Source organism: Mercenaria mercenaria, chromosome 2 (genome assembly GCF_021730395.1).
Source record: "Mercenaria mercenaria strain notata chromosome 2, MADL_Memer_1, whole genome shotgun sequence".
Lineage (NCBI taxonomy): Eukaryota > Metazoa > Mollusca > Bivalvia > Venerida > Veneridae > Mercenaria > Mercenaria mercenaria.
Window position 1 is genome coordinate 44,106,411 of NC_069362.1, and position 60,948 is coordinate 44,167,358.

At 35.9% G+C, this 60,948-nt stretch overlaps 4 protein-coding genes across 4 annotated transcripts; 1 reads left to right on the plus strand and 3 right to left on the minus strand.

The window, feature by feature from the left end:
* Nucleotides 1–870: 870 nt before the first annotated feature.
* On the minus strand, nt 871–3,791 carry LOC123562154 (neuropeptide FF receptor 2-like). The gene is made up of 4 exons (XM_053525472.1): nt 3,440–3,791; nt 2,202–2,209; nt 1,485–1,586; nt 871–1,041 (listed from the first exon to the last, which is right to left on the minus strand). The coding sequence occupies exons 1-4, from the start codon at nt 3,789–3,791 to the stop codon at nt 871–873; spliced, it is 633 nt and encodes a 210-aa protein (XP_053381447.1).
* Nucleotides 3,792–15,421: 11,630 nt separating this feature from the next.
* On the minus strand, nt 15,422–22,783 carry LOC123563847 (dual oxidase maturation factor 1-like). The gene is made up of 11 exons (XM_053536448.1): nt 22,720–22,783; nt 21,952–22,168; nt 21,238–21,295; nt 20,882–21,016; nt 20,185–20,277; nt 19,552–19,705; nt 18,639–18,853; nt 18,068–18,187; nt 16,879–17,159; nt 16,490–16,601; nt 15,422–15,970 (listed from the first exon to the last, which is right to left on the minus strand). Exons 2-11 carry the CDS (start codon nt 22,144–22,146, stop codon nt 15,948–15,950), a joined length of 1,386 nt encoding a protein of 461 aa, XP_053392423.1. The 5' UTR covers nt 22,147–22,168; nt 22,720–22,783; the 3' UTR covers nt 15,422–15,947.
* Nucleotides 22,784–29,570: 6,787 nt separating this feature from the next.
* On the minus strand, nt 29,571–40,600 carry LOC123563845 (rRNA methyltransferase 2, mitochondrial-like). The gene is made up of 2 exons (XM_045356916.2): nt 40,219–40,600; nt 29,571–30,306 (listed from the first exon to the last, which is right to left on the minus strand). The coding sequence occupies exons 1-2, from the start codon at nt 40,553–40,555 to the stop codon at nt 29,879–29,881; spliced, it is 765 nt and encodes a 254-aa protein (XP_045212851.2). The 5' UTR covers nt 40,556–40,600; the 3' UTR covers nt 29,571–29,878.
* A 160-nt stretch (nt 40,601–40,760) lies between these two features.
* Nucleotides 40,761–60,169, plus strand: LOC123563846 (uncharacterized). Its single transcript, XM_053536449.1, has 10 exons — nt 40,761–40,970; nt 44,547–44,648; nt 47,350–47,473; nt 47,904–47,967; nt 48,410–48,496; nt 49,354–49,502; nt 50,443–50,592; nt 53,773–53,812; nt 54,691–54,878; nt 56,609–60,169. Exons 1-10 carry the CDS (start codon nt 40,859–40,861, stop codon nt 56,646–56,648), a joined length of 1,056 nt encoding a protein of 351 aa, XP_053392424.1. The 5' UTR covers nt 40,761–40,858; the 3' UTR covers nt 56,649–60,169.
* Nucleotides 60,170–60,948: the final 779 nt, after the last annotated feature.

A 60,948-nucleotide genomic window follows, 5' to 3' on the forward strand; every position in this document is an offset into this window, starting at 1 on the left:
TCACCTTTATTTATATCTAGGGGCAAAATTCGAAAAATGGGTCCCCGTGCCCTCAAAAACTAGGTCATTTGGTCAAAATAAAAAAACCTTTTTTTTTTTTTTTTTTTGACCTCTCTAGAGGTCATATTTTTCAATGGGTCTTATGAAAATTTGGGCAGAATTTTTATCTTGTGATTCTAGGTCAGGTTTAAAACTGGGGCCCATGAGCTCAAAAACTAGGTCACTATGTCAAATATAGAAAAAAGCAATGCCATACACAGTTCAAAACAGAGGTCTTGTGGGAAGGAGGTGAGGCTAATGGCCGACGCGATGCGAGTGGTCCGAGCTATTGTGTTTTTACGTGTACTCTTCTCAGCTCCAGGGTGCGCGGGGCCAGAGAGTATGATATGAGAGACAGGCTTTTTTGGTTGATGCAGAGCCAACAAAGGAGGTGATCTAGTCGAGGTTGCCATGGACTGCATACAGGGATTTTGACGAATCAGAGTTTTTTATATTTTGGATCTCTCAGATCGTTCAGCACGACATTTATGGTTGTGTTAATTTACTGGTATAATTTTTTCGGCTTGGTTGGTTCCTTTAGATCATGTAGATTTGGGTATTGTTTAATCACCCCTTGGTGCCCCCTTTTTAATTCTGTCTATAATGAGTGCATGTGCAGGCTCCGTAACCTCAAATCCCCTCTTTAAACACCTTTTTGTTTAGTTCTGTTCATTGTTTTCTCATTTAGGGCAAACCCTTTATTTTAACTTTATACGCAACTTTCATGGAATTACACTGTGTGTATCATTGAAGGTTTCATGTACACTGTGGTATGAATACATCTGCGGGTGCCACAAAATTATATTTTAGTACTTGTAACTTGTGTAAATATTATTGAGTTGAGTCTGAACCCGGGACTTGAGGGCATGGTAGGTAGCTTGCATCTTCAAACCCCTTTCTGAAGTTTTCGTTGAAGCACCCGTAAAGAACGGGATTTATAGCACTGTTGGAGTAGGCGACATAAAGGGCAGCGTATTTTGCTCCAAAAATATAGTTCTCAATCTGTAAATAATGTTCATCAATTTGATTACACATTTTCAAAAATCAGAATGAAGATTAATTAACCTTTACCCTGCTAAATTTCTAAAATGGACTGGTCCGTCATTCAATTTTGTCAGTACCACTTATTATTCAAAGGGTTGTTCACTGAAAATTTACTCACAGCCGCTAGCAGGCTAAAGGTTAATTATGCCTGAAATACATATTTTATCGAAAATATCAAAACCAAATGGCATTGATATAACGAAAGCTTAATGGACGTGATAAACCCAAGAATGAAATGTAAAAATATGATACGTTTCCTATTTAACGAGATCATATCGACGGATTAAAAGTGTATTTTCGTTTAGTTCACTTTCGCTCTGACCTCTCCATATTATTTACTGCAAAAAGTAAAATTACAACTAGCCAATATCCGAAGAGTAAATTCAAATATTGATACATACTGGTTCGTCTTCAGTGCGAAAAATGTCCCAGAGAATAAAGACTTGCTGGGGTGTCCAACATATGATGAATGTCGTCAATACTGCTATCAACATTCGAATCACCTACAATAATTGTAACATTCTAATGAAGGGAAATAAATTCAACCAAACAAAATTATTTGTTAACAGTAATTTAGAAATCTGTATAATTCTGATCAGATAAGGTGATCGTGAGAAGAATGCCGGTACGGGTTATTGATTACGTCTATTGATTAATGGCTCAACGTTTACTTCAGAGATGAATAAGTAAGAAATAAGTAACCTTTTTCTTATCCTATCTGTGCTGTTGTGTAGCTTGTCACGGTTCCAGTATTTTACGTTAAATCAGTTTAATTGATATCATTGTAATAGCACTCAGCATTTATGAATACTGGAACAAAAGACATGACTACACACCAAAACTGTATCGTATATATTCCTTCCTGGCATTTCTGGTGAACATTCTCGGTCCTACGAAACTTTTGGCACACTTCCTCACACCAGATTTCATGTCCTTTAGCCCCGAAATAATCAAAACCTTTGGCGCACTACAAAGCTGGGCAATGCCACGCCCGTGAGATAATCCAAACTGCTACCAATAATTATGGTTACGAATACTGGGTCAAACATTGCTTAAGGTAAAATGATTGCCACGACGATCCGCCGATATAGTCCGTAGTGTTAGGACACTGGACTAACCGCAAGCACTGAAATATGAATAAGCATTATATGAAACAGTTTTCTTACGTGTATTCTACTAAGTCGCGTCCTTTTACCGGGAAGGGGTAGGGAAGGAAACGATATTGTCCAAAACCATACAGCTATTAATTTATTTTGAGAACTGTTTCATTTTTTCGCTCTCTCACGTCTTGATAAGCTACATTTTATTGAATTACTATTAACCTCTAAACCTTTTGAAGAAAAAAACCTTTATATATTTAAGAATGTTGAATCTATTAAAACAACACTCCAAGTTTACTCCTTTTCGCTTCTCCCCATGTCTCTATTTGGTAAATAAAATCGTTACGCCGCCATTTCTATCAGGCATGAGATAGGATCTCGAGTTTGCAAATTTCGACAGATGATAAATAGGCTAAAACTTCATACTGAAACGCAGCAGAGTAAAAGAAAACTCGATGCTGTTAAGAAAGGGCATTTGGAAAGGAAGGAAGATTAGAAATATTTTTGGAATAGTTGTTATAGACCTACGTAGACTTACATTTTATTTGGTAGTGATCAGCCTTCAAGAAGAAAATATTTAAATTTCATTCGGAATAAGCATCCATTCTCAGGAAAAATTTGATTAGATTCTTTAACACTGAGAAGTCAACTCTATTTGACAAAAATTGCAAAATATGGGCCCCGTGTAAAATAAGCAATATCTTGCATTTTATTTGTTTATTCATGAAATTTTGATCTAGGATCCATTTAGTCGTCAAGATGTTTGTTATTTTCCATGGAAATCAAGCTAATATTAATAACAAAGGGATATTAACAATGCTTAAATGTGACAAAAAGCACTTGATTTCTCCTAAAATCAACCGAAATATGCCCATCTGGTCTAAATCTGGGTTGTAAATTCAAACAATTATTTGACATTAAAGAGTTTTAAGTCTTTATTCATCATTTTACACCATCTGAAACAGATACATGTTTTTGGGGGGTGTTCTTTTTTATTTGGTGGGGCATTGTTGCCAAAAACAGGTAATTTTACCAAATTGTTTGTTGGATTGTAAACTATCAAAAGCGTTTCCAAATTTTTTATAACCAGACTAATACATTAAAATAACGGTTACCTAATACCTTGATCTTTCAAAAACATATTGAAATCCATAAAAACTTCTTTTAATTACAGGTATTACTAGTGGCATCGAAAAGTGAATAGTTACAACGGGAAAACGCGTGTGTATATTTAGAAATTGAATAATCATTCTTACCTTGCACGAAGGTGTTCATTTTACACACATTAGCTCCGAAGGGATATTCTTTTGTTATACTATTTCCTGCATGTGCCCACATACAGGAACATCCGACCATTATGTCACTTATGGCCAAGTTCAAAAGTAAAACATTTATTGTTGTCCTCATATGTTTATTCATGATAACTGTAAGGATTACAATACTATTTCCGACAATATCCATTAGGAACGCTATGATATAAAAGACTACTTTTAAGCCTATTTCCCACTTCGGAATATCTTTTGGTAATCCTATAGCCGTAAAATTTTCTGTTATATATGGATCATAATAGCTGATGTCCGGTACTTCAGTTCCTGGTTCACATGCCATTTTTGGCTACTTAGGATCCTTCATAGTCCTTTTTTTCCGTTTGTAAGTTTTTGTATACAACTATGTTTTCATGTTGAAAGAAACTCAATAAAACGTTAATTAAAAGTTTCAATTAAAAAAAAAACACACATTAATAATGTAACAGAAATTCCACCACTTTCCAGTCACTAAAAGTCTAATTACTAATTTCACATTCAGTAAAAAGCGTTCGCTCTCGAGTTACGTCTTTCATACGGATACCCCGGTTTTGTTGATCAATATGTAGCACGCAGCTATTAAATATATCTGCCGCTGAGAAACATTCGCTAGCTCATCTGATTATCTGGAAAATGTCGCTTAATTGTTAGACATTTCGTTCCAATATATATAATACGTTTGTAATTCGGTACATTTTTTTAGCTCACTTGAGCACAAAGTGTTCGGGGTGAGCTATTGTGATCACTCACCAATCGGCGTCCGTCCGTCGTCTATCTGTCCAGCCACACTAGAAGTTGGTGAAACTTTGGCTTGATGTTCCTTGGGTGGTCCTCTTCCAAAACTGTTCAAATGGTTTCGCTTGGTTACATACAGGTGCCACCAGAGCTAAAAATAGATAAATCTTTAAACGAAATCTCCTTCTAAACCGCGGGACCGATTTTGAAATAATTTCATATAAAAGGTCCTTATGTAACCCTCTACCAAGATTGTTCAAATAAAATAAAAATGGCCGCCCGAGGGCGTTGTCACTTGTCCCTGTATGTTCATAGTGGAAACTTTAAAAATCTTTTTGTATGAAACTGCTGTCCCGATTGTTTATATTTTTAATTTCATTTCATGAAATGAATATATTTTTAATCTGATCTGGAGCCAGATTCTTTTAAAAAATTGTTAAAGTCAGAATATTTTTAAGCCCATCATCAGGTTGTTTCATAAAAATTCTCACTGTTGCCTTTCTATTTGGCAATTAACAGATCTAGCAATAAACTGCAAACACAAGTTAATGAATTTGCGCAATTAAGCAATAATTGATGAGCATAAAACAAATATTCGACTGTCCCATGATATGCCTGTTGCATAAACGGCGCTAGTGCAAATAGCACAATTTCAAAATATAATGAAATCTTGATTATCGCACAGGTATAAGTTATAGTAATTGTTCCAGGAATAGGTCTACGTGCTGTGTGAAGACCTGGAACCGAGAGAGCGTAGCGACCTTCTAATCTGTCTATAATTACTATGTGGACATATTCCGACGCATTTCTGGACTAATTTGTACAATTGTACAATTGTTTTCCCCAGTGTCAAACAGGAAGTCGTCGGTACACTCCAACAAGTCTTGGCGGAGCCCTCGTGCAATTATTACGCCCAAAATATAACCGCCCATCATGTGTAAATAGTGCTAAACATGGTTTTGCTGTAAATTATTTCTTATTTTAGTATCACTGACAATTCATAGTTGGTAATGTTCATGTTTCAGCGAATAAAAGTTTAAATTGAATAAAATATTACATAGAAATGAATGCTGCATTCCAAGATATTCGAGCTAGTTGTGCAACTGAACTACATCCTATTCATAAAAAAATGCAACATTTTCCAAAGGTTTTAAAGCATTTCTCTAACAAATTGGCCCATTGAGTTTCTTCTTCCTAGAATGCACTCCTCTCAAAAATTTTTCTAAAATAATTAAAATAACGACCCACATTAAATTAAACAAAACCCTACATCTTATGTATACCTCTATAGACTATGGCCATCTCAAGTGAAAATTAGATTTCTTCGGGTCTTCTACAAATGTTACCGTATTTGCTGTTAAAGTATAATGGTGCTCCCGCGTGTAATTAGTTGGACAATGGAAGCCATTAATACAAGAACTGGTTCTCAGTCTGCTTCTCACACAGGTCAAGTCCGGGAACAAGCGAACTCCAGATCGATCCTGTCTGTGTATGACGTACTATTATAGTATGATGTACCGTTTTTGATCCAAACGGTACGTCAGATCTGAGTGCATTGTCGAACGCTGATCAATTGCTGCAACAACACTTCTCGAGTGAACCGAAGTATGCCCATACCCCCGCGCTGGTTCCTTTAGTATGCACAGATAAAGACCGAAAACAGCGAACACTAGTCTGGTCGCGTATTTTAGCAGAACGCGCGTCATACAACGTGGCCAACACACGACCGATTGCCACGAAGGAAGCAATGGGTAGCCTCGGAACTTTTTATCAAATCAGTAAGCCAATGACCTAGGATTCGACTCGGTCAAATTCCTAGGAGGCCCGTAGTCATTGATCAGTACTGGATATACTTCACTAGTAAAACAAATTCTGACGCAGGAGACAATAACGAAATCTAAACACAGCTTTCACGCAACTTACAAAAACTATTAGTAAATAATATGATAAATGAATAATATTGTTTTGAGCAATAACGCCGAGCCATTTGAATAGAATTGTAAGCATAAAAGTACCTTCTGTTAAAACATGTTGAAAACATGAAAAAACGTACGTTACAAGCAAACATAAAGTATTTTCGTTGTAACATACTGAGCGGTGCTTCACTGTTACTGATGTTGTTTTCCCGCTTTTTCAAGTAAAACCTGAAATCTAACACGATCCGATTCATTTCCTATTAAACAAAGAAGGCCAGAAAAACAGTGGAATTATTGTACAAACAAATCCTGTTCTGACGTCACAATATTACGTCATGCGTCAAACGGCAATAGCGGCGGCCGTTGGAAAAGAAAACCGATTGAAAACGGCAAATATTTAATGAATGTCGTCAAGAGACTCCAAACAATGAATTTATTCAACGACAAATCACTGAAGAGATATATTATTTCTAGCAAACTTAAGTCCATTCAAGATGAACATATCCTTATTTTCTTGGCATACAGACGGAGATTTTCGTAATTTATACCGTGCCTGGAAAAATCATCTTACACCCCAGGGTGTAAAGATGACTCTCGTGCTTAAAATGACGTATTACAACAACGCATAATGGAAGAAATTTATATTTTATTTCTAAAAATCGGAATAAAAATCCAATACCTTGACAGTTCCTCTTGTTCCTGATGGTATATTTTCTCGATTCAAAACACGTTTTTTAAAAAAAAATCAAACGTTACGCTGCAACTGATAAACAAAACATTGGGCCATATTCATAAGTAGCTTAAGTATAAGTAAAGAAAGTTGATTATTTACATAAGTATAATTGATTATTTACTTAATATTACATAGTTAGATTAATTTAATTTACTTAAGTATAATTTTTATTCATAAAACAATTCTTGGCTTTACTGAGACAAAAACATTAAAAAGGAACACATAATTGATGTTAGAAGGACAGTTACAACATGCACTATATATGTTTAATGTGTTTTATCGAAAAAAAACAAACAACATTTTAATCGTACGCACAGCCATTTGGTTTTCTGACTAAGTCATTTCCTTACGTATCTTAAGTTTAGTTAAGCTGTTTTATAATAGGACTTAAAGTTTTTACTTAGACGTAAGCCTGAAAATCACCGCAAACTTAAGTAAAAACTTAAACTTAAGTCAAAACATATACTTATAGATGCTTTATGAATACGCCCCAAACTAAACTTTTTTTGTCTTGAAAACGTTCTAACGTCTTATCTAGTTACGGACTTGGTTTCCCGCGCTTTGATTAATACGCCTCTATAAGAAATAGTCTAAAAAGAAAGTCATTCGATGATTTTTTAAATATTATTTCTTGATATCGCATGCAAGAAAAAGATTCTTTCACTGTTGTATTGGCAGATGGAAATATCGCATCCCTTCCGGGTAACTGTTTAGGCGGTAACTCCGGTAGGAACCTCGTTACCGCCTAAACAGTTACCATCGAGGCCGGAAATTCCCATCTGCACCTACAACCAGTGAAAGAATCTTATAGTCTGTGTGGTTAATCAGATTTTGGTCAAGAAACGGATTGATCGAAACTAACATCAGATCATTTACACTGATTAGTGTTCATGCTTAATACAAGTTAGATTTTCACTGGAGGTACTTCAAAACTTTTGTTTTCCAATCCGGGTGGTTGATTTCTGCCATTTCGTTCTGGCGTGCTGGTGCGTTTTAAGAGTGCCAAACGACAAACTAGCGCCCCAATATACGACAAAAGCCATATCTGTCGTACCAGAGCGCTAATTTGTCGTTTTGTCGCGTTTGAAGAACGCCGACACACTAAAACACTAGAACGACGTATAGCGCGCCATTACGGTAAATATACGACAAATAAGAAAAAATATTTTGTTATGTCCTGTTGGTGCGTTAAAAGGGTGCTTATACACCAGAACGACCATTAAAATGTGACAAATACTAGTATGCGGTTTTTGTCGGCGCGCTAATTTGTCGTTCCGACCTGTTGGCGCTCTTCAAACGTGCTAACTCGCCAAAAACGACAAATTAGCACACTGATACGACAAATGCAGTTTTTGTCGTATTGGCGTGCTAGTTTTCGTTTTAGCATAGTGGCGTGTTGAACGCCAGAACGAAATGGCAAAAATCAGCCACCGTAGTTATGGATATTTGCACCGATAACTGTTAATTTAGCTGAAATTTATTAAAAATTATCATTACCTCCCTTTGACTATTCCGAAGCTACACGTAGCTTTAAAACTGGCCTTTAACTCATACTGATAAAATAACCCGATATCTATAAAATGTAAAAATAAAACTATATATATTATGTCATATTGAAAAAAATATATACTCCTCTTCTTTTTAATACTAGTATGTGGGAGGGAGGTGGGGGATGGGGGTAATTTTGTAAACTCAAAAAAAAACATCTGTTTCTAATAGGGATTCAACTCTTATGTTATGGGTCTTTTGTAAATGCTGAATACCTACCTCACACAAGAGTTGTCATTCTTGGCTATCTTATACATGTTTGTAAAACATTTTTGGTTTCTGGTCACAATTTCATGTGTTCTACCTTCGAAAATGAAAGGGTCGAAAGGTCAATATATTGCCTTTATTGTAACAGAATTTTGAAGAAAATATGAAAGTTAACTTCGTTTATTCATAGGACAAAACAGTATTTAAGGATTCTATTTTAATGCAATGTATAACACGTTATGTTTCTATCCGTGTTTTTCATGTTCTACTTTTTTATACGTTATGCTCCCATCTCCGTTTAACATTGCAAGTTCCTACACTAAATGTGAGATCAATTTTCTGTAAAAGTTGGTATACAGACGTATTTCATAAATTTATAGAAAAAAAAATCATTGAGATTTGACTAGGTTTTTAAGTAATTTTAAATATATATTATGTCTTTTCAAGCTTTTCAAGAAGCAAGTATAAATACACTCTTTGATAGCTGTTGAAAAATTACGTTAGGTTTTATATGGCCGTAATATTATCCGGTGTAATAAACCGAACAATGTCCTTGTCAATGACCCGGAAGAGGTGGAGAATTCTGATTGAGTGCCTTTAAATCATTGTTAAGTTATTTGTACAAACGTTTCTGTTATTGGTCGATATTGTTATAGATTATATCATAAATATTAATTATTCGCCTACAATCTGAAGTGTCTAATAACCTTTGGACATATGTACTAAATATACCCTGTAAACCCTATATTTTTTCACACTTGTGAAGAACAGAAATCTGTTCGTCACAGATGTGAAAAGTTGGATCTCAATTTTCACACAACAAATATTTCACATTTCCTGTAAATTTGTGTTCGATGCAGGTTTTTTGTGTGACATGAAATCGCATTCTTCGCATTTCAATATTAATGTGCAGCTGCCGCTGAATCACCGTGGCGGTGCGGGTTCGATCCCGCCTTGTGCCAAAATAAATTGTAATTTATGTCCATTATAGTATGGTATATTTCCGTGTGTTAGGATTTCGGGTCTGGGCAAAAAAGAAAGTATACAGAGTAACAGTAGTTGTTTAAGTTAAAGGAGCAACAGCAGAGGTAGTAGTAGACGTAATAGCAGCGGCAAGAGTAGTAGTAGTAGTAGTAGTAGCAACAGCAGCAGCAGCAGTAGCAGCAGTAGTAGTAGTAGTAGCAGTAGCAGTAGCAGTAGCAGTAGCAGTAGCAGTACAGTAGCAGTAGCAGTAGCAGTAGCAGAAGAAGAAGAAGTAGCAGTAGAAGTAGTAGTAGAAGCAGCAGCAGCAGTAGTAGTAGAAGTAGCAGTAGAAATAGTAGTAGAAGTAGTAGTAGTAGCAGTAGCAGCAGCAGTATGAGTAGTAGTAGAAGAAGTAGCAGCAGCAGCAGTAGTATTAGTAGTAGCAGTAGCAGAAGTAGTAGTAGAAGAAGTAGCAGTAGCAGTAGAAGAAGTAGAAGACGTTGTAGTAGTAGACGTAGTAGTGGTAGTGGCAGTGGTATGGCAGTAGTAGTAGACGTAGTAGTGGTAGTGGCAGTGGTATGGCAGTAGTAGTAGTGGTAGTGGAAGTGGAATGGCAGTAGTAGATGCGGTAGTGGCAGTGGCAGTGGTAGTGGTATGGCGGTAGTAGTAGCGGTAGTGGCAGTGGTAGTGGTATGGCAGTAGTAGTAGACGTAGTAGTGGTAGTGGCAGTGGTATGGCAGTAGTAGTAGACGTAGTAGTGGTAGTGGCAATGGTATGGCAGTAGTAGTAGACGTAGTAGTGGTAGTGGCAGTGGTATGGCAGTAGTAGTAGACGTAGTAGTGGTAGTGGCAGTGGTATGGCAGTAGTAGTAGACGTAGTAGTGGTAGTGGCAATGGTATGGCAGTAGTAGTAGACGTAGTAGTGGCAGTGGTAGTGGTATGGCAGTAGTAGTAGACGTAGTAGTGGTAGTGGCAGTGGTATGGCAGTAGCAGTAGTGGTAGTGGCAGTGGTATGGCAGTAGTAGTAGTGGTAGTGGCAGTGGTATGGCAGTAGTAGTAGACGTAGTAGTGGTAGTGGCAGTGGTATGGCAGTAGTAGTAGTGGTAGTGGAAGTGGAATGGCAGTAGTAGATGCGGTAGTGGCAGTGGCAGTGGTAGTGGTATGGCGGTAGTAGTAGCGGTAGTGGCAGTGGTAGTGGTATGGCAGTAGTAGTAGACGTAGTAGTGGTAGTGGCAGTGGTATGGCAGTAGTAGTAGACGTAGTAGTGGTAGTGGCAATGGTATGGCAGTAGTAGTAGACGTAGTAGTGGTAGTGGCAGTGGTATGGCAGTAGTAGTAGACGAGTATGTATGTCAATAGTAATGGCAGAAGTAGAACACAGTATGGTATAGGATGTATGGTATGGTAGACTATTGTAGTGGATACATATAATAGACGTAGTATGTGTATGTATATGTATGGCAATTTAGGTTTCTGGTCAATTTGCATGGTTATGCTACGAAATGAAAGGTCGAAGGTATGAGTGTTGGCTTTATTGTAATGGAGTTGAGAAGTATATAAGAGTAATGTATTCAGTAGGTAATGACAGTATTTAAGGATTTATTTTAATGCAATGTAATGCAGTATTAGTACCGTGTTTTGTATGTCACTTTGTCTATAGACGTTAGTCTTTGGAAGTTGGCAAGTTCTAGCACTAAAGTAGATCAATGTTCGTAAGAAGTTGGTACAGAGTTTTAATAAATTTAAGGGAACAAGAATCATGAATTGACGAGTTTAAGTGTATTGAATGTATGTAGTGTAACGTATAGTGGTAGTGGCAGTGTAAATGACATTTGTATAGCTGGTGGAATTACGTTCAGTTTATATACGTAGTATTATCGGCAGTATATGACGAGATAAGTCCTTTGTAGAGCCAAGGGTGGAGTTTGATAGAGACCTTATATTGTTGCAATGGTTTTGGGCAAACGTTTAGCGTATATGGTCGTATGTTATGGAGTATATATAGATAGATGTATGCAATGAAGATGCTAATAACTTGGACATGGTATGGACAAGTGTAACCAGTTTTTGTACAGTGGTGAAGAAGAAATCGTGTCACGATGGAAAGTTGGATCTCATTTTCAGCAACAAATATACTATTCTGTAAATGGTCGATGCAGTTTTTTGTAGAGTAATGAGTCGGCATGTTGCTTCATATTAATGTGCAGCTGGTGAATAGTGGGCATCGGTTCGCCGCCTAGTGCAAATAATGTATGGCATGGTAGTCATAGTATGGATTAGTGTAGTGCTAGGATTGCGGTAGTGGCAAAGATGAAGTGGAATAAGGAGTAGTATAGACGTATGTTAGTATGAAAGAGGCAACAGTAGAGTGAGTCAGGTAGGAGTAGTAGCGTAGTAGGGTAGTGAGGTAGAGTAGCACAGACGTAGCTAGCAGCAGCAGGCAAGTAGCAGTAGTAGTAGCAGTAGTAGTATGGCAATGTAGTAGTAGAGTAGTAAATGAGAAGAGAGTAGGCAGGTATGGCAGTAGTAGAAGCGTAAGCAGTAGAGGTAGTAGTAGGCGTAGCAGCAGCAGTAGGCAAGTAAGTAGATAGTAGTGGAAGTAGGAAGTAGCAGTAGAGAGCGAGTGAGTAGTGTATGAAGAGTAGTAGCACGTAGTAGTGGTAGTGTAGTTAGATAGTAGTAGTAGTGGCAGCGTAGTGAGTAGTAGTAGAGTAGCAAAAGTAGAGTAAGGAAGTAGCAGTAGTAAGTAGTAGTAGTGGTAGTGAGAAAGTAGAGGTAGTAGACGAGAGTAGTGCAGAGCAGTAGTATAGACGTAGCAGTAGAATGTAGTAGAGTAGTAGACGTAGTAGTGTAGGCAGAGTATGAGTAGTAGTAGAGAAGTAGGTAGCGGCAGTGTAGTAGATAGACGTAGGTAGTAGAGTAGACTGTATGCAGTAGTAGTAGGGTAGTGGTAGTGGCAAGTTTGGCAGTAGTAGTAGGTAGTAGTGGTATGGCGTCATATGGTAGTGGCAGTGGTATGGAGTAGAGTAGTGGTGTGGCAGTGGTATGGAGTAGAGTAGTAGGGTAGTGGCATGGTATGGCAGTAGCAGTATGGTGCAGTGGTTGCAGTGAGTAGACGTATGGCAGTGCAGTGGTAGTGGCAGTAGTATGGCAGTAGCTAGTAGTGGCAATGGTATGGTAGTAGCGAGTAGTGGTGTGGAGTGGTATGGCAGTAGAGTAGTGGTAGGCAGTGGTGGCATAGTAGAGTGGTAGTGGCAGTGGTGGCAGTAGTATGGTAGTGGCAATGGTATGGCAGTAGTAGTACTAATGGTAGAGAGTGGTATGGCAGTAGTTCATAGACAGTAGGTAGTGGCAGTGGTATGGCAGAGTAGACGTAAGTGGTAGTGGCAGTGGTATGGACAGTAGTGGAGTGTGAGTGGTATGGCAGTGAGATGTGGTAGTGGCATGAGTAGGTAGGTAGCGGTAGTGGTTGGCAGTAGTATAGACGTGTAGTGGTAGTGGCAGTGGTGGGCAGTTAGTAAGTATGAGTGGTGTGGCAGTGTAGTGCAGTAGTGGTAGTGGTGGTATGGCAGTAGTAGTAGACGTAGTAGTGGTAGTGGCAGTGGTATGGCATAGAGTAGACGTAGTAGGTAGTGTCAGTGGATGGCAGTGAGTATGGGTAGTAGAGTGGTTAGTGAGTAGTGAGTGGTATGGCAGTGTAGTAGTAGGTAGTGGTAGTGGCAGTGGTATGGAGTAGAGTACTAGTATGTAGTGGCAGTGTATGCAGTAGTAGTGGTAGTGGAAATGGTATGGCAGTAGAGTAGAGTGGTAGTGGCAGTGGTATTGCATAGTAGTAGACGTAGTGGAGTGGCAATGGTATGGCAGTAGTAGTAGAGTAGTAGGGTAGTGGCAGTGGTAGGATATAGTAGTGTAGTGGTAGTGGATGTGGCAGTAGCAGTATAGTATAGTGGTAGTGGAAGTGGTATGGATAGTGATGCGGTAGTGGCATGGCAGTGGTAGTAGTAGTGGGTATAGCGTAGGCAGTGGTAGTGGTATGGCAGTAGTAGTAGCGGTAGTGGCAGTGGCAGTGGTAGTAGTAGTTATAGTGGTAGTGGTTGTGGCAGTAGCAGTATTAGTAGTGGTAGTGGCAGTGGTACTAGTAGTTATAGTGGTAGTGGTACTAGTAGTTATAGTGGTAGTAGTAGTGGTAGTAGCAGAAGTATTAGTAGAAGTAGAAATCCTGAGAAACGTTATGTGGAGTAAGCTTTATGTGATTTCATACATAAATAGACTTCGTTCTAGTTAATTTGTATCTTAATCCGAGAACTGTTTTAGGATGTATCCCCTATATATAGTATATGTAGAGAAAATAACAAACAGAACGCCATGATGATATTCCCAACAAGGTTTCATACCAATCACTTGTTTGAATCTGGTCAGAGGTTATGGAGGAAGGAAGACTGAACAAATGACGACAAGTGTGCGAAAACTGAAATCTTGGAAAATATGGACATACTATATGGTCTATATCAATTATAAATTATCAAATTTGACTCTCTCTCTTCGGAATCCTATTTTGTTTTGTTTGCTTTTATAAGATAAGAACGTTCTATATCGTTAAAAAATATATACAATTCTATACTGTTAAGATTTTTTTTAATGTCCTCCAAAATTATTATTAAATTACTAAATACCTGATAACATCCGTTATGTCAAGGATGATACATTAATTATTTTCATACTGAAAATGAGAGTAGTGTATCACTTCTCTTCTAGATAAAGCCTTCATTCTATTTCTCGAATCACCCCAACCACCACACACCACCCCACGGTATATCTTTCATAGGATTTTGACAAGACTTGTTTGAAATTCATTACTGATTACTTTGTCTAGTTTTTAATGTTTTCTATCAGACTTACAGCTGAACGTTCAATTCATTGTAAATGAGTAATTATCAGTCTTTCGCATTTGGTAAACCAGGTTTCCAAATTCTGAAATTTAAAAACTTGTTAAGTTATTTTTTAATAATAACACCAAAACAGAATCCGAATGATAGAAATTAAGATCAATATTCTCAGTTTAACCATTATCATGCTGGACACAATTAATTCTGCCTTTGCGACCAGTGTAGTCTGATCAAGATCTGCACTGTTCGCCATTCAGTCAATATCGTTTTGTGTAAGCACCAATTTTAACAGTTAATGGCACTATCCGAATTGAAAAATGGACAAGTTCATTATAGAAATTTGGCAGCGTGTTAAAATGCTGTACAGCTTGGATGTTCTTATAACCTGGTCTTTTGAATAAAGCAAGCCAATATGGTGATTTTGCTTTCAGAACGGGAAGCAAGTTACCATATTCGGTAACAATCTTGTCGTCTGGAAATTAGGAAAATCTCATACGCTAATTTACCGAACGTTCAATACCGATTTACTTGTAAAATCGGCCTTAGGTTATTCAAAAGATGGTTTTCTGAAGAAAACCTTGTGGAAAATGCACATGCCATCTGAATTGTTAAAAGTGAAAAATAGAACAGATGACTGGGTACTTTTGTCATATTTGAGCCACGCCATGAGAAAACCAAAATAGTGCGTTTGCGACCAGCATGGATCCAGACCAGCTTGCGCATCCGCGCAGTCTGGTCAGGATTCATGCTGTTCGCTGACGTTTTCTCTAATTACAATAGGCTTTGAAAGCGAACAGCATGGATCCTGACCAGACTGCGCGGATGTCCAGGCTGGTCTGGATCCATGCTGGTCGCAAATGCACTATGTTGGTTTTCTCAAGGTGCAGCTCATTTTATAATTTCCAGCAATAAGAAGCTAAATATAAATTACCACAACAAAGTATTATTTCAATTTCTTTTATTCTTTTAACATTTTATAACAATATACAATAACAAAACAGATCAAATATAAAGAATAAATAGTAACATTACATAATAGTAACAAAAATATTGCATTTCGATCAAAAATGACATCAATTTGATTACCATAGGTTTACATCATTAAAACACAATGTAAAGAAATGAAAAGAAAATTTACAACAGTAAAATATATTGCGGAAACAAACATTTATTGCATTTTGAACCACCTGGTGTTGCAGAGGTAGAGCAAAAACAGTAGCGGGTTTAGAACCAGTCAAATGTGGATTTTATCCACCACAGCTGTAAAATCCCTTTTGACTATGAAGTCGCAAATGATTGTCGTAAATTGTCACATTCAATCGTGAAACATCGGGTATTTCCGCATATTCCGTAAATAAACCATGGTGTTGCATAAAGGCCGAGGTAATCAATTCACCAGTTTAACGATTTGATTGTTACAAGCAGGCACTATGTACATGACTAGTATTTAGTTGACTAGATGCTTTGGCGGATTCTAATTTTTCCACCGCGGAAATTCTGAAAATATAACACATTATATAAAGATATATATTGTTACCGTTTTATATGAAAATTTTGAATCCATTTAAAATGATATGATTTTCCCATATGGGCGCTAATTTGTACAATAATACATATAACTTTATGTATTTTTCATCCCTGAAAAGCTGCATCCACTGCCCTTACTACTTAGTAATTTTTCACGGCAATCAGATGTGGAACAGACAACTCAAAAATTACAGTTCGTTCTAAATTTATAGGTAAACTCAATGCATATTTGCATTAATAAACAACACTAAGCATAAGTAGACAATGTTTTCAGACTAATCATATGTATTCATATTTACATACAGGCAAACCTGTATTAAGCAGCCTTGAATGACAGTGACACAATCCAGTAACTTAAGACAGGTAGTTTCAGGCAAGTTAAAATCAGATTTAAAAAAAAATACACGGGCTTCTTGAGGCAAGTGGTTGCGTAATACAGGTGACTGCTAAGGCAGGTTCATCTGTAATATCAAAGCGTGTATACCCTACCTGTTGGGCTCACTCTTGTTCTTCGAGTTCTAGCTGGTTTAGCGGATGGTACCCTGCGTCTCGCCTGAAATCTCTGAACAAAGCCACGTGACCCTGGTCGTTTAACAGGAGCCTTAAAAGGTAAAAATACATGTGCATATTAGAAAAAGCACCTATACAGTATTTTGTAATTACTAAAATACATTTATACTGTGTTGTAAAAGGATCCGAAAGAATAAAAACGGCTACAAATATCGGAGTCCGTGCCCTCAAAAATAGCTGCGAGATAGAATATTTTATCAGACTGTCACGTCCTACCAATTAAAAAAATGTAAGAAAAGTTGTGGGTACTTGACATTCGATCTTTTGATCATACGGTAAAATATTTGTGAAACTGAAGGTTAACTTACAGAACTAGGCTCTTCCCATTCGTCATCGGTAGGCTCAAGTTCACTGTCGGAAGAGCAGTCTGTCCAACTATTAGCCTCGTCCCCTAGCACATCATCCAGACGGCCCCTACCCATATCATAGTGGCGCACGTAACTGCCATTTTTAGGAGCGCCAGCAGGCCGGACATCTATTTTCCTTATAACTTTACCGTCTCGGTCAACTTCGACAATTTCCGTTAAATCGCTGTTATTAGTTGAGGTACTGGCGTTCGTGGCATCGCTATTTCTTGATAAAGATGAATCTAAAATATACAGTTAAATGACTGTAAGAAACCGACACGTTAAAACAGTATATAATGACTTAGAAAAATATCTTTCTTTCACCAGGCATTTATATGAAAGTGCAACACAGTGTTTTGTTATTTGATGGGAGCTACTCAAAACCTTGGAAATTTGAGTTCTATATTTGTACTTTATAATAAAATCTGTAAGAAGATTCTGCGGACGAAAGAAGCATGAGGGCAAAATCAAGCAAAATAATAGCAGGCTCGGTTTGACTGAGTCTGTTCATGAGAGGTAATGGAAAGTGCAACACCACTCACGCCCCCTTGCACCGGCTTAAGCGGAACTCATGTACAATGAACGGACTCCATGATCCAAATGGTCCAGAAAATATAACAACATTGAATCCAAGTACAGATGTTACATAACATGTACCTGTCACCAAAGATCTTCCGTAATTTCAAATGTAACACAGATACTAATTGTATTTTTTGAATTTTGTTTTGAGGTTTTCATAACTGACCCTGATTCTGATTTACTAAACCATAACATTAAACTCTCTCACGTGAAAGGTCGGTCATTGTAACCAGGTACCCACCCGGCTCTGAAATAATGCCTACTAGTAGATTAGTGACTAAAGTGTTTCTTAACCAATGCAGCTGAAAAAAAAATCACTGTATGGACTAAACTGCATTGACATAAAATTATAATGAACAAAAAGTGGAAAAAATGGGCCGCGCCATGAGAAAACCAACATAGTGCGTTTGCGACCAGCATGGATCCAGACCAGCGCAGGATCCATGCTGTTCGCTAACAGTTTCTCTAATTGCAATATGCTTTGCACAGGCTGGTCTGGATCCATGTAGGTCGCAAACGCACAATGTTGGTTTTCACATGGCGCGGCCCAAATTGTATAAGCTGATCTTACGTTCTGTCTGTAGAAGTTTCTCATCTTGCAGTATATCCATTCCAAAGAAGCTGGCAGTGGCTGCTGGCAACCTGAGATCTAATATTAGAACGACTAGACCGAACACAATACACATGATACCTGGAAGAAGAAAGAACAAATACATGTAGCTGAACATGTAACTTCATTTTTTCAAAGTGCTGAAAGGTTACAACGTTCAGTGATGATGATTATGAGAAGATAATATACAACTGTATAAAGGAAACATGAAATTGTTGTGTTTTTTTTTCTCAAATGGTAACGCGGTTGGTGTCCGCAACAAAGATGCTGATGATGATGAAGAATAAATGAAAGTTATACAAACTGGCCTACTATGGAAAGTGGTTTTTATACATGGATATTTCTACTTGAAAATTAACGTCTCTTGCGAGTCAAGTGGTTTTTGTTTACCTGTGACATAACCATCTTTAATAAATATCTGACAGCCGGTTTGTGTTCAATTACGGCAGTGTGCCTATCCATACAGCCGCACCGGATTATTAAAGCGATAATAAATGCACTAAATGGTTTCATGAAATCAAGGAATACTTACCGATAACAAGACAAAGCCAAAAAGCAGCACCATAGTGAATGACCAGAATATGTTCTGCAGAAAATGGAATTGACAGGTCCAGCGGGTTTCTGATATAGTGCTTGATAACACTGGAAGTGCACATACTTAACCCCGTAAGAATGATGAGGTAGGCGCCGTATCGTAGCAACATGAACAGCATAATATTTGCCAAAACCCAAAATGCCAAGGCAAGCCTGAATGAAAGAATACAGTCAATAAATAACAGTGTACCAGGTTGCAATATGTCAAATTTCAAAGAGTATGGTATACACCAAGTTTAGACCTCACTGACTGGGAGGGTAAGTTTGGTTTCTTTTTGGACACTAGCACGAGGGTTGATCGCAGTTTTCAAAGGAGTATATCTTACATGCATTTGAAAAGTCAGTGAGTTTCAAAGAGATTATGTGGTAATTAAAATGATATACCAATTGCTGATGTTGATTTGTTTATACATTCAAATACACTCAAAGGTATATTTTGCACTGTATTTAGGCTATAGATACAGAAATGATATCAAAAGATGAAATTTCAGAAAATCGATTTTTATTTTAAAATAATTTGTTTTTGCCCGCAGTTTTACGGAAGCTTGGGGTTGACGGAATCTTTCTCGGGTATACATTCTGATAGGAATCTAGTTTTGGGCTTCAAAACGGAGTTTTGAGTTCAGTTCCAAAACTCTAGCAACCGACTGCCTGTTTCCGAGTGACCAATGGCAGTGTTTTATTTTCACGATGAGCTATGTGACATTTTGACACATTAACGGGGTTACGTCCATTTCCCCAGCAAGATTTAAAACAATGACCGTCTGACACAAAACTGTAGCTATATACACACATGTTTTACTTCTTTATGATAAAAAAAGTTATATTACGAAATAATTTTGAAATATTACCATAAACACATATGAGCAAAGAGTCCAGCTTCCCGATAAAAACGCCCCCAGCGTATACCCTCCCCATCAAGGGTGAAGTACTCGGCTATCCATAAAATTGGTAGGGGCAGGCCACGGAACTGGGCAGCCCGGTATTCCTGGTTAAATTGACTAGCTGAAATATCAGAAAGTGGCAATGATTTACTAATTGTAAGTAACTAGAACTAGCGAGAGTTGAAGTTTTCAATGACTTCGTGGAAGTTATGTCTTATAACTTATATTTTACTAGTTATATAATTTTCTACGACATTTATGTCAATACTGTTTGCATGTTATACAAGTACTAGCGAGAGTTGAAGTTTTCTTGATTTCGTGCAAATTATATATTGTTCTGTAAAAGCAAAAACAAAACAACTTATCCACATGAAAGGAAATGACAGCAACATCTTTTTTAAATTATCCTTGGTGAAATGATTACTAAACAAAACTAAAACGTTCTGCGAGTTTAATATTATGTACTTTTATATTAAAGGAATAAGTCTGTCGTACAAAAACATTACCAACCATTTACATATAGATAAGGCAGGTGCAATGCACAGGGCATCATACATTTTCAGAACTGAATAAATATTAAGAAAGGTAAATTTATCATACCAAAAGGTCCAAATCCTATTCGTCCCTGTCTCCATGACCAGCTGAAATGTTCGTTATAATTGATTGTTTCATTCAACTGTTCCACTGGCTCTCCTGCAAAGTGTAAAATAGAATTGATAACAGAAATACGTATACATGTATGTACAACCCAACTTCGTTCTCCCGAGACGCGAAGCCATCTTTTTGCAGTACTGTTTACTGTTTTAAAAACAACTGAAACCCAACCAGTACCAAACATGGCAAAACAGGATACCTAAATGTTGACCGTGTTGTGGAAAGATGTATCGCAGACGCACTGCTTCGAATACAGGTCTATCAGCATTTTTATTATAATCAAAGTAATGCATGAGGGGATGCAAGTAAAAGACACAAGACATAACCGTTTTAAAACGGTATAAACAATAGGGACAGTGCTATTGAATGGTCAGTAACCTAGCTACGTAACGGGAACGGGGCAGGGGGCGGGTTTAAACGCGTTAATGGCTAGTTAACCTCACATTTACCCTATATTAAACTTTTTATACGAGGCACGGTAAATAAGATAATTTCCAGCTGAGCTTAGCGCAAAGCCACATTTTAACCTCTTTGATTATGTACGGATTTTGAATGATGAACTTCTATAATACAGTATTTACATAATTTATGCTGGTCCGAAACTGAAGATGCATTTGAGACAAGGAACATTAAAGAAGTCTACCTTTCAATGTTACATTGATTCCACGAAGACCAATATGGACGCCAACTTTAGCTTGAATGTCTTTTCCAGTACCCGCTTTGTACTTAGTTTCGGTTACAACTTCTGCCGTCTCCCACTCCGCACTGTAGTTGACAACTGTAAAAGTGAGGTAAACATCAATAGCATCATCATCTCAAGCTACTATCAAGCATACGCGACCAATCTGTGAGCAGTGAAAGATTAAAATTAATGTTATATCTTGAGATAAAATCAGAGACTGGATGCAAACTGGGAATTTTGTCGAACTTTGAAGACGAGTTGTGTCCAAGAAATACTTTTGTCCCTAAGTTCAAGTGTAACACTGATTATTTCTTTACCCAATATTGAAGTCCCGACGGATACACCAAGAACGATCCAAATCAAGGTGAACCATCTCTGAAAAGAAATACAACGTATTACTAGTATTTTATGACATGTAGTCGGCATGGAATTGTATATTGATCTAAATTAATAAAACCGATATTTATTTGTATACGTTCTCTTTTAAACACCTACCGGTAACGGTATGGCAGAATTTAAGTGCGACTTTTGTTCTCTACACTATGTACCTTTTATGCTTTTAATGATAAACAAGTTACTATTACTTATAGATAAAGAGCAACCATATACACCGACAAATAATCGTTTGAGGGGAGAGAAAATTGAATAACTTAAACATGTCAAAAATACTACAACCGTGAAGTACGGAGTATATCAGTGAAATATAACGAATACACAAACTGATATTAAAATAATCTATTAACTATGCATAGGAAAATTGAGTACTACAGTCAAATAGAAAAATATATTTAGTGGTTGGTAGGGCCAAATTTGGTAAAAACCACTGAAAAGGCATGAAATAAAGAAAATCTGTCTATTTTACATCTAAGATAGAACTGTTAGTTTTTTACTCAAAAGCAAGAGTTCTAAATTTTTCATTTTCGGCTACGCCACATGTAAAAATATGCCAAAACATTGTATATGGTGTTAGTCCTCGGAATGATATATCGATCTTACACTTTTTCAAAACAATTGTAGAGTATGATACTTACAGATTTTCCATGAATTCCAGGCAATATACTGAAAAATGCCACCGCTAAAATACATCCAGCAAAAATAAATCCAGATTCCAAAATATCGGCATGCCAAGGAGAGTGTACTTCGCCATAGTAGGTCGGAGCACCATTGTCTCTAAACGCACCATACAGTCCCGCCGGAACCGTACCTGACTGTTGGTCCATCGCCATGTTTTATTCTTTTCGTCAATTTCTGAAATAAAATGAAAAGGAAAATATTTATTTAAATCGTTGATTATCTTATAACATAAATAAATAAATAAATAAATAAATAAATAATGTCAGATTTCTTTTGAAATAGATAAATAAATAAAGTGATAAATTAAATAAATAAAAATAAATAAATAAATAATGTCAGATTTCTTTTGAAATAGATAAATAAATAAAGTTGATAAAATAAAAAAATAAATATCAAATGGATAAATTCGAAAACTAGAAAAAAATGGAAAGAGTGGTCGACTGAAATAGTTAAAAAATAAATGGATGAATTCATTAATTCATTCATTAAGCAAATGAACGTAAAGTGACTAATTAATATGATAATGATGATGATAATAATAATAATTGTCAGTATAATATTAAATAAATAAAAACCAAGAAATAAATATATCAAACAAATACATAATATAATGATACTGAACTATTTAATTATGCAGAGAACGAATTTAGTTAATTTTACAAATATAAAAATAAAGTAAGTAATAACTGTTATTAATGTAAATTCATGTAAGTAACTTAATTTACCTGGCAACTCTGATGCCTCCATCACTGCCACCGGCCAATTTATAGCTTCTATGGAGCCCATCCCCTAAAAGTAAAGTTTATAAGTATTTTCCTGGTCTGTATGTAATTACAAACGTCACACTCCCTACAGATTATACCCGTTAACGCTAAAAGAAAATAACGAATACAGATAATATCCAAAACGTTTCCTGATTGGCTGGTCCATAAGTGATTTATTACGGAATACTGGATTCCCAGTTCAAGCAGATGGGCTATGATAAATCTAGCTAAATTTAAATCTTAGAGATTATCATTCCACGAACTAAACTAAACTAAAATACGATTTAAATCATTATAACAGAAAAGGGACTTTTTAATGTCTCCTGAATGGCAACATTTTCTTTTGTTACAAACATAATGTGTTGTTAATCTATTGTTACTGCTCACAAATGAGACAAAAAAATAAAGTTCAAGACAAACGCAGAAAAATCCATGCTTTTTTTTGACGATTGTACTGTCTAATTCGCCATTTCTCAAAGTTTATCTCTCTTTTTTTCGTTTTAATAAGAGCCATGAATAAAATATAAATAATTGGGGTAGATCTAATAATACAATTTTTATTACATTTTTTGAAGATATCTGTAAAAATGTCAATTTTATGGCCAAAATATATTTGTTCTCAAAAGTTTTACCAAAAATTATACTGGGACTGAATACTATTAATGATCTTACATGCCTGCCTGTGTAAGACGGGTTTTTCCCTACCCGAGGGACAGTGTGGAATGGAAGACCGAGCGTTAGCGGGGTCCTGAGAGTTGGGAAATAAGATGTCCTTACAGTTTTTTAACAAACCCTCACGCTAATAACATTTTAGCGTCAAAGATGACTGAAATATCACCATGTTGGTATATCTGCAACTTACCAAAATATTTAAAAAAAACACTAGAAGTATGACCACCAGTTTCAGTTGTTCAAAATGATTTATAATATCAACATTTTCATCAAGGACATTTGGCGGAAGTCATTCAAAAGATGTGTTTCAGTGTGTGTAGGGTCGATACCGCAAACATTTTGTACAAATCAAAGAACGTCGTTTTTAACTATATTTATATAATATTCCATGTTAAAAATCACTCTTTAATAAAGAGTGATTTTTAACATGAATTATTATATCTACTTCCCTATAGAAGATCTTTGAATGAATATATATAATATTCATTTAAAGCTAATTAAAAAAGGATGCACGTTTAGGTGACGTGCATGGATGGCTCTCGTTTAAAGCACAGTGTCTATTAATACACATTTAAATTTATTCTCAATTAAACGATTCAGCCATTGATAAAGACGAATAACCTTTTTATCAGTTATTCCTTACATAAAAACTAACAGCAAATACGGTTAAACATAAGAATATGACAAAGGAATGTGAATAAATGCCCAGGATCATATTTCAGCTTAGTTGTAATGAACCCGGAAAAACAAGTTCGATTATAGATAATACATTTGTAATAACAATACTGTAACTTATGACAGTTTTCTAATTATGGATTAGAGCTGTCGAAAGATTTATTTTTCAACTTTCCTGTGAGATGGAGTGGGAGTGGGTTGTAAACTGATACTTTTGGATGAGACAGATAATCCAAAATGACCCTAACCTTTACCCTGCTAAATTTCTACAATGGACTGGTCTATCATTTAGTTTCGGCAGTACTATCTATTATTTAAAGGGGTGTTAACTGAAAATTTACTGACTGAACAGCGAACAGAGCAGACCATGATCATCCTCCACGGATTTTGGTCGGCACTGGTCGCAAATGCAGAATCACTTGCCGCCAGCAGGGTAAAGGTTAAAAGTTTTGGCATTGGCCTTCATCGTCACTAAATCCAAAAATCGTTTTATTTCACCAATACTAATCCCCTTGTTAGGTTTAAAGATAATGGGGGCAGTAGCCTAAGAAGAAAAACTTTAGCCATCACTTACAATATACGACCCCCAGTGACTTTGACCTTTGGGGCACCTGACCCTTAACCAAAAGATGCCTGCCCCTTATCAAGATAAAGTCCAGTGTGGAGTTTGATGACAACAGAAACAGTAGTTAGACAAATACGGTGAAACCCAGAAGAACGCAATAAAACTTGTATCTGAAAGCAACGCCGACGCCGACAGTGATTTCAATTCTTCGACTGTCTTTTTAAATATCATCGATGTATTGAAAATACATTCCGGAAATGTTGATATATCGGAATTTCCATAAATCGAGTGGGTTGATTCGTTTTCCTTGTCATTCCCATGTTCTAAAAGGGTATTTCATAAATGTTAAAACGAGAGAAATTTATTTTTAGAAAATAAACTCGTAATAAATCGAAAATATATGTGCTGTCCTGCAATATTTAAGAAGTCTTTTGATGTCAATCTTTGGGAATTTTTTCTTTCTTTACAAAGAAATTAACTTATTTGATAAATGCAGCTTAACAATGTGATTTTTTAAGGTGCACAGTCGAAAAAAGGATTGCATTATTCAATGTCTTTGATTTTTTAATGCATTGTTCCAATATCAGGCTAAATCTAACAATTATAACCTGAAGTAATGTGAACGTCATTAGCAATATACCATATTTTGCGTTAGCTGACTTATTGTATATAATCGATGAAGGAAGTCTAACCCGAGTACTTGTGGACATGTTTGTAAGCTAATACTAGTATATATGTATAAAGGATATAAATAGCTTTTACCTACTTCGCGAGCGTTTTTTCTCAAATAAATAAATGAAAGTTGAAACCGCAAACCCATTCCGTCACTCATTTCAGGTACGGGCGACATCCCGGGTAGAGCCACAGACGTTTTAAGTTGAACCCAAGAATCCATACGAGCACCATTTTCGGCACAAATGGCATCCTGGATAGAATTCGACCGCCGATTCCCACCATACATTATTTCAGACATGAGTGGCATCCAACTGCCTTGCCTAAAAGCCCAGATCCCCCCCCCCCCCCACCCGATCTCTATTTCAGGACAGAAAAGCAAACCCTGAATTCACATGAACATTTTTAAAATTTGCACCACGCGTTTAAATCACAGTCATAAAAAATCAGGAAGTTAAACATACATCGTATATTACACATTCCGTATATCTTTTCTCTTATCACTGAATGAATAGACAAACGTCATACTCGATAAATTCTTTGTTTTTAATCTGTCATTTATAAACTTTTCCAATAAGCGTTTCCTAATGATTAAGATATATGTCTTCCAATCCTGTTGGAAAAAAAGTCCTTCGGCTACAAAAACCAACTTCCTGTAAGACAATATTAAGACTCTCTGAGTAATAGCTCTGCGTACTAGAAATTGCTCAATCTTTTCATACCGCTTCAAACTAGCAATTATTTGTAAATCATTTAAGGGGTTCAAAAGATATGGGGCGGACATGAAATACCGCCAACCTAACTTTTGACCTCATCATATGAACTTAATTACACCATTGCCTGACGGGCAAATATTTGCGCCAAGTTATCTGAAGGTCCTTTAAAGCGGTAAAAAGATGCAGAGCAACACTATACTGCCTATTTGACCTTTGGCCGTATCGCACGACACTGACCTTGACCCGACATGTATGAAAGTTGAATGTGCACGTTGTCTTTATGCCATGTTATTTAAAAATCAAGGCGGTAAAAAGATACCGAATGGACACGATTTTGTGCAAAACGGACCGACTACTGGACCAAAAAAAAAAAAAAAAAAAAACAAAAAAAAACCTCTTTCCAAATCTTGGGGAAATATAATTATACGGAAGACATAATCGCACAGTGACTGGTCATTAAGGTAATGGATCCGTAATGAGAATCAGTCGGCAAATTACGTTTCCTCCTCACGCATTTTTTGTCATTCTTTTGTTGTTGTTTTTCTCTCTTTTTTTATCTGAAAATATACTTTCTACGTTGAGCTACGTCCGAAGAATGGCGAATTGCCACATGGGAATACGTAAACGCGCGGAAATTGCCGATTGGCATTACGGGTCGATTACCTTAAACCGATACATTTATAGCTCATATATGGCGACTTTCAAACCTTATAACGCACAGGCGGTCACCTTATAAGAACCATCAAGGTTTCGCAAGGCAGCTGAATTGCTTCCTCGCATGAAAGAAGGTTCGAACCAACAGCGTTGACGATTTTAAGAGACCGGACCCACTCAGCAACCTAGACCTCTGTACAAACAGTGATTAGATCTACCACTTCACTATGTATGTACATTGTGAATATAACTTTTTCCAAAAAAAATAAAATACACTTCATGCATTAGGCCTAGCAAAAATTTGTTTGTTTCCGGTAACATGCTAAAAAAAATAGGGTAGTTAGGTCGGTCGGTATTTTTTTTTTGGGGGGGGGGATTATTTTTTATTAAGTGGGACTTTTCGGAAATTATTTTTGTGTCAGAAAATGAATACAAAAAGCGGACTATGCCTTTAGGGCATCACTAATTGATTTCTAACATCACTGACCATCTTTAAAGCATAAAAAAGTGCAGTTTTGCAACTCTTTGTTAAAAAGTTGATAAAAAAACAACTCAAAGGCCATCAACGCCATAAAAACATTTAGGGTCGGGCCAAAAATTTTGGGTAGATCGGGATACCGGAAACAAACAATTTTTTATGCCTTAGATTACTCATCAAGCTATTAGCAGATTTCATTTAAAAGCATTCCGCAGATTTACGTAGCCACAATTGTAGATGATAAACTTGTGTATAAGTAAACAGATGAAAACATTCATTTTTCTCATCTAAGTGTATACATGTCATATACGACATTCTAGTTTTTGACGCGTGTCCCTTTGAACATTACTTGAGGCACTAAAGTTTTCATGTATCCGCATACATATACAATCCGATTTTTACAAGCCGGTGCTCATTTCCTCTCATGGACCGCTTGGCTGCGTTCTTTGTTTCCAAAGAATCTTTTTATACATTTTTATTACACATTAATTTCGTGTTCCATTACCGCCCAGTCCACTTAAGGCTTCTCAGGATGCCGAAAGCTAGAATCTCGGGGACTGAGTGTTTTGTTCACCATCAAGCACGGATCCAGGACCGGGCCGAGGGGCCCGTGCCCCCCACCCCAGTTGACTTAGAAGTGACCTATACTCATCAAAGATTCACCCTACTATTTAGGCAAAGGAATATTTTTTCTCAAAATTTCGACCCAGAAACGCACCAGAGACCACCATTTCATACTTGTATTTCAAATTTTCCAGATGAGGGGAGTACAACCACCAATAAATGCAACCCTGACTCCCCTAACATGGGAACTCTCCCCATGCAATACGTACCTTGCTATGCGCCTCGGCGGTGACGTCTTCGTTCAAGACTGGTGCCCCCCCCCCCCCACACACACACACTAAAAAAATTCTGGACCCGGCCCTGACCATAGTGATTGAATAATTACAAGAAGTCTGAACACGTCATTTTTGTTCCACCTCTGATTTATGTGGGGAAGGTGTCATTTTCTAAGGGAAGTAGGTAATAATGGAGGAGCAATAATTTGGTCAACTTAAATATGTATTTGTTAAAACAAAGGTAATGGGTCAGTCAAAAAGAAAAACCGTACATAAAGAAATAAAAAAGACTGTTTAAACGGAGGCGTTTTTAGACTTCCTCTAAAACGGTATTTTTTAAACTTTCGATCTAACAAGTCTAGACAACAACCAAAATATTACAAATTTTGTAGTTGGCAAGGCTGTGGCATTTCTTTCTTCTTTTTTTTTTGGAAGTGGAGTCTACATGATAATAATCAGGAAGCACTTTTACAACTACTTTTTTGTAATGAGTTTCAATTGGTCAGATCATTTTCCAAAAAACGTTAATTTATGCTTGATATGACAGCTCTTTTACAACAGTGTTTGTTTAGTTAACCAATTATAACAAAAATGTGCAGAAGATCTTTTGGCGCAAACATTGCTCAATATATTTATTTATGTAAACATATCGTTTTTCTAAATAAACTTTCATCTTTGTACAGTCTGATCATGAAAATGATTTTGCATTAACTTAACAACTTTTCAACACCCTACTGCGAAACTTTTCAGAAAAGAAAAATGCGCTTCTGCCACACGCGGATTTTAATCTATTAAAATTAATATAATGTTAAACCTCTTAGAAGCATGGCAGGCGGTACTTTTTCTTTCATTTTTACTGAATGCAGTCCTCGCTGAAGTCTTGGTTATATAATTCCGTATTTAGCTCAACTTTTCGAATAATAAGGATGTTTACTGTCCTCGCACTTGCGTCGGCGTTGCATTCAGGTTAAAAGTTTTATGGCAAGCTTCTTAATTTCACTTTATAGTCTTAACTACTGACCCTATTATCAGGAAACGTCACATAATCAAGAGTTGGACCCGGCAAGCGGCCAGTGGTCAGGTACCCAAAACATCAAGGCGATTAAGGCCCCATACTGTTATAAGGCAGGTTAAAGTTTTATGGTAAGCTTTTTAATTTCACATATTATTTTCTTAATTACTGTCCTTATAATCATTATACCTACCACAAGGTTAGGTGTAGGTAAGGGGCGTTAATCCTTTGTTTAAAAGTCAGGTAAAGGTCAATGCCACTTGGGTCAATTATTGTAATAGCGTTGATTAAAGTTTATGGTAAGCTTTTGAACTTCACTGATCTTCTGAACTACTACCCTTATATAATCATCAAACCTAACACGTAACTTGATCTTGGTAAGGGCAACTCTTCTCAATATCACATTTTCTAATGGCCGAGCGCACTGCCTTTCGACAGCTCTATCACGACAGCCTATCAACACAGCAGTTTAGTAATAATTTTCAAACACGAAGAGATTCTATGATAACATATAAAACAGAACACCGGACACAGTCCAATTTCTCCATGAAAGCAAAGTATTTCCTTCTAAAGACAGATTATGGTATAAAATTATTATAAAGTACATGAAATATACCGACATGGACTTGACATGTTCTAGTGTTTTATATATATTTCATTACAAAGGCGAATTCTTTAAGTACTCGTTTTTATACACAGACGGTTTAGGCATATACAAGCGAGAGATCTGTCAGTTTAACATGTGTCCAGTCAAGTTCCAACTTCTTCTTTCTCCCGTCTGCAAAGAATCTAACATATGAGTATGACGAAAAGACATACTTCGTTTGTAATAATTATTCACTTTTTTCTCAATTTAAAATATAAACCTACAAGAAATATTTCCGCGGAATCCGATCTACTGGCATCCGGTTTGATTGTTTTGACGGTTTCAAACATTCTGTTCATAACGCTAAGTAATTTCTTCTTTTCACTGCCATCCCACAGTTTACACACCACGTGACCTCCAGATTCTAACACCTGACTTGAAAATTTCAAAACAGAAAGACATAGTTCAGATATAACCTGATGGTCGTGTTCCCTATTTCCGGAAGCGTTCGGGGCCATATCACTCAGTACGGTATTTGCCAGACGATTGTCAAGCATGCGCAGAAGTTTGGACTGGGTCTCAGACTTTGTAAAATCACTGTTTGCAAAAACTGTAACCCCGTCTATTGGTTCAATGTCTCGTAGATCGACTGCGATGACCATACCTTCTTTTTGTGTCCCTGGAATATAGGAAAGATAAATAATCACTAGTAACTACACAACTTGCTTCACTTCGTAAGAAGATTCAACATCGAAGGACAACACTACTACACTGTTATTTACGCACTATCGTCAGGAAACACCACTTCAGGACAAGATGTGTTTTTATGTACTATCGCCAGGAAACACCACTACAGGACAAGATGTGTTATTTGCGCACTATCGCCAGGAAACACCACTACAGGACAAGATGTGATTTTCTTGCATACCAGACAGGGATTTCTTACCTATCGGACAGAAAAATCTCTATTTTTAGAAATGCTGGAAAATCTTATCTCACATGGGTTATTCCACACTCCTGTGACGGACTACTTCATGCGCTGAATATACATATTATTTATGTAAAATAATTAAAAAATCAGGTACTTTTATCTTTTCTCTCCGTTCCTTATAGTGTATTTCTCGATTCAAATTCGTTACTTTATGATAAGAACGTACCGTTACGCTACAAACGATAAAACTAAAGCGGAACTTTGTTATTGTGCGTCACTGAAATGTCATGACGTCATTTCTGCTTACGGACGTCAATTTCCCGCGTTTTAAATAGTTCCATATTTTCATGCTTGTTTTTATTATTTCTGTTGTTGTAATTTTTTGTAAGTGAGAAATAGAATCCATCATTGGTGTTCGGTGAAGATCAGAAATCCAAACCCTCGGGCGCACCGATCAAGTCTTAAACTCGGCACAGCCTCGTTTAAGACTTGAGCGGAGCGCCCTTGGGTTGGGATTTCCCGGTCTTCGCCGAAGACCAATGACGGATTCTCTATTTCTTGCCCACCTAGCGGGGAAAGTATACATTTATCCAAGCACGCGCCGGGGATAGATATTCCCGTCTTTCCCTAGGGAAAAACCTTGTCTAAAATAACGTGCACTAAGGTGACGTCACATAGTACTGGTACTGTTGTGACGTCATAAACTTTATAAATAATGTCAGGAAAAACCAGAAACCTATTTGTCTCCACAATCTATTTTGAACATGATAGGCAAGAAAAATGATCTAACATGTCTGCCTGTGTAAGACAGCTGTTTTCGCTACCCTCGGGACAGCATGGATAAAAACCTCGCTAACGCTCGGTTTTCCATTCCACACTGTCCCTCGGGTAGGGAAAACCCCGTCTTACACAGGCAGGCATGTAAGATCCTTATATTCCGGTATATTTACCGGTGCCGGAAAAATCCATCTTACACGTAAGATGACTCTCGTGCTTTAAATGACGTATTACGAACTACATAAAAGTAGAAGATTTAAGTTATTTATATTTTATTTCGAAAAACGGAATAAAAATCCAATACCTTGACAGTTCCTCTTTGTTCCTGATAGTATATTTCTCGATTCAAAACACGTTATTTTATCAAAAATTCATAACGTTACGCTGGAACTGATAAAACAAAACCGGAACTAAACATTGTTATTTGTCTTTGAAACGTCATAACGTCTTTCCTGTTTACGGACATTGATTTCCCGCGCTTTGTTTAAATACGCTGCTATAAGAAATTGTTCTAAAAAGAAAGCCGTTCAACTGATTTTATTTTTATTATGATATCTTGATATCGGTTGCAAGAAAAAGATTCTGTCACTGGTTATAGGTGCAGATGGGAATATCCGGCTCTTGGGTAAGTGTTTAGGCGGTAACTCGGCAAGGAGCCTCGTTACCGCCTAAACAGTTACCCTCGAGGCAGGATATTCCCATCTGCACCTACAACCAGTGAAAGAATCTTATATTCTTGCATACCAGACGGGGATTTCCGGTATATTTACCGGTGCTGGATAAATCCATCTTACACCCCGGGGTGTAAGATGACTCTCGTGTTTTAAATGACGTATTACGAACTACATATATGTAGAAGATTTATGTAGTTATTTATATTTTATTTCGAAAAACGGAATAAAAATCCAGTACCTTGACAGTTCCTCTCTGTTCCTGATAGTATATTTCTCGATTCAAAACACGTTATTTTATCAAAAATTCATAACGTTACGCTGCAACTGATAAAACAAAACCGGAACTAAACACTGTTATTTGTCTTTGAAACGTCATGACGTCTTTCCTGTTTACGGACGTTGATTTCCCGCGCTTTGTTTAAATACGCTGCTATAAGAAATAGTTCTTAAAAGAAAGCCGTTCGACTGTTTTTATTTTTATTATTATATCTTGATATCGGTATGCAAGAAAAAGATTCTGTCACTGGTTATAGGTGCAGATGGGAATATCCGGCTCTCGGGTAACTGTTTAGGCGGTAACTCGGTAGGAACCTCGTTACCGCCTAAACAGTTACCCTCGAGGCCGGAAATTCCCATCTGCACCTATAACCAGTGAAAGAATCTTATATTATGTACTATCGCCAGGAAACACCACTACGGGACAAGATGTGTTTTATGCACTATCGCCAGGAAACACCACTTAAGGACAAGATGTGTTATTTACGCACTATCGCCAGGAAACACCACTACAGGACAAGATATGTTTTTATGTACTATCGTCATGAAGCACCAGTACATGACAAGATGTGTTTTATGCACTATCGCCAGGAAACACCACTACAGGACAAGATGTGTTTTATGCACTATCGCCAGGAAACACCACTACATGACAAGATGTGTTTTATGCACTATCGTCAAGAAACACCAGTAGAAAACAAGATGTGTTATTTATGCACTATCGTCAGGAAACATCACTACATGATAAGATGTGTTTTATGCACTATCGTCAAGAAACACCACTACAGGACAAGATGTGTTTTATGCACTATCGCCAGGAAATACCATTATAGGACAAGATGTGTTATTTATGCACTACTGCCAGGAAATATTCTACAGAACAAGATTTGTTATTTTGTGTACTATCGCCGGGAAACACCACTACAGGACAAGATGTGTTATTATGCATTATAGCTAAGAAACACCACTACATGGTAAGATGTGTTATTATGCACTATCGTCAGTAAAGACCACTACATGACAAAATGTGTTATTATGCACTATCACCAGGAAAACCATTACATGACAAGATACGTTATTATTCACTATCGTCAGGAAACACCACTAGATGACAAGATGTTTTATGCATATCGCCAGAAACCAACACTACAGGACAAAATGAGTTGATGTATGCATTGTCGACAGTTAAAACAAGAGCTGTCCGTAAGACAGCGCGCTCGACTTTTCTCAGTGTTTGACTCTGAATTAGAGCTTTGCTAGTAAAAACAATTCTAAGTTAAAAAGGGACATAACTCTCAAAATTCAAACCAGAGTTATGGGAATTGTGTCTCCTGGTGTAGACTTTGATAGTAAATAACTATTTTGAGTTTCAAGTCAAAAGCTTTAACAGTAACATAGATATTTGACTTTTAACAAAAAATTCTAAGTTAAAAAGGGGCATACTTCTGTCAAAATTCAAATCAGAGTTATGGGGATTGTTTCTTCTGGTGTAGACTTTTGTGGTAAAAAAGTATTTTAAGTTTCAAGTCAATAGCTTTGATAGTAACAGAGATATTTGACTTTATCAAAAACTTTAACCAAAAATTCTAAGTTAAAAATGGGCATAATTCTGTCAAAATTCAAATCAGAGTTATGGGCATTGTTTCTCCTGGTGTAGACTTTGATAGTAAATAACTATTTTAGGATTCAAGTCAATAGCTTTGATAGTAACAGAGATATTTGACTTTATAAAAAACTTTAACCAACGGCGACGCCGACGCAGACGCCGGGGCGTGTGCAATAGCTCTACTTTTTCTTCGAAAAGTCGAGCTAAAAATGGATGTGTTATTTTGTGCAATACCGCCAGTTAAAAACACTACAATTTAAGACACGTGTTGTTTTTTTGTTTTTTTGGATACCGCCTGGAAACAAGACAAGACGTGCGAACTTTTTGCTCTACCGTCGGGAAACACCATATAATACAGGATATTCTTGCATACCAGACGGGGATTTCCGGTATTTTTACCGGTGCTGGAAAACTCCATCTTACACCACGGGGTGTAAGATGACTCTCGTGCTGTAAATGACGTATTACGAACTACATATATGTAGAAGATTTATGGAGTAATTGATATTTTATTTAAAAAACGGAATAAAAATTCAATACCTTGACTGTTCCTATTAATTCCTGATAGTATATTTCTCGATTCAAATCACGTTATTTTATCAAAAATTCATAACGTTACGCTGCAACTGATAAAACAAAACCGGAACTAAACATTGTTATTTGTTTTGAAACGTCATGACGTCTTTCCTGTTTACGGACGTTGGTTTCCCGCGCTTTGTTTAAATACACTGCTATAAGAAATAGTTCTAAAAGGAAAGCCGTTCGATTGATTTTATTTTTATTATTATTTCTTGAAATCGGTATGCAAGAAAAAGAATCAATCACTGGTCGCGGGTAAAGATGGGAATATCCGGCACTCGGGTAACTGTTTAGGCGGTAACTCGGCTGGAAGCGAGCCTCGTTACCGCCTAAACAGTTACCCTCGTGCCGGATATTCCCATCTTTACCCGCGACCAGTGAAAAAATTCTTATAATATGTAGCCCGCCCGCTTAGCTCAATAGGGAGGGCGCGGAGGTTGTCAGTTCGATCCCCGGGCGAGGCGTATGTTCTCCGCGATGATTTGATAAAAGATATTGTGTCTGATATCATTCGTCCTCCACCTCTGATTCATGCGGGGAAGTTGACAGTTACTTGCGGAGAACAGGTTTCTTCTGGTGCAGAATCCAGGAACATTGGTTCGGTTAACTGTCCGCCGTTACATAACTAAAAATTTTTGAAAAACGGCGTTAAACAAAAGAAAAAGGGACAGTGAATGAATATAATTATGTGTTATTTTATGTGCTTTAGCCAGAGTATAACAACACAGGACAAGCCGTTATCTTATGCAGTATCGACAGGAAACACTCACACTCGACAAGACATGCCAATTTTGCATCATCACCAGGAAACCCTTACACAAAACAAGATGTGTCATATTATGCACTACCTCCAGGAAACACCAGTATGGAAAAAACAGTGTCATTTCAAGAAATACGGAACAAGATGTGTAATTTTATGCACTACCGCCTGGAAACTAAAATACGGAACAAGATGTGTAATTTTATGCACTGCCGCCAAAGGAAAATACGTATTATTTTGTATACTATCACTAGTAAACTCCAATACAAAACAAGATTTGTCAATTTATGCACTATCGCAGGGAAGCACCAATACAAGACCAGATGTGTTATTTATGCAGAAAATAAAAGAAATTAACAGTCCAGAAGTGATACTTCCTGCACTATCACAAGGAAACACCATACAAGAAATCCGCCAACAAGACACATTTTCACAAACCCAATATACAATTTTTTTAACAGTGGACAGAACCCTTGCTGCACCGTGGACAGAATCCTTGTTTAGTCAAAATTACACATTGCATTTTGGTGTATGCATCATAAGTGCATGAAATGGGTAAGATTACGTTTCGCAGCATGCAATGGTTTAATTAATACCATCTCCTAGATCATATATAGTGACCCCAGAAAAGCATGCTACAAGTATTTAACCGCTGCGCTACAGAACTTCGGACAATATATGGCCTTAATTTGTGTCATTATGTATATAGCAAGGTTATTAATTTACTGCACCGAACTTGATGACAGTATTGAAATTTGAGTTTTATTGGACAAAAATGTGCCATGTCATATAAATATACTACCTTATATTATTGGTTAAAAAAATAAAAGGAAGTCGTAAAAGTATTTCAAATATTTGTTAATAACGGCACTTAAGACTTGTTCATGATTCACCTTATCTCATGCATATTATATAATTATGTGTGATTAATGGTTATTGTACTTAAGTTTGTACAGACTTTTTCATATTAAAGCGATCATGCCAGAAAAAAAATGGACCGAATGACGGGTAGTACAGAGACTGATAAAAAACTGCACTGAAAAAAAATCCCCATTTATTTATTGAATAAACCACATTTATACTTACTAATGGACATAAAATATGTGAACAGCCTTTTTTATCAGGAAACCGAAGTGGAGATAAGACGACCTCTGCGATATGTTTGTTTTAGGTTACGACGTTTTTACCCGAGTACTTCAGCAGCTAACCTCATCAATATCCTGGATTCTGTCCGCAAGTAAATACAGACTTCTCTACATGAAACAGAGGCGGGGACGTAATGATTCCTGACACACTGTCTTATCAAATCGTCACGGAGAACATACGCCCCGCCAGAAGACCGAAAGCTTACGTCCCCGTGATCCGTAGATTGGGCTAAGCGGACGGCCTCTGCAAAATTTAGTTAAGTTAAAGCAGAGCTACCGGCGCCGCGAAGCGGCGTCGGCAGCGTCGCATTACGGTTAGACATATGAACAAGAAAACGAATAGAGAGATCTAACTGTGTATACTATCGAGTTGAAAATTCGTGGTACTTTTTAGAATCGGTGTTGTTCGGATTTTTTCATGTGCTCTATGCAGATAGTAATTAATCAGTAAAGACGTCAGTAGACGCTTACTGTTTACGATTGACAAAAGCGTCTCGCTTAATTACTGCTTTGAATATTGAATAAAAATGTAATTGCGCGTTTGATAATAAAACATTAGTGCTAAATACATTTTCTACGACGAAAAAGAAATAAAATACAATAATTTCATTTTGAAACGACTTTCGTCACGCTGCCATAACCGAACTTTATTATATATACTTATGTTTGTCATGATGACGTCATAACTCCACAGTGGTGTAGTGGTTAGCGAGTTCGCGTTCAAAACCAGAAGTCGTGAGTTCGAACCTCACTTGGACCAGATTTTTTTTTTCAATTCCTTTTTTTTATTTCAGTTCTTTTTTCTATTATTATGAGTTTTGAAAATATTGTATAACTAAAGTCATTCATGTGAAATTTAACAAGTATTTTTTTGATGTATTTATGTATGCTTGTTGTATGTGTGTGTATTAAATATGTATATATATATACAATAAATTATGATTAAACTAAATTTAACAAGTGTTTAGTTTTGATGTCAGGTTCCAATGTAGAGCCTGTGCAGTAGTCAGTAGACATAACTTTCAAAACAAAAACAGCTTTAGGATAAAATAAAATGCTCTTCTCCCCGTTTGCATGTATTTCATCCGTTAGCTTTAAAATCACTGACCAGAGTTTATATATAAAAAAAAAAAAAAAAAAAAAAAAAACAACAACAACAAAAAAAAAACTAAAACTGTTGGCGATGAATTATCAATAAACATCTAAAAGGTTTTACTACCATCCCTATTTTATAGTGCTAACCATAAAAAACATAGAAATGTTAACTTAGAAGTTCAGTAAATAAACAGGGTTTTTCGAGAATTTCGGCAAACACTGTTTTTCTCAGGTAAAATTCTGATCATTAACTTTTAAAAGAAGCTTGTCTTTTGAGTTTAAAACAAGCTTTGTACAGTCATGTAAATGATTGTAATTTTCCCATACCAGGCGTCTAATTTCTATTAACTTTGGAATTGAAACATTAACTTTTTACATTAAGTCCTTATTGCCAAACATTCACACGCAAAGAAACAAAATTCCTTTGGCTATTGGCCTAATGAGATTCTGTTAGGTTTGAAGCTTTTCAATTTGAATGAGTTATCATTTGTGACTGGTTTCCAGTATGATAATAATTTATGTAAAATTGTTGATGCAGTACGTTTTAATAAGAATAACAGAAATTATTCAAATACGTTTTTTTCTTTATCTTGGTGCAGATTTTAATCTATATCGAACTTTCTTTTAATTATATACAGAATATCTTTCGAGTATTTCACATGTCAAGAATTAAATTTGATGCAGTCTAAAACATGCATTCAGAAATCATGAACTATCATTAATACTTATAATTTTAATAGATTTAATAGAACATAAACTTCCTAAACGAATCCATAATTCCAGACAATTCCAACACCACTCCTTTAATTTTAAAGGGGCACTGTGATTTTTCAAGGGAGCTCTGCCTTTTAGGTAGCACCTAATTTCATATTAGTAGAATGTAACAAAAAGGAAGCGATGTCTACGATGGCCCATCTGATAACTAAAAATATTACATCTTCAAATGGGTCATATCGGAGCTCCGTAAGAATGAGTATAAATGGCGAACAAGACGATAAAATTTCAGAAGCGGACATTTTAAAGTAATAAATTGTATACCATAGTTAACTGGGGGTGGGGTTGTGGGTAGGATGCCCTAATACTTGTGTAGCTGTTTTTCATAATTAGCCTGATTCATTAATTTGGATGGCTTATTATGATTTAATGTTTTATGGCTGCCATCTCTGTAAATGAAAACCGGTGTCCAGTGACATACTGACTTCTACGACCTTAGACCTATATACATTTGCAATCAGCTTAAATTTTACACGAACAGGCGGTCCGTGAAAACACCCCTAACTACATGTATCGAAAATACACCATTTTTTAAATTGTAATTTTAAGATAATTAGTTTATACTAATAGATTTAGGTCGATTGCGAAGCAAGTTCTACAACATATATTAACTATTCTCGACACTTCATTCCTGATGACATCCATTGCCAGGTTAAATCCCATATTGGCGACTACTAATGTTAGTCTAAGGATAGTGCGAGATACAGAAGACGCTTCAATTCCAGAAACTTCCCTAGCTCTTTAGCGTGCCAGGTGTAAAACACATGAGAGAAGAGAAGCAATTTTCCCTATTAAATGCTGGTCACCAAGCAAGGGAGCTACTGGTGGACGCTCTACCAAAAAAAAAAAAACTGAAATAACTTCCCAACCAACGATGTTATTTTGAGAAGCTTTTTGAATATCATCATTCTGACACCACTGGTCCCTCCGCCAATAAACAAACTTATATTTATTCCGTTATGTAGCAAAAAATTGTTAAAAACGAGTGTTTCTGTAACAGAAAAGGAGCAACAGGATGAATAATGTCAAATTCCTCCATGAAAAGGGGATTATAAACTGGAAATAAGAAGTAAAACTAAATGTCTATGCCTCTAATCAGGAAGGTCTATACGTATCAGTTGTTCCAGCTCTAACTCAATGTGTACACTGATTTTGGGGTAGGGGACTTGCTTTTAAAGTATATAAAGAATGAAAATATCAAAAAAGAAAAAGAAAAGAAATAGGTTCAGCTAGATAAACTGTACTTGGACCTCAAAAAGCATAAAAATGAAATTGCGTATTGTAAAGCCTTTTAATCAATTTTGTTCAAAAAGATCTCTAAATTAAGTGCATGCACTTTTTTAAGAGTTTTAACAACATGTTATCAGTGAAATCAGTTTAATGGACACAATTTAGAATTAAAGACGTTTTAATGAAAAATATTGCCAATATGCTAAATTACTTAAGATGTCAGATTCATCAATCCTTCCAGTGTATTAGTTGTCATTTATTTAGAATGTCTGAAAGATATCCATCATTCATTGAAAAGTTTATGAAGTGTTATCGAGATCATAGCATGTACGAGAATACCAGTCGTTTCACCCCCTTGATGTTTCACTCCTAATTGTTTTACCTCCAAAAACCCTAGTTGTTTCATCCCCCACATGAATAGAATAAATGATTTAAGTTGAAGTTTAAGATTAAATGATTAAAAAGAATGACTATAAACATGCAATTATGATATGTCATATAATGTAATGTTAGTTAATTTATGGTCAATTAAAATTTTTTTAAATGCATTTAAATGGTGTATCAGAAGCTGTTATGTTGAATGCTGTAAATTTGAACTTTTTATTATTTTCAGTATTCAAAATAATAATAATAAAATTAACAACACAAACATAATTAGTTTACTGACTTAATTTTAATCATAAAAAGATATATATTTGAATTTAGATTGACGTAGACTGGCTATTCTTACAGGCCTATACTTACCGTCATGCTTTGATTTCAGCTGAATTCTTTGGGCTGCAACTTGACTCCAGGATCCAGGGGCAGCACCGCAGTCGATAACTATTCCTCCAGGTTTAATGATGCGTAGGTTGTCATCAATCTCAGTCAGCTTGAAAGCACTACGGCAACGATAATTTTCTTCATTTGCTAGTCTTACGTATGGATCATTAAGTTGTCTCGTTACCCAGTCACGAGATGACTGCTTTCCTTTAAATTTATTCGGTGTAATTTTTCTAAAAGGTAATGATGTACTAAAGCGACTTGATGCAAAATAAATACATGTAGAACAACCGGCTAGTTTTCGCATGGAGGTCGCCATCTTTGTTGTTATTTGGTACAGAGCTAGGCCGCTTATAGGAAGATGTAATCTATATTCATGTAATTTGCCCTATAACAGTAGATGAAATGGGATAATTATTATTTTAAATCATCAACAGAAAAAGTTGTTATGCATTTAAAATAGTTATTTTATCAGAAATTAATATAGACGTGCATTCGTATAAAGTCCTTGACCTTCATCCATATCACCAAACGCTTTTTGTATTGATTTTAAAAGCGTTTAGCAGACCATAAAATGATGAATGTCATTTTTTGAGATTTTTTGATAGTTTTCCTGAATAAAATGTTTTCTCGAATTCTCCAACAGTCTTTGAAGACTGGAGCCCCGTTACAGCTGTTGGAATCCCTGACAGTGCCATCCACATGCAGCTTGTGTCGTTTTATGAGCTCTACAGGTACCAATAGGCAATACTAGAGTAGATTTCATGTTGGCAGTGGCTACAATTACGGTACCGTAATCCTAGCCTCCGGTTCTAGGATTACGGGAGTTCCGTATTCCTAGACAACCCTATGAGAATAGGCTAGGATTACGGAAGTATTTAAGAGGCATCAAATTTATGTTAGGATATGCATAAATGACATTTTAAACTTACTCATTTCACTTAATTTCACTAAGTATTTCGTGCTATCGATCGGCTATTTTGGGTTAGTATAATCTTAATGGCGGTGCGCGGAAATATAGAATTATCTATGTTTCATATATACCTGCATTTTTTTCATCAAGTCAACACAAATTGTCTTTAATAACATACAATCGATGGTTATAAATCATAAAATTCAATGTATAGAATTTTTTCTAAATCTAACTTTGACACTCATATTTCTAATATATTTTCGTGTGCCGCCATTAAGATTATACTAACCCAAAACGGCGGATAGAAAAAACACGAAATAATAAGGCAGGCATGAAAAATTAACTGAAATAAGTAAGTTTAAAACATCATTTATGCGTGTCCTAACATATACTTTATGCCTCTTAAAATACTTTCGTAATCCTAGCCTATCCTCATAGGGTTGTCTAGGAATACGGTACCGTAATGGTAGCCACTGCCTTTCATGTTACAGATCTAGGAAAGTGGGGATGTTGGTCCCTTATTCACATAAATTGTTCTTTCCGATATGTTTGGTAAATGTGACGTCTTTTGCTTTTGGCAAGCATCATATACATGAAATTTAGGAATAATGAATATCTTTAAACATGGCAGTGGCTAGGGCCCAGTAGGGGGATTTGATAACTGAATATGACTATTGAGAACGGTATTTTCATAGAGGAGACTAAATTATTTTATCTTTAAAAACGGGAGATGATTTCATATGTTTGCCCTTGAATTTTTCTCATCGTTTTATATACTTTGTATGTGACAGGAAATAGAAGTATTTATTATTCTTTCAATTCCAGGAAAAAATATGTTCCCAATTTATCAATTATCCCCAAACAACCTATTTCCGACCACCACCAATTTTCGTCCATCTAAGACTTTGTATGATAAAAATCTTTACAAGCCAAATTTATCAGTTGTGATTGTTTCATTGTTTACAGTGGAGATAGGACAAGTTAGACTTTCACTCAGTTTTTGGTACTTGGAAATTTATATAAATTCCTTTTAATGTAGCAGTACTATGTTTTCAGGAGGTTTTTCTTATTACCAAAAAACCTGCATGTTTCCTTGGCTACTAGCCTACTACAAATTCTTACTTAAAGGGAATTCCTATAGTTTTTTTTGCGCATCTTTCTGCACAGTCGACACTTTCTATGGAAAACTGAACTGAAGTCAACATTTGTTGAAACATGTTACAGACAATCTTAAATATGAGGAATCTTGAATGAAATAACATTTTTGATAAGTTTTATCAGTAATCAAATGTTGATACTGGTTTATGTTGTATTGACAAGTATCACACCTGACAGGTATCTTGCTATTTTTGTGGTTGTATTTTCACATCGCATTTTAGTACAAAGACAGTGTTGTTCATATAATGTAAGATAATTGACTTAGTACTGATAAGACAATATCACCTTTCAGATTATTTAGTATTCAATTATAGAAAGAATTAAGAATTATTAAAACTTTTTTTTAACTTTTAGCAGACATACATGTAATCAATTTGGCCAGGTTCGCGCCATTTCCGTCCAAACAGGTGTTGTATTCTAGCGGTCTTAACATAAAATTTAGCCTGGTGACCCATACATTTTTAGCCAATTTTATGCTCACAATACAATTATCTATACACAAGAAAAACAGGAAAAAATTCTATGAAAGAGTTTTTTCAAAATTTAAAAAAATATTCTTCACGATGGTCATTTTTCATTGAAAAAAGTTCACATAAGTAAATATGAAACAATATTTTTTTTTTCATTTGTACCCATTATTGTAAGGATACAGTATTACAAATATGACTATGATATCAAATAAGAATATAATAAAATCTGTAAAAGGAAAAAAAAACGTATTGTGCTGTCTTGATGTATATTTTGGTTGGTATTTATAAAAAAGCAGAAAATTATGAAAATGTTGAAAAATCTCTGGCAGTTTCAGCAACAGTGGGTGTGCTCAAAACATTTTTTTCACAAAAACAAGCCTGGTGACCTATTGTTTTTATTTGTTCATTGTTTTCAGCACAAATTTTCCTATCATATATGTGAATTTGAAAAAATTCTATGAAAGGAAAAAAAATGTAGGAATTCTCTTTTAAGCAATGTCCATTATTAAGATATCTTTTGCACTAAATGTATATTCCTTATCCCATGTTTCCTTCCAAAATTGTGAAGCATACTTCACAAAATTATTTTGACAGTGCAATCCTGATGCCTGTCCTTGCAACAGCTTTCTTCAATTTCTGAGCATTTTTTAATATTAGGAGTGTCAAAAGCTTAGCAGTAATGTAATACATTGTCATCTGTGACAGCTATCAATGTAGCAGATGTGACACCTAGTTTCTCTGGAGTTATTGAGCACATGATATAGTTCTTTAGATAATGCACTAACTTTGTCTGCCATTTACTTTACCCTACCCCCTGTAATCTAGCTGCCAATTCAGGCATGTGTACCTGCAGTATATTGATCTGCCTTGTTGGTTTTGATGTTTGTTACCAGACTTGATTTGTGGGTGTTCTTTGATTGCCATGGTGAAGTTTAGGGCTATTTCTTTTTGTTGGAGCGAAAATACCACACATGGTTGGATTTAGGTTAACTTGTAAATTTCCAGCAGGACTTCCTACTGACGACTTGCAAAATCACAGATCATGCCAGGGATTTAGTAAGAAACTTGAAACTTTAATGGTATGCTTTTATAGCACTTATAATGGTAGAAAGTATGAGGCAATAAACCAAAGAGTTGGGACTTGCATGTGAACAAAATTGGACAGAAAACTTGTTAAGCGGTCGGAAACTCGTTGTGCTGGGATAAATGGACACCATTCTCAGACAATGTAATTCTGAAGACCTTTTAAAGGGTTATATATATATATTGTGTGTACACTGATGAGCCGATAGGCGAAACTAGTTTGTATTTTTATAGTTAAATACTGTTGGGAAGGCATGTGAAGTCATTTTATTTATTTGATTTATATATATACATGTATATAGGGGCACGGTTTCTCAATAGGTAGAGCATTTGGATGGTATTCTTAGGCACCATTTCACTACACAAAATGCAAAGTGACATTTAAATTATGCTACTATCATACAAGAGAACTTGATATCTATTTCAAACCCTTGAAGTGACATATTTAAGCTATATTTCAAGTAAACAGTAGTCATTTGACTGCTTCAAGTTTGCAACATGACATTTAAGTAATATAAATTCAAATACCCGGTAGGTATGCAATGAAAATTTGATTACTATATCAAACCTGGAAATTAAGTGACAGTTTAGTTATGTTTCAAGTATACAATAGATATTTGATAGGTACTCAAAACTTGCAACATGTCACTTAAATTATATTTCAAGTAGAAATACTTTTCTTCTAGTTGAAGAAATTTTAAACAGAACAGACAGATTGCATCACCAAGCAGAGGACTGTGATACAAGAAAAACATATAAAACAATCATGCAAAATGTCCCACAGCCAGGTAACTGAGTTTCTCATTCAAGAAATGATATATAGCAGAACCTTATTTTAGTATATCTAAACAGTACCAATAGGTTATAATATGCCAGTAGAATACAAAAAAAATGTAATATCACGAAGGCATTGTAGTCTGAGTGAATTATTATAGGTGTTGTATACCTGATTCAGTGTGTTTAGATATATTAAAACATGGTTCTGCTATATTTTATTTTGATTCTAGAATGTCTTTTATGCAAATAAGTAGATAAAATAGGGAAGCACTATTTCAGGGTGCATTTGTGGCACCAAATATAGTGATCAAAGTGACCAGGAAACATGACCATGTTTTAGTAATGGTGTTTGCCTTTTAATGATGTATTTTGAGTATTTCAATAATTGTTCGATCCAGTTGAGTGAGGTGACCATAGTATACAGTTTTCTGAATAACTTCTAGAATTGTGCCATTATAAAGGAGACAACATTGTGTTTTGTATATACTGATTTAGGAATTGTTTCCATTTAAGGAGGTAGGTTACCTTCATATTTGTATGTGCGCATGTCCAACCGGAAGCTAACGTGACGATTTACGACAACGTTTACGACAAACTAAATGTGTTTGTATATTTATTCTTCTGAAAACAAATCATGAACTTGTCTTCGATCTGATGCTTTATGGTTTAATAATGCAGAAATAATGAATAAATTGCCGCAGAAACGCTTCAAAACATTGTTGCCTTAAAATGACGTCATTGACGTCATGACGTTACGTGTCAGTTACCGCGCAAAATTAATAGCTTTTATCTTGAAAGTACGTAATTCTGTACATTTTCTTTATTTTAACTATTTTCAAATAACCATTATTTGCTGAAATATTTTTATGAGTCTTTTGCTCTGAATAATAATCAATATTTTGCTTCTTTTATGTAGTTATATTGAAATGTTATGCGGAATGTAAGAAAATGGATGATGGCAACCAATGTTATTTGGAATATAGTTGGGTAAAAGGTTACTTGTTACGGCCATTTTCAAATAAAAAGTCTAGCAGTTTGATTTGTAATACCTATTTTTCAGGTTCCATTGATAATTTGTTACTTACATACTAAAACAAAGATCTAAAATTGTTCAAATTTCAATAGAAAATTGTGGTTTCTTAAATTGAATTGATGTTACCATGGAAACGAAGCCCGTGACCTATGTATCTAAATGTAAAATTCAAAAGCGTTGACACTGGTCTATTTCAGAAACACAGCTTCGGCTTTTTATTTTCATTTCAACAATATCCATGAGAATAATAGCAGCACGCTGAACGATTTTTCCATGAAAAATGGCAGACGAGCGGTACTGCTGTACGTATTCTAAGCTATGAAATTTGTTTGAATAAATGCAAATAGCACGAAAATGTAACCTACGTTAGAAATAATATGTTTTAAAGCTACATCAACCAGAAAGATAATCTTATTCAATATTTTTTTTTAAAGAAATTACGATAAACAGCAAGATATAAGCTATTTTAAACATCTCTGTTGCCATGGTTACTTTAAAATTTAAGAAAAATAGGGTACCATATAAAGTGCTTGGTATTTTGCTAATAATATTACCCAAATATTTCATGTTGGTCATTAACAGAATGACACTGAAGCCGTCGAAAACCCCTATTTTTATACATAGTTGTTTAAAAATGAGAGAAAATGCGTTACCATGGAAACACGAGCCCCGCGACATATACATTTTAAGCTTATATTAGAAAGATAACGTGCATACCAGTAAAATTATCAATTATGCAGACTTCTACGGATATCGATGAAACTAAAATACACTGAAAAGTGTTTAATATCCGTATTTTCCTTCTTCTTTCAATATGAAATACCTTTGGAGGGCCATGTTCTTCAAACCTGGATAAAAATTGAACTTGAAGGGACAGAGACAAACGAAATTGAGATTGTAGCAGTTAAAACTTCATATTACACGAAATACAAAAACATGCTGCGGTTCAACTAATTTGAATTTACCCTTGTAACAAGGTATCCTACCTCCTTAATTTGTAGACGAAATTCTAGTATACTGATTCAGCACATAGGTTGGATGTCCAATAGTAACTCTGACTATGAAAACAGGGGTTGTGGATTCAAGTCTCCACTCCTGTAACTTAAAATTACTAAAATTTGGATAAGATTGTTTTACACCTTTCATGCTAAGGACCAGGGAGGCTTCTTGAATTGGAGCATCATCTGTATCTTGCATTATCCTCTCACTAAATTTCTAACAGTCTTCAGAAAGAGTCACCTGTATGGGTTATTGGCGGCAACTGTAAATGTAATAAACATTTTAAGCTATATCTCAACAAAGTCTGTCTGGTTAGTTCAAGGTTATCAATCAAGAAGTCAGAGGAAAGTTTGCTTGAAGTCAGTCTTTACCAACTGATTCATGTGGGGAAGTTATCAGTACATTGTATCTTGCAGAGAACAAGTCAGTACTGAAACAGAACCTGTAGAGCCATGGTTAGGTTACCTGACAGTTGTTAGCACAACTGATGTTTGTTACTTGTATAGGTATTCTAGGCATTGTCGATATAGGACTGCTCTAGATTAAATGTTACATAGTGGGATTTACATTGTTGCAACCAAACATATTACACAACCATTCATTTGTTTCTAAAACTGGTTGTGCAAGACATAAAATTAGACCACAATGGGTTAATGATCTTTTTTGTTGTTTTTTTACAGTTGTTGTTGTGACATCAGGGTATCATGAAGATGGTGTGTGGCACAAGCGAGGAATGACTTGTACATCTTTCACTAGTGTTTCATTCTCTCCACCAATTGTATCTATATGTCTAAAAATTCCAAGGTACGAACCAATCTTTCTTCGATTTTCTGTCCTCATTTTTTTGCAAATCTTTTAGCTTATTTGACAATGATCTATCATCTTATAAATGAATTATTGTTCCTGAAGGGAAGGAGTTTGTCTTGAAGGAGCATTGTAGATGGTGTCAGTTCCTCTCAGTTTTGTATAAAAGTTAAATTAATGAATATCATTTTTCTATAAATGAAAAATGAATTAAATGACAATATTTATTACTTGTTTTTTTTTTTAACATTTAGCATTAATTTTATTTAAATTTCATCACATTGCAGAGGCTTTTTATGTTAACGATACTATTCAGCCTTTTGATTCGCAAATGTAAATATATTAATATATTTGATTAGGATTTTTTCTACCCTGATTCATTGATGCACCAAACCAACTGATCATTGATGGAAATGTTTATATTTTTCAGTAAATTTCATGATATTGTAAACAGAACAAAACATTTTGCCATCCACACACTGGCTAACCACCAGGTAAGCTTGAGCTGAACCCGCTTAGTCAAGGTCCAGATTGTCTTTATGTGTGTGCATCAACTAGTTGATCCACTTGAAGGAGCTAGAGATGGAACTTGTGACCCAGATTTCATAGTCTGTCATTGAACTGCTGGACCTTAGAGTCTGTTTTCACTTTGTCTTTGTGTAAAATGTGCTGTAGAAATAAAACATGCCAATGAGACTTTGAAAAATAAAAGATCTGTTATTAATTTCTTCCTCATCTTGTAAATGTATTTTTTCTTAAATTTTTATGAAATTAATTTATCAATGGATAAGACAATAATATAACTTTTATTATGATATATACCCATTTGTACAAATATCTATCCATGAGAGATCATTTTAAACTTAGTGCGAAAGTGAAACAGTTTTTAAATAATTATTGGAGTGATTTGATGAAAATGTTTGTTGCTATGTACAGGTGAGCTATGGGATGACATTTGCCCAGTCTATACCAGGTGTAAACCAGTTTGAACAAATAGCGCACCACGACAGTGAACATGTTCCGGTAAGTAGGACAGTCTATACTAGGTTTTAACTAGTTTAAACAATTAGCACATCATGATGGTGAACATGTTCTTGTAGGTATTGGTACACCAATATTTAACTCTTAAAAATAATTTATGTTAAGCGGCAGCTCTCTGTAAGCCAGTATTTGTTTGATTGGCCTTGAATGAATGTAGCATGTAAATGCAATATGAGCTGTTTGCTACATAATATCTTAATGTATTATTGCTATAATAAGTAGATGAAACATACTCGCATCCATAACACCGCAAAAATTAAGTTTTTTGTAAAAACTGTTTTAATATTTAATCCAACTTCCTCAGCCCTCTGCTTTTAACTGTGTTGCATTTACACTTATTTTTTTATTTACCAATGGTAAACTTTATGTTAAATACTAGTAAATCAACATTTTTAAGTTTTGCCTGGAGAAGAATATAGAAAATAAGTCCAGCATTCTTCATCCAAATTAAGGGACCCTAAATAAGCTAATACTCATAATATTTTGGAAAAAAGGGTTCTGTGACCTTTTTTATGTCACTGAAGTGTCTTTTTTGAGGTTTAGCACCATTTTTCAAAATTATTTTAGTTACGTAAAAGCAGGCAGTTAACTTAAACATTTATTCTTGATTCTGCACAAGCACTAACATGTTTTCTGCAAGTGACTGCCAACCTCCACATGAATTAGAGGTGGAGGATGAATGATTTCAGACGCAATGTCTTTTATCAAATCATGACTAAGAACAATGTGTCTTGCGTGGGGGATCAAATTCACTACCTCATGATCTATAGATCTGCATCTCACCTGTTGAGCTAAGCTGGCAGGCATGTTATTGACGTGATAATCTTGTCAACTTTCAGGGTGTTCCTGTACTTCTAGGATGCTGTGCAGTTATGGAGTGTAGGGCAGACTCTGTACACGCTATAGGTGACCATAATGTATGGTACGGACACATATATGATGCACATATAGATGATAATGTGTCACATCCAATGTTATATCAATCAAGGTATGTTATAGAATCATTATAGTAGTTGTAATGTGGAACAAACATGGATTGAAATTGATCCACATCCCGGTATAGGTATATTAATCAAGGTGAATCAAAATCTGATAATATACATATAAATTCATGGATTTCAAAGTTTAAAGGTATGATTATGGAAATTCAAAAGCCAACACAATCTTGCCAGAGCATGTTTCTCTTTAATAAGCTTCTTTAGTTGACAAACTATTTCTTTAATATAGACAATAATAAACAAGGAAATGGCATTGCCATTGGCACACCAGAGTTTTAAAGACCTTAAAGAGCATTTTCTTTGTTTGTTGGGATTTTGATTTCATAGATTGACCTTACCAGGAAATCCACAAAAATAATCCATGTTGAATGTAATGATTTCTCAGTATGTACATAACACCCCCACCCCCCACCCCCACCCCCACCCCATTTATTTGAAGGACTTTAAAATAGTAGTTAAGTAAAGGGAGATCAACTACATACTATAAAATACAATCAGTTTTTGTCTCTCTTTCCACAAAATTTTCAGATAAATACATTGTCACTTATTAACTGCATGAACATTAAGAAGCAGTTAATCACTTTTTAAGCTGAGGTGTCAGTGTAAAATTCTGCTTTGAACTTAATTATATCAAATTATACTGATGAATAACACCTTTTTTGGCTGTTTTTTTTTTCTCTAAATTTTAAATCATTAGTTAAGTTGGTGCAATATGTATAAACTTATGGATTTTCTGTTAATTTCCCAAACAGAAGCAATGCTAGTCAAGTGTATTTTTTTCTCACTAATTTCACAAATTTTGATTTGGCTGGTAATAAGTGGTATTTTTAGAAAATCTTCCCATTCTACTGTGTCAAAAATAGTTGAGCATTTCATTTTGGTCCTAGACGCTGTTAGTCATGGAAGACTAACTTTTAATATGTTTTACAGGTCATTTCGATCAGTTGGAGATGAGATTTTTATACAGTCATTTGAAGATGCCACACTTCCTTTTGAGAACTGGACTCACGAGGCTCATATAAGAATGGCCTGGAACTATATTACAGAAAATGGACGGGACAAAGCTATTCCAATGATAAGGTTAAGTATTGCTTAGTCAGCTGAAAAGGTTTTATTAGCTCACCTGAGCAATGCTCAGGTGAGTTTTTCTGATCGCTCGATGTCCGGCGTCTGTCGTCTGTCTGTCGTCTGTCGTCTGTCTGTCTGTCAACATTTAGCTTGTGTATGCGATAGAGGCTGTATTTTTCAACTGATCTTCATGAAATTTGGTCAGAATGATTACCTTGATGAAATCTAGGCCGAGTTCGAAAATGGGTCATCTGTGACCAAAAACTAGGTCACTAGGTCAAATCAAAGAAAAACCTTGTGTATGCGATAGAGGCTGTATTTTTCAGTTGATCTTGATGAATTTTGGCCAGAATGATAACCTTGATGAAATCTAGGCCGAGATCGAAAATGGGTCATCTGGGGTCAAAAAGTAGGTCACTAGGTCAAATCAAAGAAAAACCTTGTGTATGCAATAGAGGCTGTATTTTTCAATTAATCTTCAAGAATTTTGGTCAGAATGATAACCTTGATGAAATCTAGGCCGAGGTTTAAAATGGGTCATCTGGGGTCAAAAACTAGGTCACTAGGTCAAATCAAAGAAAAACCTTGTGTATGCGATAGAGGCTGTATTTTTCAATTAATCTTCAAACATTTTTGGTGAGAATGATTATCTTGATGAAATCTAGGTCAAGTTCGAATATAGGTCATCTGAGGTTAAAAACTAGGTCACTAGGTCAAACCAAAGAAAAACCTTGTGTATGCGATTAAAGGCTGTATTTTTCAATTAATCTTCATGAATTTTAATCAGAATGATTGCCTTGATGAAATCTAGGTCAAGTTTGAATATGGGCCATCTGGGGTTAAAAAGCAGGTCACTAGGTCAAATCAAAGAAAAAGCTTGTATATGCGATATAGGCTGTATTTTTCAATTAATCTTCATGAATTTTGGTCAGAATGATTGACTTGGTGAATTCTAGGCCGATTTCGAAAATGGGTCATCTGGGATCAAAAACTAGGTCACTAGGTCAAATCAAAGAAAAACCTTGTGTATGTGATAGTGGCTGTATTTTTCAATTAATCTTCATGAATTTTGGCTAGAATGATTGCCTTGATGAAATCTAGTTCAAGTTCGAATATGGGTCATCTGAGATTAAAAAGTAGGTCACTAGGTCAAATCAAAGAAAAAGCTTGTATATGCGATAGAGGCTGTATTTTTCAATTGATCTTCATGAAATTTGGTCAGAATAATTGCATTGTTTAAATCTAGATCAAGTTCGAATATGGGTTATCTTGGGTCAAAAAGTAGGTCACTAGGTCAAATCAAAGAAAAACCTTGTGTATGCGATAGAGGCTGTATTTTTCAATTAATCTTCATGAATTATAATCAGAATTATTGCCTTGATGAAATCTAGGTCAAGTTTGAATATGGGCCATCTGGGGTTAAAAAGCAGGTCACTAGGTCAAATCAAAGAAAAAGCTTGTATATGCGATAGAGGCTGTATTTTTCAATTAATCTTCATGAATTTTGGTCAGAATGATTGACTTGGTGAATTCTAGGCCGATTTCGAAAATGGGTCATCTGGGATCAAAAACTAGGTCACTAGGTCAAATCAAAGAAAAACCTTGTGTATGTGATAGTGGCTGTATTTTTCAATTAATCTTCATGAATTTTGGCTAGAATGATTGCCTTGATGAAATCTAGTTCAAGTTCGAATATGGGTCATCTGAGATTAAAAAGTAGGTCACTAGGTCAAATCAAAGAAAAAGCTTGTATATGCGATAGAGGCTGTATTTTTCAATTGATCTTCATGAAATTTGGTCAGAATAATTGCATTGTTTAAATCTAGATCAAGTTCGAATATGGGTTATCTTGGGTCAAAAAGTAGGTCACTAGGTCAAATCAAAGAAAAACCTTGTGTATGCGATAGAGGCTGTATTTTTCAATCGATCTTCATGAAATTTGGTCAGAATGATATCCTTGATGAAATCTAGGTCAAGTTCGAATATGGGACATCTGGGGTCAAAACCTAGGTCACTAGGTCAAATCACAGAAAATACTTACTTATACTCAAGATTTTTGCTTCAATTTTAATGATAATTGGTCAGAATATTTTTTTCCATGAAATCACTAAGTCAAACATGTTTACACTGTTATGTTGTGTTATGGTGTGTTTTTCAGGTGAGCGACCTAGGGCCACATTGGCCCTCTTGTTTTGTTGTCAACGTTACATTTTGTTTCACCAGTGTTATTTTTTTTCAATTGTTTTTTTGCACTTGCATATGTTCAAAATGTCAAAGACGTAACTGTGGCGCTAATTGGCCAAACACAATCGTCTCCAGTGTATCGGATAATTTGATTCGCTTTCAAACTTCTCATGAAAATCTCGCAAGTACCTGAAGTAGGCGGAGCTTCAATTATGCTATTGGCGTGTGTTTGTGTATTCAGCACTCATTTTTAGCTCGACTTTTCGAAGAAAAAGTAGAGCTATTGCACTCGCCCTGGCGTCGGTGTCGCCATTGGTTAAAGTTTTTGGTTAAAGTCAAATATCTCTGTTACTATCAAAGCTATTGACTTGAAACTTAAAATACTTATTGACCATCAAAGTCTTCACTAGGAGAAACAATCCCCTTAACTCTGATTGAATTTTGACAGAATTATGCCCCTTTTTAACTTAGAATTTTTTGTTAAATTTTTGATAAAGTCAAATATCTTGGTTACTATTAAAGCTTTTGACTTGAAACTCAAAATAGTTATTTACTATCAAAGTCTACACTAGGAGACACAATTTCCATAACTCTGATTTGAATTTTGAGTTATGTCCCTTTTTAACTTGGAATTTTTTTTTACTGGCAAAGTTCTAATTCAGAGTCAAGCACTGAGAAAAGTCGAGCGCGCTGTCTTACGGACAGCTCTTGTTACACCGTGCAAATTGCCAACAGTCCGGATGGCAGTAATTAGCGAGTGCAGATCAAAGAAAATTGGGCAACTTGCATTTCGCTTTGAGGTTAGATTTGAAGTTCCAAAGTGACTATTTCGCTCAAGTCACCCACTCGCTAGAGCCCTGTTACCATTATAGTTCAAAGTCAGATTTAAAAAGATGTTAAGCACATCCAAATAATTATATGGGGATGTTACATGTATCATTTTGTAGCAGTACTTGATTTAATTGGTTATTACTTGTTTTAATTGGTATTTTTATCTATTTTTCTCAGGGATGGAATTCAACATTACAACGAGATTCACAAAGATCAGGTATATATGCTATAATAATATGTAAAACTTTTTTCATGTCGATTTAAGTTATTTGATGAAATTCTGAGATTAACTGATTTATTTGCCTATTAAACAAAGAAGATTGAAAGTCATTGTTTGTACATCACAGTTAATTATGAAATAGTGTCAAAGGTGCCCGCCTGCTTAGCTGAATAGGGAGAACGCAGAACTATGGATCACGGGGTCATGAGTTCGATCCCTGTGCGGGGCATATGTTCTCCATGACAATTTGATAAAAGATAATATTGTGTCTGAAATCACTCGTCCACCACCTCAGATTCTGGTACAGAATCAAGAAACACTGGTTAGGTTAACTGAAATACTACTGAATAATGGCGTAAATAGTAGTTCTTTATTGCATAGTAAAAGTGGTACCATCATAAATACCTTTAGGCTGCGTACCAGCTGTCCATTTCAATGTCTGCAGATTTACAGCACTGTGATTTCTGCTTTGATCTATCGATGTTGTTACAGGTAATAATTATTACTTGTAACAACAATAAATGCAAGAAGAAATCACCATACTCTGCAGGTCTGACATCACCTGAGAATTTGACATCAGTCTGTCATATTCTGAAATAAATATTTTCAAGCAGTCGTGCGAAGTCTTCGCAAGACTTTTAAGAAATCTACTCAGACAATTAAAAAAAAATGTAATAGAGTTCAGTTTAAGCAGAAGCTAGGGTGTATGATGGGTGCATTTCAGTCAAACCTAGTCTGCTATATTTTGCTTAGCTGTGTTGTATGCTACTAAAAGATCTTCTTCTGTTTGGTGAGATGATGATGATGATGATGATGATGATGATGATGATGATAACAATAAATGCATTACCTGTATGGAATATGAAATTTTGCAGATCAAGACGGGTTACCATGAGACTATAACAATGTTCTACAGTTTTGTTATTGCCGATGCTATAGAGAACACAAAAGATGCACCAACGTTTGAATCATTTCTAAAGGCAAATGGACATTTATTAGACAGGAGCCTTATGTACAAATATTACAGCAGGGAAAGATTTGGTGATCCTGATGCAAAACAAAAGTAAGTACATACACATTGTATTTTTAGGTTAGGCTCTTAAGATGCTGCGTTGTTTTGAAAAGTCTTGGCTTATGTGAGTCTGTTATTATACACTTACAGAATGGCTTGCTGGTCAATAGCCAAAGCTATTACTCAAGGTTGTAAGGATCGAATGTCAATAGATTTGACTATTGACCTGTAAGCCATCCAATAGATGTTTGATAACATGCCATCAGAAATTATTTTCATATTTTTTCTTCAAGTTTTGACATTAGCCCTACAAAATTTTGTGTTTGTGCAAAGACCAGTCATAACACAAACTATTTTATCTTCAAAAAAATTCCATATTTCAATATGTGCTAGAAATTGCAAAAAGGGACTACTTTCAGTAATGGTAAAATGGTATTACTCTTGATAGGTGTACCATCATTTATCATAGATCCCCATTTTAAAATCTCAAAATATGAATTAGGTCATTGAAATGTTTAACCTTTAGCATGCTAGATAAATTGTCGTCTGCTGGAAATGTCGTCTGCTAAAATTGTAAAGTTCATTCAATTTGCTCCAAAATTGGAAGAAATATTGTCAGAGTAGCAAACAGCTTGGAACCTGATCAGACGCCGATTTAATCGGCGTCTGATCTGGTTCCAAGCTGTTTGCAAAGGCTGTTAAATTCGCCTGCAGCAGGCTAAGGGTTAAAGAAAATTGGCAGTATTGATGTATCTTCTAAGAAGTCAATTTTAAACCTTAATTTTAAGAACTATTTGCTGCTGAAGCTGTTACTGAGAAATCATCGAATTTCATGGGCATCGAATTTCATGGGCATCTAATTTCATGGGCATCGAATTTCATGATTTTGCCCAAAACAGCTACTTCACTGGGATATTAAATTGTGGATTTCTGCTTATCAAGATAAAAGACTCGGAATTTCGCTTAATTATTTGGATTTAATTTCCTGCATTGATGCAACCACAAATTCCATGAAAATTAGTCCCACATGAATATGTATTAACCCTTATCCTGGAAAATTTCAGTAATGAACTTGTTTATCTTTCAATTTAGACAGTACTGTTAACTGTTAAAAGGGGTGCTTACCAAAAAGGTACTGACTGAATGGCAAACAGTGCAGATCATGATCAGTCTGTATGGATGTGCAGACTGATCATGATCTACACTGGTCACAAAGGCAGAATCAGTTGTATCAAACATGATAAGGGTATATCAAGTTGCTTTGTTTACCCTAAACAGACAATACCATTTTCTTGAATATGCAGATCCCTAATTATTCCATTAAAATTTTTTGTTTCATATTGAAATAAAGAATATTGATATTTAGTAAACCTCATACTGGAGATGGAAGCTCATCCTAGGATCTACAGTCATGTTGCTTCTGTTATTTTGGTGGTCTGTTATATATGGAATCTTTAACCTTTAGCCTGCTGAATTTCTAAGATGGACTGGTCCATCATTCATTTAGGGCAGTACCACTTATGATTCAAAGGGGTGTTCACTGAAAATTCACTGACTGAACAGCAAACAGTGCAGACCATGAGCAGCCTGCACGGATGTACAGGCTGATCTTGGGGTGCACTGGTTGCAAAGGCAAAATCACTTGCCGCAAGCAGGCTAGGTTTGAGTGGCATTTGAGAATACTTTTCAGGGTTACACAAAAACTGAAAATTTCTTCTAAAAAGTTGTATTTGCTTTTGACAGTTGTTTATTTTTATTTTGTTTTACAATTTTATTTACAGGTTTGTGTTACCAGATAAGCAGGTGTTACCAGGAATGTGAAATGGTCGTATTAAATATTAAACAGGCTGTGACAGAACACTTTTCCAAACTCTATACAGGACCATGTTTAAATAAATATTGAGTGAATGATGTTACAATTAGAGATAATGGAGAATTGATACCTTTTGCTGGATGAAGTATATTTTCAGCAGTAAATTGACAAGTATTACATTTAGAGGAAGATATAAATCAGAATGATCAGTATTTGTTAAGTAATTACAGTGAATACGGTATTTTTCATGAAATACAATGTATTCTTCTTGGAATTTAAAACTCAAATTGATGCATTGAAGTCTGTTTTATGATTGTTAAGGTTTATTTTCTGTATCATATATGAGCCGTGCCATGAGAAAACCAACATAGTGGGTATGCGACCAGCAAGGATCCAGACCAGCCTGCGCATCCGCGCAGTCTGGTCAGGATCCATGCTGTTCGCTTTCAAAGCCTATTACAATTAGAGAAACCGTTAGCGAACAGCATGGATCCTGACCAGACTGCGCGGATGCGCAGGCTGGTCTGGATCCTTGCTGGTCGCATACCCACTATGTTGGTTTTCCCATGGCACGGCTCAATTATAAGCCTGATGTTGTGTGTGTTACAGTATTCCTGGATTAGAAAGAATAAGGATTCATGAGAAAAAATGGTTATTTTCAAGGAGGCAGAGATAGAGTATGATAGAAAGCCAGGTTTCCTTGAAGCCATGATACAAATATATATTATTCAAACATACTGCATTTTCTCTTTTATGATTATTAGCACACTGAGATAATCTTTAACTGAGGCAAAATCTATATTGTAAATAATAAGTTTTAATAGAATGTCCACTCTGAAAGGTGAACATAGACCTATACATCTAAAGCACATTGATTTTGTAATCTTAATGTAATTAATTACATTTAAAACCAAAGTAATTGTAATGTAAATGACATTACGCTTTAATCGTGCTTAGGTCTGGTTTGTATAAGTATTATGTGTAAATGGTTATTGTTGTCATGCTTTATTTGGATTATACATTGTCTTGGTGCAGATTCAATTTAAAAAGGGGCTTAAGAAGTGCATTTGTAAATTGTGCTACTAGTATAGCTTCAATTTTAAACCTCTTTATTTTTACTTGCCATGTTTGAATATTACAACTTACCAGTACTATTTTTAGTTATGATATGCCTCATCTTTTCTTTGTTTTGCTAAATGCCCGAGATGCTTTTTATTTTATTTGAATTGCCTTATTAAACCACAAGAATGCATTGTTTATTTTTCATGCTTACTTGCTCATTAAATCATGGTGATAAAAATCATGCGGAACTTCATTCATTGGAGTGGTAACAACTTACAAGTCAGACATTATTTGGCTGTTTGTTGTAATGTTTTATCACTGGTCAGTGTGTTAATTATTAATCCCCCGCCGTGGCGGAGGGATTATAGGAATGGTCTCCGTCCGTCCTTCCGTCCGTCCTTCCGTCCGTCCGTTCGTCCGTCCTTCCGTCCGTCCTTCCGTCCGTAACAAAATCGTGTCCGGTCCATATCTCCTAAACCCCTTGAAGGATTTTCATGAAACTTGGGTCAAATGATCACCTCATAAAGACGATGTGCAGAACCCATGAGTCAGCCTTGTCGGTTCAAGGTCAAGGTCACAACTCAAGGTCAAAGGTTTGAGCCTGCCATTTTGTGTCCGCTCTATATCTCCTAAACCCCTTGAAGGAATTTTATAAAACTTGGGTCAAATGATCACCTCATCAAGACGATGTGCAGAACCCATGAGTCAGCCATGCCGGCTCAAGGTCAAGGTCACAACTCAAGGTTAAAGGTTTGAGCCTGCCATTTTGTGTCCGCTCTATATCTCCTAAACCCCTTGAAGGAATTTTATAAAACTTGGGTCAAATGATCACCTCATCAAGACGATGTGCAGAACCCATGAGTCAGCCATGCTGTCTCAAGGTCAGGGTCACAACTCAAGGTTAAAGGTTTGAGCCTTCCATTTTGTGCAGCTCTATATCTCTTAAACCCCTTGAAGGAATTTTATAAAACTTGGGTCAAATGATCACCTCATCAAGACGATGTGCAGAACCCATGAGTCAGTCATGCCGGCTCAAGGTCAAGGTCACAACTTAGGGTCAAAGGTTTGAACCTTCCATTTTGTGTCTGCTCTATATCTCTTAAACCCCTTGAAGGATTTTCATCAAACTTGGGTCAAACGATCACCTCATCAAGGCGATGTGCAGAACTTATGAGTCAGCCATGTCGGCTCAAGGTCAAGGTCACAACTTAGGGTCAAAGGTTTGAGCCTTCAATTTCGTGTCCGCTATATATCTCCTAAACCCCTTGAAGGAATTTTATAAAACTTGGGTCAAATGATTACCTCATCAGAACGATTTGCAGAAATTATGAGTCAACCATGCCAGGTCAAGGTCAAGGTCACAACTAAGGGTCGAAGGTTTGAGCCTTCCATTTGGTGTCCACTCTGTATCTCCTTAACCCCTTGAAGGATTTTCATCAAACTTGGGTCAAATGATCACCTCATCAAGAACTCATGAGTCAGCCATGTCAACTCAAGGTCAAGGTCACAACTGAAGGTCAAAGGTTTCAGCTCTGTATCTTCTAAACCCCTTGAAGGATTTTCATGAAACTTTGGTCAAATGATCACCTCATCAAGACGTTGTGCAGAATTCATGAGTCAGCCATGTCAGTTCAAGGTCAAGGTCACAGCTAAAATCAAAGGTTTTACCCTTTCACTATCCATAGCAGTGGCGGGGGATTTAGCTGTCTTTCAGACTGCCTTGTTGATTACAGGTTATACAATGATTGACTTCCTTCTTTGTTTTTCTGACGAATACATCAAGCTGTGTCAAAATTAAGTTTCATACATATCTTGTTATATTTTATGATGTTTAAAAGCATATCTTGTTAGTTTTGTAGTTGGAGCACAACACTGTTTACCAGGATTTGTTTTATTCAATTCTTGGACCATGTGAATATTCTTATTTTTGGGCCTCTGTGGCCGAGTGCTTATGGTCGCTGCCCCGCACTGCTATGGGTTCAAAACATTGTTTGAAGCGTACAATTCTTTCATGTATGAAAGGCTGCTAGTTGTACCCAGGTGTCTGCTTGTGATGAAATATGTTATTTAACCCATGCCTTGCTAAATTTCTATAATAAACTTGTCCATCTTTCAATTTGGACAGCACCATTATCTGTTAAAAGGGGTGCATACCAAAAAGATACTGACTGAATGGCGAACAGTGCAGGTCATGATCAGACTACACAGATGTGCAGACTGATCATGACCTGCACTGGTCGCAAAGGCAGAATTAGTCATGTCCAGCATTATAAGGGTATAGTGCTAGTTAGATAATCAATCCTTTTGAATTTTACCTCACAGAAGAGAAATCTTTGACTGATTTTTATGGAAGCATTTGAGTTAAAGTGCTAACTTTATTGCATTTTATATTAATGTCTGTCTATACTGATGGTTTATATTCTACCTCATTATTTTATCATTCGAAATAAAGGACAAATAAATCCTGTGCTATGTTCTCCATTTTTATGTCTTTAATCAAAGAGCTATAAAATAAACAGATCGGCAACTTGAAAGGCATAAAGAGCAAATCTCGCCAACATCCCGTGACAACTGAATGAGATCTCGTTGTAAGCGTCTGTTGATCATGATTGATCTAGTCAGCAAATGCTTTGAAATAAGGTTACTTTCGGGTCATTTGTTTATCATGATAATGGTGCATTTTTAATGTTATTAGTATTTTCTACACGCGGAAGGAATGAATTTATGATTGAAAGTCTGAGAAATCAACAGTTTTTGTTTGAAAAAGGACTCAAATTGGTTTATTATTTGCCGGGCGTACCACCAGTTTTATACTTCAGTAAGCGTCTGTTGATTTGATCATGATTGATCAAGTCGGCAAACGCTTTGAAATAAGATAACACGCTAACACGAGATGACGCGGGATTATCCCAAGTTGCCATTCTGTGTATTTTATAGTTCTTTGCTTTAATGCATAATGTAATGTATGTTATTGCACTGCACATATGCCTAATGTACACTATCAGAGTTTCTTAATACAAAAACAGAAAATAAACTAAGGTTGGAATTAACTGGCCACACAAATCTGACAGAACTATTCTACCGAAAGGAGAACAGAAGTGTTATAAACGCCAAAGATGATTATTTTGCTGACTACCATTTGTAGCTCTACAATAACATAGAGGATAATTGTTGGTTTTGGTGTAATATCACGTTATAATTTCACCGAGTGGGCACCAAAAGTGATATTTTCACGAGTGGCGCAGC

Excerpts from the sequence above, each read along its gene's own strand:
- LOC123563845 (XM_045356916.2), bottom strand. The coding sequence starts at position 40,555 with ATGGCGACCTCCATGCGAAAACTAGCCGGTTGTTCTACATGTATTTAT. Across the intron at positions 30,307-40,218 it reads GCTGAAATCAAAGCATGACG|GGACACAAAAAGAAGGTATG; the intron begins GTAAGTATAGGC and ends CCTATATTCCAG.
- LOC123563847 (XM_053536448.1), bottom strand. The coding sequence starts at position 22,146 with ATGGCGATGGACCAACAGTCAGGTACGGTTCCGGCGGGACTGTATGGT. Across the intron at positions 20,278-20,881 it reads AATCAATGTAACATTGAAAG|GAGAGCCAGTGGAACAGTTG; the intron begins GTAGACTTCTTT and ends TACACTTTGCAG. Across the intron at positions 17,160-18,067 it reads GAAACTTCTACAGACAGAAC|ATTCATCTTTATCAAGAAAT; the intron begins GTAAGATCAGCT and ends TGTATATTTTAG.
- LOC123562154 (XM_053525472.1), bottom strand. The coding sequence starts at position 3,791 with ATGGCATGTGAACCAGGAACTGAAGTACCGGACATCAGCTATTATGAT. Across the intron at positions 1,042-1,484 it reads TTCGCACTGAAGACGAACCA|ATTGAGAACTATATTTTTGG; the intron begins GTATGTATCAAT and ends CATTATTTACAG.
- LOC123563846 (XM_053536449.1), top strand. The coding sequence starts at position 40,859 with ATGTTTTCTCGAATTCTCCAACAGTCTTTGAAGACTGGAGCCCCGTTA. Across the intron at positions 40,971-44,546 it reads TCGTTTTATGAGCTCTACAG|TTGAAGAAATTTTAAACAGA; the intron begins GTACCAATAGGC and ends CTTTTCTTCTAG. Across the intron at positions 53,813-54,690 it reads ACGAGATTCACAAAGATCAG|ATCAAGACGGGTTACCATGA; the intron begins GTATATATGCTA and ends GAAATTTTGCAG.